At 36.2% G+C, this 72,089-nt stretch overlaps 1 protein-coding gene across 25 annotated transcripts; it reads right to left on the reverse strand.

The window, feature by feature from the left end:
- Window positions 1-31,342: 31,342 nt before the first annotated feature.
- On the reverse strand, window positions 31,343-60,057 carry LOC126703186 (putative disease resistance RPP13-like protein 1). 25 transcript variants are annotated; one of them, XM_050402132.1, is made up of 9 exons: window positions 59,709-60,057; window positions 59,415-59,571; window positions 42,483-43,923; window positions 35,339-36,650; window positions 34,944-35,027; window positions 34,740-34,795; window positions 33,600-33,885; window positions 32,288-32,857; window positions 31,343-32,143 (listed from the first exon to the last, which is right to left on the reverse strand). In XM_050402132.1, the coding sequence occupies exons 3-6, from the start codon at window positions 43,186-43,188 to the stop codon at window positions 34,747-34,749; spliced, it is 2,151 nt and encodes a 716-aa protein (XP_050258089.1). In that variant the 5' UTR covers window positions 43,189-43,923; window positions 59,415-59,571; window positions 59,709-60,057; the 3' UTR covers window positions 31,343-32,143; window positions 32,288-32,857; window positions 33,600-33,885; window positions 34,740-34,746. The 25 variants fall into 25 exon arrangements, 24 of the variants coding, with proteins under 24 accessions (XP_050258089.1, XP_050258085.1, XP_050258081.1 ...); XM_050402128.1 differs by having other exon boundaries at window positions 33,600-34,093; XM_050402124.1 differs by having other exon boundaries at window positions 33,600-34,108.
- Window positions 60,058-72,089: the final 12,032 nt, after the last annotated feature.

Genomic DNA, 72,089 nt, shown 5'->3' on the forward strand with positions numbered 1-72,089 from the left:
ATAGTTTATTGCTTCAAAGGTCTTGTTATAATACGTGAAAAATGTCATAGCTTATTACAAAAAACAATCTTGTTGCAATAGGTTGAGTTTTTTTTTTAAAAAAATTATTATTAATTTGTCTATTACCCTATCTTGCACTATACACATTATAAGACAATATAAACATTATATTGAGAAATTACAATAAGAAATTAAAGATACAAATTAAAAAATGCAAAAGTCAAAGTACTCCATCAATTTAATATGTCCGAAAACACAAATATATACATAACATGTTGAGTTTACGATCAAACACATGTAACAAGTTTTTTTTTTTTTTCAAAATAAAATAAGGTTTAATTATTACAACAACACATTTAGATGTAACAAGGTAATTCTTGCAACAATCTTAATTGATGTAATAAATTTAAGTTATTATTACAACAAAAAAAATCCACAGATGCAATAGTATATATATATTACCCAAATTAGTTTTGTTATTGCAATCTTACTTGTTGTAACAGGTCATTTTTCTTGTAGTGACTTCAGCCAAGTGTGCTTTAATCCTTGTTGCACCTCTAGGGAAAACACGTTCACAAAATTTACATTTGAAATAACTACCTTGTTCCTCAACATAATCCCAAAATTGATCTCTTTTTTTACCTATGTTTCCCTTTTTCCTGACAATATATACATAAAGAATAAAATTTCAAAACCAAATATAAATCTCTCTCTCTCTCTCTCTCTCTCTCTCTCTCTCTCTCTATATATATATATATATAATAGGTGAAACTAAGAGAAACTAAAGTTAAAATTTCAAATTAGAATTTCAATTTTGCGCCATGTGTCCTAAATTATTTATTATTTATGAGTTTTATTTCTTAATTTTAAAATCAAATGTGGGATCACATCATAAACATTCATCCAAGTGAGTTATTAAGTACAAAAACTAAAGAGCCTAGAATAAATGAATCGTAAAAAAAAAAGTGCTTCACAATAATTAAAAAAAAAATGGACAATTTATATTTTATACCTAATAATATCCTTACAAAAATTTTTAAAGAGCAAAATATAAAAATAACTATCAAGAGTATTTAAATTATATATATATATATATATATATGAATTATATTATGCATCTTATTGTATAATTTTAAGTGCATTCATGTACATACATGTGGTTACAAGCTAGTTAAAATATATTCACAAGAGATAAAAGTAAGTCTAATCTATTTCTTTAAAAATATTATAGAGTGAGAGGCTTCACCTAATGATATGATATAGGCATACAGTTTTTAAGTTTGCGTTTTTATTGGCCTTATTTGATAAAAAATTATATGTATTTCTTCTCTGATTTTAATTTGTTTTCTGGACTTAATCAATCTTGGTCAAAGTTAGTTCCTCAGCATAATCCCAAAATCAATCTCTCTCCTCCGACACATTTTTTTTTCCTCCCTGACAATAAATACCTAAAGAATAAAATTTCATAACCAAATTATAAATTAATATAATTAAAATACATTTATAAAATATAAAAATAAGTTTATTTTATATATATAACCCTATTTGCCCACTCGTTGTATCAACATTCATGATATTTATTGTGACTTCGGAGCATGGATAATAAATAATCAAAAGAGTTTGGTCAAAGTTAGTTCCTCAGCCCAAAATCAATCTCTCCTTCGACCCATATTTTTTTTTCCTCCCTGACAATAAATACCTAAAGAATAAAATCTCATAACCAAATTATAAATTAATATTGTAGGGGCAAGGGCCCAAAATCATACATTGGGTCTTGGGCCTTGTTTGAGAACATTGACATGTCTGAGGAGGGGTCAACAATTTAAAGGGATTCCAATTTTTAAGTCTCATGGGTGGGGAACAAATGGAATATGGTCCGAGGAGGAGCTCCTCCCTGGATATGATGAATGCAACTCAAAACTATATTCCAGCTTTCACGATGACCTCCCAGAAAGCGCCGAAGAGAAGGACATGCATCGTACCTGCATAAGGCTGACGGGGACTCGAGGATATCTGAGGAAAAGCTGTAACCACCACATTAAATGTACTGCAGCTATTTTTCTGGCCGCATTTATGTGGAGAAGAGCTCTAAATAGTGTTGTCTTGGCTACCGCAATTCATAGAAAGCTTAAGGTGGTGTAGGATGGGACAAGTACTCAAGTAAGGGCCCAAGTGATCAACAAGTGTAGGATCGATATGGTTCAAAGCGGACTATATAAAAGGAGGAGGAAACACTAGAGAAAAGGGGGAAAAACCTGTAAAAACTTAAGGAGCAATATTTAGGAATTAGCCCCCTTGGACTAATCCGAGGACATTTTTCCTTAATAAAATTCTGTTATCTCTCTTTCTTCATCATCAAAATCTATTGGTCTGTTAATTAGTTCACTAAGGCCCAGTTTTTCCAACCCATTTTCTACAAATTTATTGTTTTCGGCTTTTTGGGCTTAAGTCCATACCTCCTTTGGGCTAAGAGTCCAAACCAGGTCCCTACAAATATAATTAAAATACATTTATAAAATATAAAAATAAGTTTATTTTATATATATAACCCTATTTGCCCACTCGTTGTATCAACATTCACAATATTTATTGTGACTCCGGAGCATGGATAATAAATAATCAAAAGAGTTTGCAAGAGATCCCCTTTGAGTAAAACTAAGGAGCGCGGCTGTTATGGTTATTAGATTAAAGCCTAAACGTGATAGATCCAATACTTTCTGATACACTATTTAGGAAATTAAATAGGCTTTATTATGCTTATAATCGGGGTATTAATAGTATATATCTCCGTGGATCTTAGATTCTCAAGAAACTATTTATTCAAGGGAAAATAAAAGAAAAATAGCGTGAAACACATACTATTAGAGAGCACTTACTATATTATCACACAGAGAGTGATAGAGAGAGAGCAATTACTATCAGTGCAGCCAATGGACATTGGGAATTAGAGTCAGAGAAAAAAGATTGAAGAAGAAACAGGCCACATACGATCGGTGGATTAACAATAACAGCAGAGGATGTCAAAGTTGATCTAAAATATTCTAAACCTAAAAATGATTTTTTTTTTTTTTTTTTTAAACACACATATTCTAAATCGAAATTGAAAAAGAAGTCATCAAAGGAAAAGAACAAGGATGTAATAATCAGTCACGAGATATCAATGAAACTTATCTCTTTCTCTCTCTCAATAATAATAAGGAGACTGTATTTTCTTTTGATCGTGGCAGCCAGAAAACTCTTTCATGGGCCATGATGGAGAAATTCCCAGTTCTTTTATAACAATAATTATAACAATAATTAATGGTGCTACGTGATGACTTGTATAAGAAAAGTTTGATAAATTACCATAAATACCCTTTTTCAATTCATTTTAAGCAGGAGAGGCTATTCAAATTACCATAAATACCTTCTTCCTTTTTTCTTTTTTTTTTTCTATTAATAATATAGGTCCGTTCAATTAACTATAAGTCATGTGCTTTACATATAACGAGATACATGCTTTCTTTTTATTGGTGGTTGGAGTTTAAGGATCCAAACATGTTTAAACCTAACATTTTTCTTGTTCTTTATCATCAAGTTAACACACAAATTGACATTTGGTATTGACATGATTCAAGCTCAAATCTCTTATTTTATGACAAGAGGTTTTACTAGTTTAACTAATTGGAATTTGAAACCACTAATACTTAATATTTTTTTTAGTCAACCTTCCTCTTTTTTTTTTTTTGTTTTGTTTTGGGGTGGGCTAAAAACCTAGTCCTCCCTCTTTAATCTTAATTTATGTCAACTACATATCCATCACAGCAAAAAAAAAATTCATCATCCATTCTTTCACAAGTCGTAATCACAAAAAGAAAAAAGTAAAAGGAAAAACTCTAAAGATAAGCATTTCCTATTTAAAGTAAATTATTTAATTTTTCTGTTAGTATGTACCATCCGATATGATGAAAGTTTGAAGATAAAAATTAGAGTTGCACTCCATTTGATGGCTTAACCAAAAAAAAAAAAAAAATCATCCTTTCTTTGGCTTAGTCTTCTAGGCAACCTAACTTACAATTCCCTAAATAAATATATGTTTTAGTAAAAAAATGTCACGTACTTGATAAAATTTTAATAAGCAGATCCACCTCCCTTAGTCCCTCTTTGTTATGTTTTATTCGTGTTAGCATATTCCATATCAAATTTTTCTTGTAATTATCATTTATTTACTTTGTATTTTGTTTTAGTGGGCTGAATGGCTGGTTTGTATTTGAGCTAGTTCAAGTGCTAAAAATTGGAATTGCTGAAAGAAGAACTTTGGTCGGGTGATTTCCATCTTGGTACACAACTTTAGCATTTGAAATTCAGTTGATGACAATTTCTCCTTATACTTGACCAACCCTTGAATTTTATGGTGTACCTTTGTGTTAAAATTCATTTCTCTCTCCCTTGTGTGTGTATATTTCTCACCCAAAAAAAAAATATTGTATATTGTTTTAGTGCTAAAAATTGAAGTTATTGAAAGAAGAACTTCGGTCGAATGATTTCCATCTTGGTTCCACAAGTTTGACACGTGTTTGGAATTTGAAGTTCAGCTAGCGACAATTTCGCCTAACATTTGCCCAACCCTTGGTTGACCAAAATTACTAGAATAGCAGAGAATTTTATAACGAACTCTCCTACTGTCCTAGCCTTAACCTAGCCTATATAAACCTCATTTGCCACAATTTTAACCCTAATTCCCGACTGAAAGTTGAGAGAAACTCAACATATTGTGAGAGCCAAACACCTTGTCTTTATCTTTACTTTCTCCCTCTCGCCGTAAACAAATTCTAGAGAGGAAATCAATTCCTTCGCACCCATGACCCATCACTACCTTTGTGTTATGAGGGCTGTTTGAAGCTTGGAATCCCGAGAGCCTTCAAACACGCGCCATAGATATTTCTTTAGACACCATGTAGGAAGAGAGAATTTTTACCTAAGGGGCATCATTTTGCTTGCTTAGTTTATTTAAATTCATAATCCAATTCAATGGATTAATGGGCACAATCCAAATCCACAAGTCAAATTTAAACAATTTTTAAGTCTTGTGTTTCTTTGTTTTGTTTTTGTGGTTGCATGTATGGATAAATTAAGGCTGGCGAAGCCAAGATTTCAGGGGAGACAAGATTAAAATAGTATTAAAAGGACAATAAGTATTTTTTTTTTCTAATAATTATGTGTTACTTATGGGGACCACTAATTGAATTGCCATGAAAAAAATTGAGATAAGCAAGAGTTTCATGGTGCTATCACAATAAATCATAAATGATAAGTTATTATTCGTTTAAATTTCAACCAACCACTGAAATTAATTTTTTGCTCACCAATAACAACCCATTACCTAAGATTTGTTGTGAAAATGTTGTGAACATAAAAATCCTCAAAGCTAAAACGACAATAAATTCTATGGTAAAAAAGCTCAAAAACTGATGTGACAAGAATATATGACATTTAAATAATATAATAAACAAATGTTTGAATCAATATTTTTATGATTGATAGTACGTCAATTTGTAAAACTAGTCAACCACTATCTACTCTCTTTTGTTATCTTGGAGATACGTAAAAAAAGAACGAAAAAATAAAAAACCTAAATGTAAAATGAATAGTGTCATTATAAATTTATATAGTTATTTTAGCTAACTTGTAAATTTACACAATTATATATAAATTGATGTAAGTCATTTTTAGGCAAAACAATATAAATTTAATTTATACATTTTTCTATTATATACGAACGGATGTAAATGCTTTTAGTTCTCCTTATAATTGGATTGAATGCTTAGCTCTCCTCATAATTGGAAAGCACGTAATGCCACTACGCCAGTGAGCAACCGGCCTCTTGGGTTGTATAACTTTATCTGAATGAAAAACTAAATTTTCTTTACAGACCTCACCTCATCCTGTCATCCACCTTTTGGCCAAAGTCGATGCATGTCTAAACATAATACTATCTAGCTGACGCATTCGCATATACCGAGCATATATATATATATATATATTTTCCACCACAATAAAATAAACAATCCTGACGCATCGCAACATTCCCTAAACCAATCACAAAGTCTGATTGCACAGTACTCTTGTCTACTTATCTCATCGTTTTTTTTTCTTTTTTTTTTTTAAATAGTCATTGATACTGCTACCAGTACAAGCTTCATTTATTAAAAATTAGTAAGTTGCTTGTGTGATATATGGATAATATTATAATGTTTTATGTAAAAAAAAAAATTTTTTGGAAAATGTTTTACATATATTATGACATATTTATTATAAAACTTTGTTAGTAATGTGTTCATCATAAAAATTATGATAAATTACAAATTACACCCCTAACGTTTGGAGTTTTTTAGATTTTACATCCCAAAGTTTTAGAACTTAGATTTTACACTTTGAAGTTTGGTTCTGTTAAAGATATATTAGTCCATTATAGTATAGGCCCAAGCCTAATTCTACTTTGTGTGCAAGCCAAGTTTCCTACTTGTACTAGAAGTCTATTAGTCTAGGGTTTGGTCTACTATATATACACATGTTATAATTCATTGTAACACAAGATTTGTATTACACTATAATATATTATTGATGTAACCCTTTAGGGTTTCCTCCGTAGATGTAGGCCGTTAAGCTGAACCACGTAATTCTCGTGTGTTATTGTGTTTTATACTTTATGCTTTTACTTCCGTATCTATACTAGCATATTCAATATGGTGTATCAATGCTAATATTTAACATGGTATCAGAGCCACTGCTTTAATTTTCTTGTGTCTTGCAATCTTGTTTTGTCGGTGTTTTCCGCTGCCTCAACTTTTGTGGTCAGTAAACCCTTTCAAGGTTGAATCTTTGCCGCCAGAAGCTCCTCCTTTGCCGCCAAAACCACTGCCATCATTGAATCTATCACTTCTGACCTCCGATTAAGACATAAGACATATCACTGTGTAGCTTTTCAATCCCTCTACACAAAGTTGCCGGAAACATCCTCATCTGACCATACACGCGCTGCCACGCGTCGGTTAAAGTTTCTGCAAAATCATCCATGCGCCTCACTCGCCATCAATATTGCTCCGATCCTATCGCCGCCGCCTCTGTCGGAATCGTCTTTATCCGATCTATATAGTTGGAAAAGAATCGGCTCATCGGAAGTACCACGTGCCCTCATGCACCAACTGAAAGTCATTGCAACGTCAGCTACGCGCCACACGCGTTACACGCGCTACCTGCTGCCCACTAACGTCACTTGTTGATGTCATCTACCATGTCAGCCCTAGTTGCTCTCTTGCTGACGTCATCATCCATTGAGACCCAGTCAGCGCTTATGTCAGCCTTTGTTGACCGTTGACTGTTGACCTGACCGGGCGTTGACCTTTGACTTTGAATCAGAGTTGACTTTTTGCAGTCTAGGTGCTCCTTACCCAGTTTTTTGCTTAGATTTCATTTTTGCAGTCCATTTTTGCATATTTTGCTTCTAAAATAAAAAATAAAGATAGGTCTTCTTCTTGTTGCAATAATCGTAGCAGACAATCCAGCAAATGTTTTTGCAGTTTTTGCAAACGTTTTGGCCACAATATTGAGACTTGCTATCATCGCAACAAATCAGTTGTGTCAATTTCTGCTGTTACTGTTGTTAATACTGAGAGTGTCCAACCAATGGCTCCCGTCTCTACACAGTCTAAGTCTTCAGGTCGCACTTTCACTATGTCCACAGATGACCTTAAAAATATTATCGCCAATGTCATTCGTATGGTTGGTAATGCATCTTATTCCTCTTCTCTCTCAGCTTTATCTAGTATGTCTCCTTCCTCCTGGCTTATGGATTCTGCTTGTTGCAATCACATGACTCCTCACTCGTCCTTATTTTCTAAACTTAAACCTACACCACACCCTCTTAATATTCACACAGCAAATGGTTCCACTATGTCTGGTCATAATATAGGTTCCATTTCGACCTCCAATCTCTCGGTTCCTGGTGTCTTTAATGTTCTTGACCTTTCTTACAATTTATTTTCTATGGGACAATTTGCTGAGTTAGGTTATCGCATTATCTTTGATTATTCTGGGTGTATTGTACAAGATCTAAGGACGGGACAGGAGCTTGGGACTGGTCCCAGAGTTGGGCGTATGTTTCCCGTAGACAACCTTCGTCTTCCACTTGTTGCTCCTGTTTCTGTTGTTGCAGCTACTGCAGTTTCTTCTACTTCTTCCCTTGCACTTTGGCAAGCTCGACTTGGTCACGCATCTTCCTCTCGAGTACAGCAATTAGCTTCTAGAGGTTTGTCAGGTTTAGTGTCTATAGAAAATTTTGATTGTGTTTCATGTCAGTTAGGAAAACAACCAGCTTTGCCTTTCAATACTAGTAAATCAATATCCACTGATATCTTTGACCTTATTCATTCTGATGTTTGGGGGCCTTCCTCTGTCTCTAGTATTGATGAGTCTCGATATTTTGTTGTCTTTGTTGATGATTACTCTCGCTATAGCTGGATTTTTAATATGAAACATCGTTCTGAGTTATTGCAAGTATATTCTAATTTTGCAAAAATGGTTGAAACTCAATTTTCCAAACGTATCAAAATTTTTCGATCTAATAATGCTCTTGAGTACACTCAATATGCTTTCCAAGCTATTTTGCATTCCTATGACACTGTTCATCAACTAACTTGTCCAGGTACCTCTCAGCAAAACGGTAGAGTCGAACGAAAATTTTGTCATATTCTTGACACTGTTCGTGCTCTTCTTCTCTCTGCCAAAGTTCCTGCTCCTTTTTGGGGTGAAGTTGCCCTTCATGCTGTTCATGCTATTAATCGCATTCCAAGTCCTGTTATTCAAAATCAAACTCCATATGAGCACCTTTTTAGGTCACTTTCAGGCTATCACCACCTTCGCTCCTTCGGTTCTACTTGTTTTGTTCTTCTTCAGCCATATGAGCATAACAAACTTGAGCCTCGGTCAAGGCTTTGTTGTTTTCTTGGCTATGGCGAAACTCAAAAGGGGTATCAGTATTATGACCCTGTCTCTCATTGTCTTCGTGTCTCTTGCAATGTTGTCTTTTGGGAACATCGCTCCTTTGTCGAGCTCTCTCACTTCTGTGCCTCCCTATCTTCCTCCTCTATTTTAGATCTTTTTCCAGATGAGGTACATATTCCTTCTGTAACTGCTCCTGATCCTCCTGTAGTTGCTCCTGATCCTCCTATAGACTTCTCTGTCCAACCACCAGATACCTTTGATCCCTTTCCTAGTTCACCCTTTAATGAACAGGTGGAAGATGCATAGGTTGAAGACGAGCTACCCAACCCTAAGCTTAGGTCCCCTGCTCCTACTCTGCCTGAAGATCTTGCACAAGACATTTCATCTCGTCACTCAACTTAGGTAAGATCCATTCCTACACATTTACTTGATTATCATTGTTACACTGTCCTTGCTATACTGCATGAGCCTTACACCTATCGTGAGACTTCCACTGACCCTTTATGGCAGATTGCAATGAAAGAGGAACTTGATGCACTATCTAAAAACCATACTTGGGATTTGGTGACTCTCCCCCTTGGGAAATCTGTGGTTGGTTGTAAGTGGATCTACAAGATTAAGACTCACTCTGATGGGTCCATTGAGTGCTACAAAACTCGTCATGTTGCAAAAGGTTTTACATAGGAGTATGGGATTGATTATGAAGAGACTTTTGCTCCGGTTGCTTGTATCTCATCTGTTCGAGCTCTCTTAGTTGTTGCTGCTGTCAGAAAATGGGACCGTTTTCAGATGGATGTCAAAAATGCATTCTTTAATGGGGAATTAAGTGAAGAAGTTTATATGCAACCTCCTCCTGGTCTCTTTGTTGAATCAAATAAGGTTTGTTACCTTCAGCGTGCTCTTTATGGCCTTAAGCAAGCTCCACGAGCTTGGTTTGCCAAATTCAGCTCTACCATCTCTTGCTTAGGTTACATAGCCAATCGTTATGATTCTACCTTATTTCTTCGTCGCACTAACAAAGGCACTATTTTACTTTTCCTGTATGTGGATGATATGATCATAACTGGTGATGACCTCAGTGACATTCAAAAACTCAAGGATTTTCTCAGTCAGCAGTTTGAGATGAAAGATCTTGGACATTTCAGCTACTTCTTGGGTCTTGAAATCACTCATTCTACAGATGGACTTTATATTACTCAAGCCAAGTATGCCTCTGAACTCTTGTCTCGAGTTGGACTCACTGATAGCAAGACTGTTGACACTCCAGTTGAGCTTAATGCGTATCTGACTCCGTTAGGGGAGAAACTGCTGTCTAATCCCTCTCTTTACAGACGCTTGGTTGGCAGCCTAGTTTATCTCATTGTCACTCATCCAAACATTTCCTATGTTGTTTACCATGTGAGTCAGTATCTGTCTGCTCCACGATCGACTCACTATGCTGCTGTTCTTGCATTCTTTGATACCAAGAGGGCACTCTCTTCCATGGTCTTTTCTACTCTGCTCAGTCTCCTCTTGTCTCCGTCCATTTTCTGATGCTGATTGGGCAAGAGATCCCACTGATCGCAGGTCCACCACTGGTTATTGCTTTCTTCTTAGTTCTTCTCTGCTTTCTTGGCGAAACAAGAAACAAACTCATGTGGCCCACTTCAGTACTGAAGCAGAATATCGTGCCCTTGCTGATACCACATCTGAACTCCTTTAGCTACGGTGGCTTCTCAAAGACTTAGGTGTATCCACATCCTTTGCTACTCCTCTTTATTGTGACAACCAGATTGCCATTCATATTGCTCACAATGATGTCTTCCATGAACGGACTAAACACATCGACATTGATTGTCATTTTATCCGTTATCATCTTGTCCATGGTGCTCTCAAGCTGATCTCAGTTTCTTCTAAAGATCAACTTGCAGATATCTTCACCAAGTCACATCCTAAGGGATGTTTTCGCACTTTGGTTGACAACCTCAAGTTGGTCTCACATCCACCTTGAGTTTGAGGGGGGTTGTTAATGTGTATTAGGCTATGTGAGCTTTAGGCCCACCTTGTTTACTTGTATAGCACACTTACTTGTACTGCACACTCTACCTCCTATATAAAGGCACTTATGTATATTCTATTACTTGAGAAATACAATACAATTCATTCAGTATTTCTAACATGGTATCAAAGCCACCTTCCTATGGCCATTGTTTTCTATCCTTATAGTATATTTAAGAGCAATCTTTGTCTGAACCACGTAACCTTCGCTGCATTCATCTTCTTTGACTTCCTACTACTGCCATCAAAACTCTCCAGTATAGTCAAGCCATTGTTAGAAGTCGCATCAACACTGCAAGACCATTGCCTTTCTCAAACTACCGTCATAGAGCCAAACTTCATTTAAGGGATCTTCTCAACCTTATCAAATCTCAAGATTTCATCAAGTTTCCATCTTGAGTTTGAGAAGGGGTGTTAAAGATATATTAACCCATTATAGCATAGGCCCAAGCCTAATTCTACTTTGTGTGTAAGCCAAGATTCCTACTTGTACTAGAAGTCTATTAGTCTAGAGTTTGGTCTACTATATATACACATGTTATAATTCATTGTAACACAGGATTTGTATTACACTATAATATATTATTGATGTAACCCTTTAGGGTTTCCTCCATGGATGTAGACCGTTAGGCTGAACCACGTAAACTTTGTGTGTTATTGTGTTTTATACTTTATGCTTTCACTTCCGCATCTATACTAGTATATTCAACATGGTGTATCAATGCTAATATTTAACAGGTTCTATTAGCAATTCACCCCTTGCAGTTAATTTCTGCTGTTAATTGACACATCATCATGCTGACATGTTTTATTTTTGCCAAATCAGACTTAAAACTACCTGTTTCAATGAAAAATAAAAGTTGACCTAGCATACATAAAACTAAAAGCCTAAAACTACACCGTTTCAGTCTAATTTCTAAAATCCCAAATCAAAACCCATGAAGGCAACTCCCTCCCACCTGGCAGAGATCCATGCTGAACACATAACAAAACAGCTCCCCATCAGCAGCCACAGCAATAGCCATATTAGCGGTCAAAGTAGCAGCCACAACGGTGGCCTCAATAAGAACTCTTTCTCTTCTCTCATGCTCTATTTCTCTTTCTTTGACAGATTTTTGAACCCTCAACAATTATTTATTGCTTTTAAATGGAAGAATTGTTGTATTAGCTAAGGCTGAATGTCTAAAAAAGGTTGTAAAAGCTGAAAATAGTGGAAACAAATTAAAAAGGGAGAAAGTGATTTACTGATACAGATTCTGCATTTTCAGATTTGTTAGCGTCAAAGCACTAGCCCATTGCTGAAGCGTACTTATTTCTCCTGACTCTTTAGATATGGATTGTTCTGAATATTGCAAATATATATATGACATGTTTAATTAACAATATATATGACAAGCTGTACAAAAGTCTTGCTTCGTTTAGAAGCATGGTAATTTCTGTATTATTATCATCATTCACTTTTCTTTTTATTAGACCTTCATACCCTTTAGTTCACTTGACTTGATTGTTCAAATCTAATGGGTTTCACTGAAGAAGTTTAACTTGAACTGTTTTCGTTGTAGATTTGTTGGAATGATACTCACTGTGGCTACCACTGTGGTTGCTGCTGTGACCACCGCTGTGGCTACTGCACTATTCATGACAGGTCTCTGCTGTGCAAGGTGGGAGGGAGCTTCCTTTGTGAGTTTTCCGTGAGTTTTGGTTTGTGATTTTAGAAGTTATGCCAAATTGGCCATTTCCCACTTTTTGCGGAAATTATTAGCAACATACCACTATTTACAAAATAAGTAGTAATATACCACTTTTTTGAAATTTGAGTACATGAAACTTGAGTTTGCTGTGTAAATCAAGTTTTAAACGCTTGAGTTTCATAAAAAAACTTGGGCTGATGTGGATTTTTTAATTGAAAAAATGCCACATGGAACTTGAGCTTGGTAAACTTGAGTTCCATGCAACACAATACTTGAGCTTACCAAACTTGAGTTCTTTGTAAATACAAAACTTGAGTGTAATGCTCTTTTTTTTTTTTTTTTTTTTTTTTTCTTTTTCTTCTATGGTACTTGAGCTTACCAAGCTCGAGTTCCTTGTAATATGGAACTCGAGGTCGGTAAACTCGAGTTCCTTATATATATATATATTTTGATAATCAACAAATAAACATAAACATAAAAATAAGTAATTTTTTTTTCATTTGAATGCATAAACATATGCTTTTATTTATTTAAATAGAAGTATTGTAAAATATATAAAACTCCATGAAATAAAAATGAATGATTCGAATAAATCACTTAATGGTAAATGCCTTGAATAAATCCAACGAGTAACTAATAATCCTGTTATACAGACAAAAGTAGTTATTATGCCTTTTTTGGATGAATCATATAGTCTTGCAGTTGTATGTAAACATGTAGTGAATAGTGAATAATTTATGCAGAAAAAATAGTGAACAATTTTTTAAATAATGCTAAACAAAAAATAAATTTATGTAGAATGCTGGAAACAGTGTATGCAAAAAACAGTGAACACTTTTTATGAGAAAACAGTGAACATTTTTAATTAATGCAAAAAACAGATTTTATGAATGCAGTATGCAGATTTGAATATATTGTAAACATGATGTGCAGAGTGCAAATTTTATTAATGTAGAAATAGATTTTATCAATGTAGAAAAACATATTCGATTACTGTGAAATGGAAATATGAAAAAGCATTCAGATTTGGCTTTTAAATTTAGAAAACACAATTTCATGAAGTGTTTTATGAGAAAACAGTGAACAATATCTAAACACGGTAAGCTCGAGTACCACAAAAAAAAAAAAAAGAAAAAAAAAGAGCATTACGCTCGAGTTTTGTATTTACAAAGAAATCGAGCTTGGTAAGCTCGAATATTGTGTTGCATGGAACTCAAGTTTGCCAAGCTCGAGTTCCATGTGGCATATTTTCAATAAAAAAATCCATGTCAGCACAAGTTTTTTTATTTATTTTTTTTTTTTTTATGAAACTCGAGTGTTTAAAACTCGATTTACACAGCAAACTCGAGTTTCATGAACTCGAGTTTCAAAAAAGTGGTATATTGCTATTTGTTTTGCAAACATTGGTATGTTGCTAATAATTTCCTCGAAAAGTGGTAAATGGCCGATTTGGCCATAGAAGTTAGGCTAAAACACTAAAGTTTTAGGCTTTTAGTTTTGTGCATGCCAAGTCAACTTTTATTTTTCATTGAAACTGTGTAGTTTTAAGGCTAATTTGGCAAAAATAAAACATGTCAGCATGGTAATGTGTCAGTTAACAGCAGAAACTAAATGTGGCAGGTGAATTGCTAACGGAGCCAAACTTCAGGGTGTAAAATCTAAGTTCTGAAACTTTGGGGTATAAAATCTAAACAGTCCCAAACGTCAGGGTGTAATTTGCAATTTACCCTAAAAATTAAGAATTGCAGACACGTGTCTATTATAATTATTTTGTTCAAGTAATGAGCAATAATTATAACAACTTTGGAATAATATTGTATAGTAAAAATTGATAAAAGCATATTAATTCATTCTATTTTGTTGATTTTTATTATGGGATGTAATAAAAAGCTTCGTTACGAAATCCTTTTTTTTTGTTTCTTCAATACTTTGTTATTGAAGTATGGTGACACTTGTAAAGCTTGCTAATGGTTATGTTATCATCATCTGTTTCTTCATCTTCAACATTTGAAGTTTAGTCCATCCATATTTGTTTAATTTTTGAGCTTTCATCACTTTTTCTTTTTGTTGCATCATTTGTGTTAATCACTAATGAATTGGCACCGGGAGATTCTTGATTGGATCTTACAAAGTTTGGACTTTGTTGCTAAGATTTTTTGTAGGTATTTGCATTCATATTAAATTTCAATGATGTGACAGTTTTTTGTAAATATTTTTATATATTTTTTTGTTAATTTTGGAATAGCGCAGCAAAAAGAATTAATATAGCATATTGGATTGTATTTTTTTTTTCTTCCATACCTTTTTGTCATTTGAAGTTGCATCAAAAATCTTAGCAACTATGTAATTTTCAAAACCATTCTTTAGATTGAATTCATTCAAATGAATTAGGAAAATTCATTTTTTCCGTAATTTTTTATTCAAATCATGTGGGATTCCTTCTCCAATATCAATAGTTTTACAATAATTTAAATAAGTTGTAGCTTAGTTTGTTTTCAATAAGATCCCTTGTAAATTTATTTAAAATTTTCTCAATCAAATATCACAAAAGTTGTTTTGTCAGTTGCGTCAAAAACTTTAATTTGAATCATGTATCTGAAGTAGTTTGCAATTGTGTGTGTATATATATATATATATATATAATAGTTATATATTTGGAGAGTATGTAGTTATTGTGAGTGCCTTTAACCTTGGTATAGAAAAATTTGTTTTCGTTTCACATTTTGGACACCAAAATGATCCTTTCACAAAGCACGCCCGAAATGTAATATCAACCTATTATTGTATCAATGTTCCTTATTGTTGCAATACTCTAGCAGTTCACATCTTGCAATGAACTTTGAAATTAATATGTCTTATTATTATTTTTTTAATGTAAATAATATGATGTATTATTATTTTTTGTGTGTAAATGATGAGTATAATTTTTAAATGATTAATAAACTTGTTTCCTAGGATCTCATTCAATGCATTTTATCTCTACTATTGTCTTCATATTCTTTAAAGATAAACTCTCCTATGAAAATTGTTTTGCATATATTTTGGGTATTTCTTGTATAGGATCATGTTTTTCGCCATTCCTATAATTGAATTTTTTTTTAAAGAAAATACTAAGTAAATGGCATTTTGTGAGATAGTATATGCTATTTGTAGGGTCGGTGTTCGGGGCCCAGGCTCAGCAAGTGAGTGGTTCTGGCCCAAAGGACCCTAGACAATGAATTTAGAGAGAGCGGGTTACAGAACTAGGACTGGACGAAGTGAACGTTAGTTAATTGTATGCCATGCAACAGTCTGAACGTAAGAATATCTTCTTTATGTCTACAGGATACTCGGTCCGAGGAGATGTAAAAGTGCATCTCTTGTTATGATTAAAGACTACAGAATTCTTCTCTCTCTCTCTCTCTCTTTTTCTTCTTCAATTTTCCGATCCTCCCTTCATGGGGATTTTCTTCTCTTATATAGCCTCCTTAAATTGATAAGAACCTTACACTTATTCACCATCGGGACCTTCACTTGAGTGCCTGTCTCATCGGACATCCACCTTATCTTTCTGTGAGTTGCATTAGCCAATGTAACACTGTTCGCCTGTCTTTTCCACATTAATGCGACTGGAAAAGTATCTTCCTTGCATTTAATGCGGCAGTTGTGATTGGCCCCTAGACGTCTAATATTTTCCTCCTTCTTCCTGCTTTGTGAGGCTTATCCTATCACCCACATTTGCTTGGGATGATGCTTCACTATGGATAGGGCGCACATTGGGCCCGTATTTGGTGTGTCCGATGAGACATTCCTCCTGAGACGCCTTTTAAATAAGTTGGGCTCCACGGGGTTAGGCTGGAAGTCTTTTGGTCCTCTTTTTCCTTTTTGTCATGGTTGGACTCCGTGCAGGGCCCAAGGCCCATTCCGCCTGTCCATTACCCTGTGGGTAAGTCGGTGTGGAGTATCGGTTGGTAATTCCCAGCTCATTACAGTATCTTCTGAAGGCTTTGCTGTCAAACTGGAGGCCGTTGTCCGAGATTAGTGTGTGTGGGGTCTCGAACCTAGTGATGATATTTTTCCAAACAAACTTCTTGACATCGACGTCCCTAATGTTTGCTAGTGCCTAAGTTTTAACCCACTTTGTGAAGTAATCGGTGCCGACGAGAAGAAATTTCTTGTTCCCTGCCGCTTTGGGGAATGGTCCTAGTATGTCTAGGCCCCATTGTGCAAATGGCCAAGGGCTGGACAGTGGGTTAAGTTCTTCGCCTGGCTGGTGTATGTTCGTGGCGATCCTTTGGCACTAGTCGCACTTCTTCACATATTCCAGAGCCTCTTTATGCATGCTCGGCCACCAGTAACCCAGCGTTATGGCCCTATGGGACAGGGACCTACCCCCCGTATGACTTCCGCAAATTCCTTCGTGTAACTCCTCCAAGATGAGTTCAGTAGTCTTTGGGTGCACACACAGCAGGTATGGCCCTGAGAATGAGCGTCTGTAAAGTTTGGAGTCCTCGGACAACCAGAATCGAGAAGCTTTCCTCCTGATTTTGTCAGCTTCAACCTTATCGTCTGGTAAGGTGTCGTGCTTTAAGAACAACACCAGAGGATCCATCCAACTAGGTCCTGCCCTGACGTTGTGTACTCGAATTCCGTTGGCCTTCTCCGTTGTTGGGCGGTAGAGATCTTCTACTAAAATAACCCGAGGAAGTGGCTGAGCCGAAGAGGTGGCTAGCGTCGCGAGAGAATCAATATGGGTATTCCCGCTCCTAGGTACATGCGTCAAATGGAAGTGATAGAAATGGGTCTGCAGGTGCTTAACCCGGACCAAATACTCTTGCATTCTTTCATCCTTTGCCTCCAACTCCTCGTTTACTTATCCCACGATGAGTCTCAAATCCGAGAACATGTTCACGAATTTTCCACCCAATTTCCAAATCATTGACATTCCCTCCAATAGTGCCTCATACTCGGCTTCGTTATTCGTGGCTGAGAATCCGAGCCTCAACAACTTTTCTATGGTTATCCCTTCGGGAGAGAGCAGAACGAGTCCCACCCCTAAGCCCCTTTGGTTTGCTGCACCGTCGATGTGCGCTTTCCACCAATTGTGTTCATGCTAAAAGACTGTGCTGCTCAGTTTCTCATCAGCACTTAGTGATCCTGACACTTCCTTTCCTTCTAGTGTGGGCTCCGCAAATTCAGCTACTAGATCGGCAAGGACCTAACCTTTTACAGCGGTGCGAGGCATGTATCTAATGTCGAAGGCGCCCAGAATCATTCCCCATTTTGCAATTCTGCCTGTGTAGTCAGCGCTGCGAAGGATGGACCTCAACGGAAGTTGAGTTAGCACAACTACAGTATGTGCCTGAAAATAGTAGGGGAGCTTTCGCGTGGCTTGTACGATGGCCAAGATAGCTTTTTCGAGGGGGAGATAATGGGTTTCTGCCTCCTGCAGTGATTTGCTCACGTAATAGATGGGTCGCTGCATGTCGTTGTCTTCTTGGATTAACACTAGGCTCACTGCATGAGAGGCTACTACGATGTAGGCGAACAACACCTCGTTGGTATCGAGACTGGACATAATTAGTGGTCGAGCAAGGTATTCCTTGAGCTATTGGAAAGCTAAAGCACACCCCTCAGTCCACTCGAAGCCTTTCCACTTGTGCAATAGGAGGAAGAAAGGCATGCATCTGTCCGCTAAGTGGGAGATGAAACGGTTTAAAGCAGCTATCATGCCGGTGAGCTTCTGGACCTCTTTGGGATTTCGAGGAGATTGCAGGCTATGAATGGCTCTTATTTGGTCAGGGTTAACTTCTATACCTCTGTGGGTCACCATATAACCTAAGAATTTTCCTGATCTCACCCCAAATGAACATTTGGATGTGTTCAGTTGTAGTTTTTACTTTCTCAAAATTTGAAAGACGTTGCCGAGGTCTCTGATGTGGTCGGCCACCAATTTGCTTTTTACCACCATGTCATCTATATACACTTCAACGCTCTTACCCATCTGCTGTTCAAACATCCTGGTCATCATCCTTTGATAGGTCGACCCGGCATTCTTCAAGCTAAAAGGCATCACCTTATAATGATAGTTTTCGACTGGGGTGACAAAAGCTGTTTTTTCTTGGTCCTCGGCAGCCAGGGGTATCTGATGGTAGCCCTGGAAGGCGTCCAAAAAACTCATTCGGGAGTGTCCGATGGTCGAATCTACCAGTCGGTCTATCCATGGCATGGGGAAGGGATCCTTCGGGCAGGCCTTGTTTAGGTCCGTGAAGTCTACGCAGACCCGCCATTTCTCGTTCTTCTTTTTTACCACGACTATGTTGGCTAACCATTCGGGGTAGAATACCTCTTTGATAGCCCCTACTTTCTTCAATTTTGCGACCTCTTCTCTCACAGCGTCTGCATGTTCTTTCGACGGTCGCTTAGGAGGCTGCTTCTTAGGCGTTATAGCCGGGTTAACATTAAGGTGATGTCAAATGAAATCTAAGTCAACCCCGGGGGCCTCGTAGGGATCCCAGGCGAATATGTCCACATTCTGTCGGAGAAAATCAATTAGTGTTGACTTCTCTTGGGGTGGCAATTCTGAGCCGACCTGAAAAAACCTCTCAGGGTCTGTCTACAATGAAGTCTACCTCCACCACGTCTGAATCTGTTTGTACAGGTAGCCTAATCATGCCTTTTGGGGTGACGGTTTTTCCTTCAAAACTGACCAAAGGGGAGTCGTATGCTGACAGGTCCTCTGGCTTCAAGTTCAATCCTTTATACAAGTCAGGATACATTACTTCCATGGCGCTGCCTTGATCAACTAGCACTCTTTTCACGTCATAACCTCCAGCTCTGAGCGTGACGACTAGGGCATCATCGTGGGGTTGGAGGGTTCCCTGTTTGTCCTCATCTGAGAACCCGATTAAGGGCGAGGTAATTACTCTGGCTCTCTTGGATTCCCTATCGTCCGGCTCAGTCGGGAATCTGCCCACTGACATTACTCTGGAGGGGCTAGAACCGGTCCTTCTAGGTGCGGCAGGAATGACATTTATGGTGCCCAGGGGTGGCCTCAATGTACTTTGTCTGGTTTCAATATTTGACTGTTCCTACCATCCTTTAGGGCGATGTAACAGATGCCTCAACTTTCCTTCTCGGACAAGTCGGTCTAAATGGTTTCTTAGATTCTTGCAATCATCGGTGGTGTGACCTGGCTCTTGGTGGTACGCGCAATGCAGATTCTGATTACATTTCGAGGGGTCACTTGCCATCCTGTTCGACCATTGAAAGAACGGTTCACCCTTCACCTTCTCTAGGATCTTGTGTAGTGGCTCTCGGAATACAACATGGACCGCTAGTGCCCCCATGGAACCAGATTGTTCCGAGTAATCTCTTCTCGGCCTGTTACTGTTGATAATGCGGTTCGACCTGAAGTCCCTCCTCTCCTAGGGGACAACCTTAGCTTTGCCCTTCCCCATCTGCTGGTCTTCCTCAACCCTTTTGTACTTATCAATTCTGTCCATAAGTTGGCGCACGCTGGTGACGGGCTTCCCGGTGAGGGACTTTCTTAAGCCATGCTCTGTCGGCAGGCCCCTCTTGAATGTACTAATGGCGACGTCATCGTAATTTCCTTCTATCTCATTATACATTTCCCAGTATTTGTCTGAGTAGGCCTTCAGCGTCTCCCCTTCCCGCATGGACAAGGATAGGAGGGAGTCTAGAGGCCGAGGGACTCTGCTGCTGGTAATGAAATGGGAACCAAAAGCCTGTGTCAGCTGTTTAAAGGAATCTATGGAATTTGGCTTAAGGGCGTCAAACCATCTCATCACCATGGGTCCCAAGCTGGACGGGAACTCCTTACACATTAACGCCTCGTCCCTGGAATGGACGACCATCCTCTGATTAAACTGGCTTACATGCTCTACTGGGTCTATCCAACCATTGTATATAGCAAAGGTTGGTTGATGGAACCGCCGAGGAAGCTCTACCCTTTCTATTCTACGCGTGAAAGGCAACTGGGAGATGCGATCCAGGGCCTTACTCATAACATCGTTGGCCAGGCCTTGATATGATGGGCTTTTGCGACCGCGCTTACGAGGTTGCTCTTCCTCATAGGAAAAAGTCTCGCTGGGAGGGGTTCTTGATCTCCGCCTATATTCATTGTCTTCCTCACTGCTAGTGTCCGAGTCGGGTGAAGGACGTTTTCGCTTTGCTTGGCTCAGCTTTTTCTTTAAGTCATCGATTTCTCGCTGTAAGGCCTTGTAATCGTCTCGCTTACGGGACGCATGATCTTTTCCTTTCGAGCGACTTCTGCTCGTGTGGGAGGTGTTCACATTGCCCTCTCGCTGTATGTCCTGATTTTTCTCCCGTTGGAGATTCAAAAAATTGTCCTTCCGTTGGGAATCTACGTGTCCAGTTTGGCGCGGACCTGATCCTTCCATCACTTAACGATCTCACTTGTCGAGACACAAGTTCTTCCCACAGACGGCGCCAATTGTAGGGTCGGTGTTCGAGGCCCAGGCCCAACAAGTGAGTGGTTCTGGCCCAAAGGATCCTAGACAATGAATTTATAGAGAGCGGGTTACAGAACTAGGACTGGACGAAGTGAACGTTAGTTAATTGTATGCCATGCAATAGTCTAAACGTAAGAATATCTTCTTTATGTCTACAGGATACTCGGTCCGAGGAGATGTAAGAGTGCACCTCTTGTTATGATTAAAGACTACAGAATTCTTCTCTCTCTCTCTCTCTCTTTTTCTTCTTCAATTTTCCGATCCTCCCTTCATGGGGATTTTCTTCTCTTATATAGCCTCCTTAAATTGATAAGAACCTTACACTTGTTCACCATCGGGACCTTCACTTGAGTGCCTGTCCCATCGGACATCCATCTTATCTTTCTATGAGTTGCATTGGCCAATGTAACACTGTTCGCCTGTCTTCTCCACATTAATGCAGTTGGAAAAGTAGCTTCCTTGCATTTAATGCGGCAGTTGTGATTGCCCCCTGGACGTCTAACATTTTCCTCCTTCTTCCTGCTTTGTGAGGCTTATCCTACCACCCACATTTGCTTGGGATGATGCTTCACTATGGATAGGGCGCACATTGGGCCCGTATTTGGTGTGTCTGAGGAGACATTCCTCCTCGGACGACTTTTAAATAAGTTGGGCTCCACGGGGTTGGGCTGGAAGTCTTTTGGTCCCCTTTTCCCTTTTTGTCATGGCTGGACTCCGTGCGGGGCCCAAGGCCCATTGTTGACTTGGGAATTTTACCCCTACACTATTTATTGGACTTTTTTGTTATTATAAATTTTAGAAATATGCACTTGTCAATTATTTGAACAACCTCAGAATTCTCAAGATTTATATATATTTTTGTTGTACTGGTCAATGACAAAGATAATTTGTCTGCATAAATTGCATAGAACATTATTAATAGACAAAAGCGTATTGAATTGAAATTGGGGAAAAATGAAGACTCGATTTCATGATAATAAGATTTTCTAGAAGTATCATCTATACATGGGGGAGGAGGAAGAGAGTTTGTAAGTGGGTAAGAATTTTGGCTTTGATTTACACATGGGAAGGGTTAGACTTGGGTCATAATATGTAAGGTAATAACTGGGTTTGAGTTTTTAATAAGGTTTGGTTTATTTTTAAAAGATAGTCCATTTTGTAGAGAATAACTTTTGGTCTAATTGTCAAAAACCACCTATATTTTATATAATAGTAAAAATAAGTTACTATAATTTATTGGGTAACAGTAAAAAAAACTTAATAAAAATAGGTAAAAAAAGCTACATTTAAGTATGTAACATTTGAGCGCCACATGCCAGGACCTCATGCATTCCCATATGAGGTCTCTACTTTTATAAATACTAGTTGCAGACCCACGCTTTACGCATGATAATTTTTTAGGTAAAATACTATTTAATCCCTAGACTTTATAAAGAGTTTCTTTTTAAAAAAAGTAGTTTTATCATATTTTTCATAATCTTGTCTATACCTTTTTTTACCATTATTATATATTTATTGGTTGATGGTTTGCATAACATAGACATTAAATAAGAGGAAGAACTATTCATTGGATTTTTTTTAAATCATGGTGTATGAAGATTATGATTATATATATATATATATATATATATAAGGTTAAATGAAATGTCAAAAAAATGAGATTATAAAATTTTCCAACTTTATTTCTAATATAATTTCTAAATTACTGAAGAATATCTCATTTTTAATTATGATAGGAAATATAATTTCCCTAGTTAGAGTTTGATTAGTTTTAAGTTTAAATTTTGTATTATTATATTTAATTGTTGATTATTGATTTAATAAAGTGAATGTAATAGTTGATTCTATTGTACTGTAAAGTTTTCAATGTCCACCGTATAGCCATCTCTATTTTATTTCTTACTCCTCTTGACCACCTTTTTTTTTTCTTTTTTTCTTTTTTCAAATAACGGTTATTAATTGGTGTTTGATTTCATTTCTTTTTTTCTTCCTTAATTTATTCGTTATTACTTTGTATGTTTCCTTGCTAGTAGTAAATTTTATGGTTATCAATAAGAAATAGATATCATGGATGGCTTAAATAGGTATAGATGTAGTTACGCTAGTGGTATGTCAAAGGTTTTTTTTTTTTTTAAATTTTTTTTCCTTTTGAATTTTCAAGGAAATATGAAAGACATTTCTCTAGTTTGGTCTAAATCAATTAAGATATCCATAATATATTAATGGAAGTAATAACAAGCCTTAAATTTTCATTTTAATGTATGAAGTGGTTAGGTTAGTGGTATGTCAAATTTTTTATAATAAAAAAAATTAAAAAAATTCAAAGGAAATGTAAAAGGCCTTTTTTTGAAAAATAAATTGTGACTTTTTGAATTGTAGAAATATAATTATTTTAATTACCTTATTTATAGATTTCATTATTAAGTTATAAACATTTAAGTTAAAGTAGATGAATGTATAAATGCAAAATTATATGTAAAGTTACAACCGCACAATATAAATATGTACAGATAATTTTTATTTTTTATTTTTCATGAATCATTATTTCATTTTTTACTTATAAATATCTAAACTAAAGTTTTATTTTCTGAAATAAAATATATAAATTAAAATAGATGAATGGTAAAGGAAGGTAGGTTTGTGTTTAGCAATTTTCTTGATTTGTGCTACATAATTTAATAGTATGGAGGATGTGAATGGATTTAAATGTTGAATAAAATAAGATGGGAAGAAAAAAAAGTAAAAATAAAATATATAACAATAAACATCAAATTATCCAAGTCAATCAATGTAATATAATAACATTATATTATTATATACTATATGTATAATACAATAGTATAATATTTAATCAAAGAGAATATAAAAGATAACAACTAAAAACACAAAACTAAATTGCATCAACCCAAAGTAGAATTTTAATTAATACAAAAATTCATCAACCTAAAGAATTGATGCAATAAAAAAATCAAACAAAAAAAGAAAAACAAATTGAGAGAGAGACAGAGAAGTAACATTTTTTGTGTGAGAAAACTATGCATAGAATGAAAAAGAAAATGTCAAATTTATAGTAAGATGTTGAGAATAAGAAGAGTCAAAATAAAGGAAGATGAAAAGGTAGAGAAATAATGATATTAAGGTAGAAAGTAGTGGGGAGATGAAGAGGTAAAAGAGAGGGAGAGTTTTGGAAAATTAATAATAAAAATAATGGTTGAAAGATATTTTAATTTTTAAATAATGGAGTTTTTAAATCACCTTAAATGATAAAATGTTTTAAAATATATATAAGAAAAATTGGAAACAAAAAATGATGACGTGGCTGCTGATGTGGCTCAATGTGAGCGTAGTAACATTAAATGCTACATTTCAGCTTTTAGTAATATATAGATATATTAATTTGTAATATTCATAACATTGCTCCAAAAGAAAAGTGTTGTGAATAGTAAACTAAAAATAATGATTTAGAAAAAAAAAAAAAAAAAAAAAAAAAGAACAATGAAATGGGTGAAGATGTATGTGTTGAGATAAAACTAATAAGAATACTAAATTTGGTGAAAAAGTGATATAATTTGGTATGTGGGAGAAGACTTTTTTTCCTACTTTCTTGGTGTTAAGGATATGTACATACATTAAAGTGAGTCTTTTTTTTTGTCAGGGTAAAGTACCAAAGAATGGTTCATAGTATACCTACTTCAAGGAATTTTTTCAAGAAGCTGGGGGAACTGCCCCCCTCGACCCCACTGGCTCCGCCCCTAGATGAAGCACTCAGTTGGCTTTCAAGAGGCAAACAAAGGCAACTGTATGATCATGAGTTGTATGAACGTGGATTGTGATAGACTTTTTCCTTTTTTCTTTTTATCCTGAGAGGCAACACTTATTTATTATATTTTCCTATTTCTCAAGTTTAGCCTGTTGACAATCAACATGAAATTTTTTTTTTTTTTTTGGGTTGACAATCAACATGAGTCGTATGAATGTGGATTGTGAATCATAGACTTCGTACTGGGGAGGGTGTTTGATAATATATTTTATAGGCGTTGAATTATTGGTGAAGTTCGTATATGCCAATTGGTATACGTGTTAACAAGTTAGATATTTCACGTTGATACCTATTTCATAATTATCAGCTAAAAATGTGGAATGAACTCAATTGACTTAGTCCACCTTCATTCTCCTCAAAAAATACTTAGTCCACCTTTCTCTCAAAAAGGCTTTTTTGTTTTGTTTTGTCTTTTTTTTTTTTTTTTTTTTTTGAGAAACACTCAAAAAAAAAAAGTCCACCTAAACTAAAATAATAATAAAAAATTAGTATTATATTATTATTATTATTGTTATTATTATTTCTCATGGGCCATGACCAGAAGAAAAAGATGGAATTGGAAATATAAGAATTTCTTATTCAAAATTAATTATTTCATTTTCCCTTTAGCTACCTACTATGAGAAAATATATAATAATAGTAAGGATATAATTTTTTGCACAGTAAATTTACAATTGTTAAAGTAGTTGACTTTGAATGATGGAAAAAAAAAAATGATGAATCCATAAGTGCTAGTCGTATCCACCCCAATCATAGTCAATTCTAAATTTACAATTGTAAAAAACAATTGTGTCCATAGCACTAAGAGAAAATCAAAAGATTTTTTTTCTTAAAATAGAGACAAACACAAACAAGTGAGAAGGAAAACGAAAGGTTGAAATTCAAATATTGGATTGGCAACATGGCACTTTGTTTGAATTTTTTTTAATAAAAAAGAAAACATATAAAATATAATTTTTAACTAATCTACAATTTCATAATACTATGGTTACAATCAGGGCCGGCTCAAGGCCTAGGCAAGTTAGGCCTAGGCCTAAGGCCCCATCAAAAAACAAAAATTTCCTTGGAAAAAAAGGCCCCATTTTTCATAGTTAAAGTTCCAAATTTTTATAAAATTATATATATTTTCTAAAGGTTGTACTTTTTTTTATTAGTGATGTACAAATTTTACTATTGGCTTACAAATTGTCATGTTATTAATCACAAAAAAATGTGATATAAATATTCATTAGTTAAATTGATGAAGTTCACCAATAAGAGACAGTATCACATTATATTTTGAACATTTTATAGTATTTTTAATTAGCACATTTTTCTTTTTCATTTTTATTAAGACTCTCAAAGTACGAGACCAATAGAACCTTAATTCAATTGAAATCCTAAAATATTTCAAAAAGATGTTGCAAATGTGTTAAATCATCAATTATAGATTAATCTCCCCTAATAGTTTAAGACTTTGATTTTTGTAAACTAATATCTTACAAAACTGTACACCAAATAATATCTATATCTCTCTCTCTTAAAATCAAAATATAAAATTAAAAATTAGATTTGAAACTTTATTTAACTAGCATCATCTTATATCCAAAATAAAGTATCTTTTTCAATCGCAATATATTTTTATTTCTTTTTATTAATATTTATAATTCAACTATGATATTCAATTCTCTATATGAAATTAACATTAGTCTAGTTGGTATTATTTATGTATTTAATGTATCAAATTAACCTTAATTTAATTAGTATTAAATAATTTTGTTTAATTAATATTTACATATTAAAGGCCTCGCATAAATTTTTTATCTTAGGCCCCAAATTATGTTGGGCCGCCCCTGGTTACAATAACAAGCCTTAGTCCTTAAATTTGGAGTCAACTATAGATTCTCGACATATAAAATTGGCTCTGCCACAATTTACAATTTGTTAGTACTATATATAATTGTCCTTATAGCATTCATTCCAAGATAATTGTTCTTTAGGACAAAGTTTGTCTTTAAACATATTTGGAGCCTTGGACTCTAAACCTCCAACCATTAATAAAAAGATGACATTAGTCCTTATGATCTGCATTGCACATGACTCACTTAATCCAACCAACTAAATAAGTCATGTGCATTACACATGATAGAACACATTCCTTCTTTCTATTAGGGATTGGAGCCCAAGGCTCTAAATATAAACATTTTCTTTATCTTTTATCATCAGGATAAGACATAAATTAGCTTTTAGTGTAAAGAGGATTCAAACCCCAAATTTTTTATTCGATGATAAGAGACTTTATTAGTTAACTAACTAGAACTCACTAATACTAAATATTTGTTTTAGTCAAATTTGCCGGGTTAAGTGTGAGAAATTTGTAAATTACCAAATCAACCTCCCTATTAATTTTTATTTTTTATTTTTTGGGCTAAAAACCGAGTCCTCCCTCTTAAATCTTAATTTATGTCAACTACGTATCTATCATGGCTAAATAGTTTTTCATTATCCATTCTTTCACAAGCCGTAATCGAAAGAAAAGACAAAACTCTAAAGATAAGCATTTCCTATTTAAAGTAAATTATTTAATTTTTCTGTTAGTATGTACCATCAGATATGATGAAAGTTTGAAGATAAAAATTAGAGTTGCACTCTCTTTGATGGGCCAAAATGGCCAAGTATCACCTTGTTTCAAACTATGTTGCAATTTACCATTGTTTCGAAAATATGTAGTAATCTACCACTTTTTCAATACTCGAGCTTACAGAAATCGAGTTTCTAAAAGTACTCGAGTTCTTAAAACTCAAGTTTCTCTTGAGTTTGCCAACATATATGGCAATGGCTGAGCTGAAATTTTGCAAATTAAAAATGCCACCTTGAACTCGATGTCCCTAACATTGAGTTCTGTGTTAACCCAACTCGCATTTATAAGACTCGGGTATCATGTTACTAACTACACAGTACCCCAGTTCAGTAAATTTGAGTACAGCTCGGGTACCACGTTATTTTACTTCACCGTAGTCAAATTCTGTGAACTAGAGTACAGCTCGGGTACCACGTTATTTTACTTCACCGTACTCAAGTACCACGTTATTTTACTTCACCGTACTCAAATTCTGTGAACTTGAGTATGGCTCGGGTATCATGTTATTTTACTACACCATACTTGAATTCTGTGAACTTGAGTACCTTCTTAATGTAACTCGAATCCTAAAAACTACTGCAGCTCAATCTCTTCCTCAATCTCACTTGAAACACAAATTCCACATCAGTGACTTAGTCTGTCTCCCAGCAACAAATTTAGTTGATGCCAAAATGTAGTTGATGCAAAAATCAATTTTTTGCGATACATGTGGGGATCTATGAAACAATCCATTACGATTTAATAAAAAAAGGTATGATTCTGAAGTGGCGGTTGGGTTTAATTAAAATTTTGTTGCTAATGTTGATGCAAATATTCAGTACTTGTAAAAAACAAATTTTCAGGTTATTTAAGGTATTTGTATTCACTTCAAGTTTGGATGTTTATAGGTGAGAGCTTATCTTTCATATTACTGAAAAAACATCAGCATTGAGAAACAGACCCCAGCTTTGAATACAAAATCAGCATTGAGAAACAACAAAACTACCAAGTCCAGGTGGAGGGCGAGCCTCATGCAAAGAACCTCTCTTTGAAAATCCAATCCAACTGGCTGAACAAAAAAATTGTATTTACAAAATACAGGAATATACAAAGAAAGGAAAGATGATATAAAAAAATAAAAACAAAATAAAAATGTTTGCTTGCAGGATTGCATTCTTCTGCAGACAAACTTAATCGAAGCTTGAAGAGTGGCTCCATCTCCCATGCAGATATTCATCTAATGAGAGACTTTGCTCACTGCCACTGCTAGAAAGTGAATCGTCTTCCAAGTCTAGCAATGCCAGGTTAAGATAGGATTGGAGGTTGGTAGGAAATGCCTCCCCATCCAACGCATAACTTCTTCTGATGTGCAGGAATGCTTTGCCCACCTTGTCACTTCCTCATCACCTTGGAGAAGCCTCAAAACCTTTTGGTGAAGCAAAAAACCTTCATCAGTAAATTAAATAATTACTAGGAGTGGAAAGTTGTAGTATTGAACAAACTTACAATGTTGATTTGAGGCCGTAATCTAGGTGCACGTTTAATGCAAAGGGTAGCAGCCAAAACCATTCTCTCAATCTGAACATGGTCATAGTCACTGCCCAAGCTAAGATCCAACAATTTAGAAACCTCCCCACCCTTCAAAATTGGCTTTGCCTGGATGTCATCATCAACCACATTAATTGAGATGAATCAAGACATATACTGAGTTAAAGGCAATCAATAAATAATTTCGAAGAGCATGCATCTCTAAAGACCACTGTTTGTCAAAAATGAATTCTTTTTATATATCAGCGACTCAACCTATTGTTTTTCAAATACAAAGTTGTTATTTCTTGTCTTAGTGTAAAGTTTAGAAACAGGGTTAGCAGCCAGTACGCCTGCAAACGGGTTAAATCTCAAAAAGATAAGAAAGTTACCCACATTACTGGGCTGTCCTTGCCACATTAGAAGCTGACCAAAGCTTCAAACTTGTTTTCTGCGGTAACAAACGCTAAGTTTGTTTTCTCGGCTACTGCTGCAGCTATCCTGACATCAAACCTAAATTGCAGTCAAAAGACAACAACTGTCAAGCTAAAATCACCAACAATCGCAAGGGCTCATAAAGGCATATATTTTATACAAGTCTAGACTCAAAAAAGATCAAACGGCCTCTTTATCCCTTTATCCTGTAGAGCACCTCCTGAATATTATTAAATCTATTTATTTGTAGCTTGAAAGTCACAGGCTATGTCATAGGATTTTAATAATTGTTAACATACTTACATACACTCCATAGCTGTGATGCATTGCTTAGCTGGGCATGAGACTTAAGTAAGGAAAATACCGGAAGGATATGAGAGTTAAGTTTGAGACTGGGAACTGGTTTGACTGCAACTACCTGCAGTCAACAATGATAAGATGTTCACATAGAGAGTTCAAACCTTAAAACATTAAGAGAAACAAAAAATTCACTTGACAGCAGAACTAATGATGATAGACTTGGATGAAGACAACATAAGGTTCCATTGTCCAACTCTATATATGAGCTCAGAGTTAAGAGTTAACATAATACACTTGAATACAATGGTCAGTGATCAGAAATAACAAGGATTTTAAAGCGAGTGATAAATTCTAAATTTCTGAAGCAATGCTACTACCATCATCACACTCCACCTAACCTATAATTCCCTAAATATCTGTTTTAGTCAGAAATGTCACCTACTTGAGAAAATTTAAATTAGAGTTGCACTTCGTCTTTCTCATCTGCTTCTGCAGATTTTTCCTCTGTTCTTTGTCTTCCTCTTCTGCTTCTTCGGATATACGTTCTCCAGATCTCCATTTTTCTCCTTCGGATCTATGTTTTCCAGATCGTGTTCTCTGTTCTTCTTCTTCCTTCGGATCTGGTTCTTCTTCTTCATCTTCATCTTCATGCTTCAGATACTTCTGAACTCGAGTTCTACATGGATAAATTTTTCCACCTCAGCACTAGAACTCGAGTCTTTGAGGCTCGAGTTTGTCACCAAACTTGAGCTTCACAGACTTGAGATGCTAATTTCCTAAATGGTTTCAAAACCGTGCTTATTAACAAAATAATCTCTAAAAATTATGCTAGATGGCAATTATCCCTGACTCTTTTCCCTCAAACTACATGATTAACCTCAAATTTATCATTACTTGTCTTGCCTCCTAATCCAGTTACCCTGGTAGAACCATCATCATCTTACCACTCTTAGGCCATTGCTCGAGTTACAAGCTAAACCAACAAAGATTGGCTATTATGAGACTGATAACAATAAGACTTACAAAATACTGAAACAAATCCACAATGGCAACTACTGACTTAGTAATTTAGTATTATCAATGAATTAAATCATGTTTTTGACCTATATTATAGAGGGAGAGATTCACATTTGTCGCATCAGTTTGGACATTTTTCAACTTACAGGCTTCAAAACATTTTATTGGGAACCATAAAAAGCTTCTTCAAACAAAGGAAGGAAGTTTTTATATGCATAAATAAACTACTTATCAATACATGGAAGTCAAATACAGCTCATAAATTCATTTCTTTATCAACAGTCAGGTTCCCCTCACGATTAGCTTGGAGGATTATTCCTGAATTTTCTTTCCAACCAACTGCAGAATAGATATATCCATGAGATATGAATTATAATACCAAAAAGAGAAATTACACCACAGCACATGGAATTCCTAACACAGTCAGGAACTTGTTCAAATAACTAAATATCAACATAAATTTGACCAAGTGATTTCTTACCATTTATCAAATGCATCCCATGGTTACCACAGACTGTACAATGGAACTTCAATAGAATAATTAGTACTAGATCATGCATGTCTGATGGTGATGGTTTTTGGTATCAATACATAGAAGTTGAAAACTTATTGAAGCTCATTAACATGTCTCCATATACATTCAGGATCAAAATTGACACCAAAAAAAAAAAAAAATTGAGCATTGGCTGAGATCTGAGTGTGTGATGGCGAGTCTTTAGCTGAATGCACATTGGTGGAAATTGGCATGGGCAATGTTTTGTTTCCAACTGAACTCATAGCTGTATATTTGGACAATTCCTCATGTTGGAGCAAAGTTACAGTGTCCCACATACCACACCCATATCACCAGGAGTTCACTTTGGACTCGTTGCCTTGGATATCACTGGAGAAAGCACATCTTCCCTGGGCTCAAGCTTATGCATTAGATAATCCTTCACTGAAACAACCTTGTCGATATTTGCTCGCCATTATTATCTTGCTTTCCTCTTTCCGTAGCAACAGAGACACAATAACGTTTGTGGAATTGTTGTCATCGAATAAGTTTGTGGAAAGAAATCTAAATTTCTGATACCACAGCAAAAGCTGATGCCAACTTTTCAGTTGCAGTTTCAGTTAATGTCCTTTAGGCTTCTGTTTTTCTTTTTAACTCTAAGAATCATAGTGCTTGACAAAACATGCTTCCTGAAATTCTTATGTATTGCTTCTCGATTATGTCTGGTGGTTTTCTTTGAACCCCTCAGGAGCCAGCTTTGATTCAATGCTGAAAATCAAATGATAGGGGACATTAGGAATTAGGAAACCATGTTGGAGTGTTTGAATTTTACCTCACAAAAGCATAAAGAATAAAGAAAGACAAAACATTGGACCAAATGTGTTAAGAAAAATAAGGTTGTGATGATATTACTTGGGGCTTCAAAGAAATCAACATCTCTTCATCATCATCATCATCCAACCTGACATCCCAAGAAAGTGTGGTGCTAACATCCTGATTATGTTTCTTCATGCTTAGAGTATGTCTCAAATTCTTGACCTTCTCCTTCAATTTTTGTGGGAACTCATTTCTTGTAATGGTGAACATGTTCCTTCTTCTAGGTCGTGATCCTTTCCAAATGAAGGAGATGAGGACGTAGATCACTTTGAACCTTATAAAAAGTGTGTTCAAGTCACGGAATTTTCAATCAAGATTAAATTAAACCTTTAAAAAATTTACAAAGATGAAAATGCTATATATGGTATAAAAGTGATGGTCTGAGTATGTACCAGAAATCTCTCTACCACCAGGACCAAGACACAAGTTTATGTAGGTTGCTTAAACCATGATGGCATGGTTGGAATTACCTTGGAGAGCCTTCAAATTGGGTCTGGAAGGACTTTTAGCATTGTCACCGTATCTTTGCATGCAATCCGGTATAGCCATTGTCATAGAGTATTGACGCCTTCAAATATATGTTGGTTTTGTTGCTCTTTTTATCTCCTATAACAGAGAGAAATTTAAGAGAGATGAATGATGCTCAAGCATTAGCTTATGGGATTCTTGCATGGTTCTGGAATACATGAACTCTACAGTTGTTTCTGGGCCGCAATTAGCAAGCATATTTCGTCCTCAAATAAACATATGCAGCAGATGTGATAGCTAGATGGTGGATATATAGAGAGAGACTGAGAAAGCAAAACATATGGTTCTAACTTTTCATTTTTAAAATGAAATCAGATTATGGCCAAAGCATATACAAAATGTTATTACTTAATATTTGATAAGAGCCATAATTATTAGAAAACTAACAAGTCAAAACATTATAGCAAAGACAATGCAATAGTAACAAGTAGACCAGAGTTTTCTATGAAAAATAAATCCAAAACAATTGAGGGAATTTTTTGAGACAAAAATTTGAAGGTTTACATATGCTATGCAACAGAATAAAGAGCCCATTCTATGCTCAAAATAATCAAAATTGGTATTTGGAACAGGGTTAATCTTGAGCATAGAATAGGAATCAAAAGTTGATCTGGATATTAGGAACAGGGCCAATCTTGGACCATTCTGTGCTGAAGTACATGATCACCGATTGAAGAATAACCCAAAATAGAATATGAATAAAAAATTTAGTAAATAGTATGAGAAATTAAATATTAGAACAAAAAAGAAAGGATTTATAATAGGTTTTCTTGGAAGGGAGAAATTAAAAGAAAAAGTAGACGAGAATGAAAGAACTCACAAATTTCGATGAAACAATTTCATTGGAACCAATTTTAAATTCCCTCCATTGTGATTCTCGGACTATGAACAGTCTTCTACCAGCGGACCACTTTTGCTGATTCCATATCCCTTGCAAAGCGAACAGTAAGAAACAAAACATCCGGCTTTGACAACCATTCCAATTTACTTCCATCCAGCTTTCCATAATCCATAGAAAGGGAGCACCTCCTGCATTGCTGATAGGTAGTAGCAGTTCTTATTCCAGAATTTCAGTTCTTAAGACGAAAAAAATTACCACAGCTCCTCTGCAAAGGCTCCAACATCATCAAAATTTAATGCCTCCAACTAAGGGGAAATAGGCGTCAAAGCTGGCCGAACAGCTTAGGTAAAAAAAAGAATATTAGGCTGCAAAATGGGTGCTACGTGAAGTGTCCTTGACATTGGAAAAAATATCCTCTGATAAATGAGAAATTTTCTGGTGGCTCTAACATTGGAAGAATTGTTAAGTGCTACCTGTGGATTACAACACTGATACAATGACATCAACACATGGAAACTACATATATATCAGAATATCAAGATGAACAGATGCTAAGTAACAAGTTATAAAATGTTGTAGGAAAAGTGAGAGGGGAGGGGGGATAATTAGCATGAATGATATACTTATCAGATTGATTTAGCACTCTATTTATTTGAACATAAGAGATGGCTGAACATAATAGACATGCTGTCCGTAGTGTCCACGTGTTGTTAATTTTGTTAGTTTTTAAACTTCCCATGCTCCAAGCAATTAGTTCAATATATACATGTCAGCAATTAAAAGAGTGAAATCAAAGGACATTTGTTCAGGTTAAGCTATAACAATACCAGACGAACAGAATGACTTTCATGTCAAAGAGTGTCAAACCTTAATTCAGTGATCTGACTACTCAATCTAACTCTATAAAATGTTTTGGTGACATATGAACACATATATGGAGTTGACTTCCACACCTTTACATAGACAAACAACTTTCTTTGTGTAGATATGCACGATTGGTACAGAACCCAGTCACTGTACAAATATATATAAACTGAATTGGATCTCGCTTAGCACCAATTAAGAGGAAAGTTATATACACGCATCTGAAATGGTAAAGATAAAGCAGACCTGAAGTACCTCGGCATCAGTTGTCATCAAGTTGGTTATTTTCCAAGATGGAATCTTCTTGCAAGCTTGATGATTTAACCAAAAAACTTTAAACGTGTTAGAAACCTCCACAAGCTAAAACCGATATATAAATATATTAGAATTATCCACACCTTCAGTGCTGGCTAAAAATTTATGAGAAATTTAATCTTTGCTTCCACTAGTAGAACCGACCTTCCAACCCAAATGTGAAGACAAAAATCCACAAGACCTGCTTCCACCCAATGTCTCATCTCTTTCTTATGCAACCACACTGCACTTTCCCACAATAAATTCACACAAATAAACATAGGAATTATGACCTAGCCCAAATAAACAAAATCTATTTCCAACTTTTACAAAGACCTACAAACAAGAACTGCTCTGAGTATGTTTTCATCAATGGACATAATCAATTTGACAACCATAAGTGAAGGTGACAAGAAACGCTAAGAAAAAGAATGAGTAATCAGATAATTGCTGGAAGTAAAAAAGAGGATATGCATTTTTGAAGTGCAAAGTTTCAGATTTTTTGCAACATTCCAGTAATCTGAGTAGTTGGTGAAATAAATTTCTGTAAGTACACTTACTAATAAACTGTATCATCACTGTCTTCAGAGTCGCCAGAATCCTCTCCCCCTTTGATGTATTTTCCATTGATTTTGATGTTTGGAATTTGGGAAATCTGGAACCACTCTGCGTATCTTTCCTCTAAATTGGGGCAATCAGTAATGTGCAGATGATTTAAATTGATGAGGTGAAGCAGTGAATCTAGAATTGATTCCAGATTCGGACAGTCCTCAATCTTCAAATACTGAAGAGATGTACAGAATTGTAGCCCACCGGTTAGTTCTTCAATACTACAGCTTCTTATCTCCAAGTGTCCAATAAGTGATCGAACACCTGGAAAATAACTCAGGTCTTCAAAGCCCTCTAATACCAACTTATGAAGGGAATCGCAGGTGTTCAGTGAGTCTGGAAAATATCTTAGTTTATCACATGAATCTATTGTCAACTCCTCAAGGCAAGGAAATACCAACACCTGACATGCGGTTATCAACTCCTTTGCATCCTTCCACTCTTCTAGCTCATACATGTTCTGCAATTTGAGTATTCTCAATGCCGGGAATAATGTAGTAGTTTTTCTGTGACTCCCTTCACTGTAACTGTAAAACTCACTTCCTATACTTCTTACCTTCTTCATTCCATTTATTTGAAGAACCCTAAGACAGGGTAAATGCCCCAGAGTGGGAACTTCCTCACATTCCGTACAATTTATCAAATAGATCTGAATCAAATTGTGATATATTGACAAACCATTAACCCATGATGGGAATTTCTTTCCTTTGTAGAATCCGATTGTTAAGCTTTTCAAATTTGGGTGTGGCTGGAGGCCTTCCAACACCCTTTCATCTTTATCATTGTTGTCCACTGATCTTGTTCGATATGACCAAAATAATTCCAACTTGAATATTTCCTTATCTTTTAATTTTGCACTTTTGGCTTCTTCCTCATCTTCCACATTCTCTAGATCCCTTATTTCTATTTCTCCTCTGAGATTCTTTAAAGCTCCCAATTCTCTAATCCGATAACCTTCATCTGGACCAACACGAAAAATTGGCAACGTTTGAAGGCAAGTCAACCGCCCCACATTTTTAGGTGCTATCCTATTTATACAAATATGTCTCAAGTTAATCAAATTGCTTAGGTCTTCTGGAAGCTCTTCGAGATTAAAACAAAGTTCGATTCTTAATGTTTGCAAATTGTAAAGCTCAGTGACTGATTTTGGTAATTTCTTAATTTCAGTTTCACAGATGTGAAGAAGCCTCAAATGTATTAACACACCAATTGATTCTGGCAGCTCTCTTACGTTACATCCATAAAACATTAAAACACGTAAGCCTCTAAATTTTTTTTTTTTTTTTGAAGAGAAAATGAATATCATTAACACAGGGGAAAAGGATTACAACAGGGGCCTAGGCATACAACATTCAGCCAAGGCCTGCTTGAATCAGGTTCTTTAAGAACAGAGGAAAATCATCTTTCCATACATAATTTGCATTATTACATTTGGCAAAATGGGCAAGCTCATGAGCAGCCCTGTTGAAGTCCCTTTTCACGTGTTGGAAGGAGCAGCTTGAGAAGGAAGATTTTGCCATCTGAATTTCTTGGATCAAATGGCCTGTTTCACCTCCACCAGGATCATGCATGACCGCCTGGACAACTGAGGCAGCATCCGATTCAAAGATAACGTTGGGAATTCCCAACTCCAGAGCCAGTAGCACTCCCTGTTCCATAGCTAGGAGCTCAGTCCATTCAGCAGGATAGTGAGAAGGCAGAGTTTTACTCAGGGCAGCAACAATGTTGCCACTGTCATCACGGACAACCGCGCCAACTCCGGAGACACTGTGGTCATCCAAAGGCAATGCACCATCCACATTGACCTTGAAAAAGCCAGCTGGAGGGGCCACCCAGCCACCATTCGGAGCATGCTCCATAGGCCAGAGCACGGTGTTTGCTTCATGGAAGTCATTCACGACATTTCGTGCCAAGTCCCAAACTTGCAGTGGAGAGAGGCTTTTTTCATTATGAACTAATAGGTTCCGATTATGCCAAATTGCCCAAGAGATAGCAAAAAAATACTCCAAGTGCTCAGCAAAAGAACTTGAGCAGAAACTGTGTATAACATCAATGAGGTTCGTGGCTTTCAACAGCAGATGCAAGGGACAATCCTGCCAAAGCGACCAAACGGAGAGAGCAAAATCACATGAAATTAATGCATGAAGGAGACTTTCAGGTTCATCACCACAAACTGGACAGTCCCAACCCAGCTGGATACCTCTTTCTAACATTTTCATGTATACCGGGAGGCCATTCACGCAAACTCTCCATGAAAAAATTTTAATCTTTGCAGGGAGTTTCAGCTTCCATAATTTTCCCCAAATGAGGCCATTTGAGTCTCCAGTGGAGCTTTCCCCTGCATCATTATCAACCTGAAGCTTGGCAGCGATGAAATAGGCACTTTTGACAGTAAAAACACTTTTTTTGTTCCCAATCCAGATAAGAGCATCAACCGGCAAATTCTGACTTAGAGGGATTTTTAGGATAGTATCCGCTTCAAATGGCAAGAAAAGGGCCTTTACCACATTTGGTTTCCACCGCTTTGTGTCATGGTCGATGAGTGAGGAGACCATGGGGAAGTCTTCAAAGTCTTTAGGAGGGGTGATAACTTTGTATGTGGAAGGAGTAGGGAGCCATTTGTCCTCCCAAATGTGGATTAGACGCCCGTTTCCAACTCTCCAACGGGTTCCACTCCTAATGACTTCAAGGCTTTGGTAGATACTCCGCCAGGTGTAGGAGGGGCTGCTGCCAAGGTTTGCATTTAGGATATCCCCAAAAGGAAAATATTTCGCCTTCAGAAGACGGGCTGCTAAAGAGCCTGGGTTTGTGATAATCCGCCAAGCCTGTTTTGCTAGCAAGGCAAGATTGAAAGCTTGCAAGTTCCGGAAACCCATTCCACCAAGTGATTTAGGCTTGCACATTTTCTTCCATCCTACCCAAGCAATCTTTGTCTCTTGCTGTTTCTGCCCCCACCAAAAGCTCCTCATTTCTCTTTCAAGGTCTTCACATAGGCTCTTTGGGAGAAGGAAACAACTCATTGTGTAGGAAGGGATGGCTTGAGCCACCGCTTTAATGAGGATTTCCTTACCTCCCATCGAGAGTAGCTTACTTTTCCAACCAGCCAACTTTTGACAGACCTTTTCTTTTATCTCCGCAAAGATTAGCTTTTTTGACCGTCCAATGATGGAGGGGAGTCCAAGATACTTTGAATGGCTAGTGTCATGCATAGGCCCAAGAATACCAAGAATTTCCTCTTTACACTCTTGAGAAGCATTAGGGCTGAAGAAAATGGATGATTTATCTGTGTTGATCTTTTGTCCTGAGGCTAATTCATAGGTTCTGAGAATTTCCTTCATCTTATTACATTCAGCACCATTAGCTCTACAGAAGAGTAGGCTGTCATCGGCAAAGAAAAGATGGCTGATTTTTGGAGACCCCCTACAGATCGATATACCAGTAAGTTGCTGGCATCTTGTTGCTTCATTAATGAGAGCCGAGAAGCCTTCAGCACAAAGCAGAAACAAAAAGGGAGACAGAGGGTCCCCTTGCCTGAGTCCCCTAGTAGGCACAATGCATCCATGGGCCGAGCCATTAATGATGACTGAATAGGTGACTGAGGTTATACATTTCATTACCAAACCTATCCAAGACTCATTAAAGCCCAGCTTCCTCATGATCATTTCTATAAAGGACCACTCAACCCTATCAAATGCTTTGCTCATGTCCAACTTGGCTGCCATAAAGCTATCATTCCCACCTCTTTTGTGTTTTATATAGTGCATCATCTCATAAGCTACCAAGACATTATCAGTGATGAGTCTATTAGCTACAAAAGCGCTTTGATTTTCTGAGATAATGTATGGAAGAAAAGCTTTAAGACGATTAGCCAAAGTTTTGGAAATAAGCTTATATACTACATTACATAGGCTAATTGGTCTAAAATCAGTCATTCTTTGAGGATTTTTGATTTTTGGCACAAGGGCTATATTAGTTCTATTAATTTCAGAGATAGACATGCCAGAATTTAGGACATTCAAAACTAAGTTAGATACATCATTGCCTACAATGCTCCAATATTTTTGGAAGAAAAGAGCAGACATACCATCGGGGCCGGGAGATTTGGTAGGGTGAATCTGCTTAAGTGCTGTCAATACTTCTTCTTTGGTGAAGTCTCTGGTCAGCTCCATGTTCATTTCTTCCGTCACCTTGGCTGGGATGAGGTCTGTTACTGCCTCAATTTGATTCGGCAAAGAGGAAGAATAAATTTCCTCAAAATAGGATAAAGCAGCGTTGGCGATACTATTCTGGTCATCACACCAATTATCAAATTTATCCCATAAGCCAAAGATGGTATTTTGTTTCTTCCTTTCCGAAGCTCGGGCATGGAAGAACTTCGTATTCCTATCTCCCTCCCGGAGCCAGTGAGCTTTCGACCGTTGACACCAGTAAATTTCTTCGCTATCGATCAGGTCATTTATTTCTTTTCTCACCTGATTTATCTCATCACCTAGCAGACCATCCGTATCTGATTGAACCAGATTGCTAAGCCGTTTTCTTTTCTCTTGAATTTCCTTTGGAATTTGGCCGAAAGAAGTAGAGCTCCAAGCCTTAAGATCCATGGCGCAGTCATTCAAGGTCGCAGCCATACCTTCAGCCGTATTCACATTGCTAGCACAACTCCAAGCAGCCTTGATGATGTCTTTGCATTCTTCCTTTTTAGTCCACATAGCCTCAAAATGGAAACGACGAGTACGGGACCGTTTGGGAGCTTTAGGGTCTGCAACATATAAAGCACAGTGATCTGAAGTTGAGTCCACCAGGTGATTAACTCTTACTTCACCAAACTTGTTAATCCAATCACTTGTTGCAAAAGCTCTGTCCAACCTCAGATAAACCCTGCTGTCACCTGATTGCATGTTACACCATGTGTAGTTTGGTCCCATATAGCCCAAATCTTTGAAGCCACAAACATTAACCACCTCACGGAATTTATCCATCTGACTCTGTGATCTTGTAGCCCCACCTGCCTTTTCTTCCATTGATAGGATTTCATTGAAGTCTCCAAAACAAAACCATGGGAGCTGAGATTGACCCGCCAAGTATTCAAGCAAATCCCAAGATTTCTGCCTCAAGTGAGTTTGGGGGTGGCCATAGAAGCCAGTAAGTCTCCATTTAAAATTTGAATTCTCTTCTGTAATGACAGCATCAATGTGGTGGCTGCTAAAGCTCTTAATCTCCAAGTCAGTTTCTCTTGTCCACAGGAGAGCCAGACCCCCACTACGACCATGACAGGGAACAAAAAGCCCATTTGCAAACCCAACTCTTTCCTTAATTCTTTCCATACGTTTTTTCCTTACCTTAGTCTCTGAGAGGAAGACTAATTTGGGAGCCCAATACTGCACCAGATTGTGCAGTGCTCGAACTGACCGGGGGTTCCCAAGCCCCCAGCAGTTCCAACCGAGGGAATTCATGGCTCCCGGCGGCGCTGCAATGCAGCCACCGCCGATAATTCAGAATCTGCAAGGACGCCATGAGCATCACCTTTAAACCCCTCACACTTTTTTTTCCTGGGAAAATTTTCTTCTTCTCCTTCTGAAAGGAGCTGAGCAAGTAGACGTTTTGAGCCTAACCTTGGGCTGTAAACTTGTTTCTCTTTATTTTTCTCCTGCCCTTTTTCCCTTGCAAGCTTCTTAATCCGGCCCTTCCCTTTTTGGCCTTTAATGACATCTTGGGCTGCCTCTGTGTTAGTGGTTGTTTCTTGCGTTTGGGCCCAAATCATTGGCTTATATGGGCTGGTGGCTTTATTCAAACTTTCAACTTTTGAAGTGGGCTGACTCTTGCTTAATAGAATACTACTTTCTCCTGACCGTGTAACTATATCAGGTGCATCTGGTTGAGTTGGAATGGGATTCTCATCACGTGACCCGTCGTTTTGTCCCAAATCCTTCATATCCGCTTCCTTTATGTCTCTTCCATACCTGACTTCTGCTGACTGCCAAGCCTGAGTGTTTGACACGCCACAGCCCTGACCATGAGATGACAGGTTTGCTGTTTTTGAATTTTGAAAGCAACCGCCATTGGAGCTGCTTCCTCTTTGGTTCGTCGGCGAAAATCGCAGCAGGTTCTCAGCTGCATTGTTCTCTCTATCAACATTTCCTCCGTTCCCTGAGTTGATATTGTTGCTAGAGAAATTCTTTGACTTCACATTTCCGCCCTTAAAAGCTCCATTCGCTTTTAACCACTCACCGTATTGCCTTGGGTTGTTTTGCTGACCTGCACATACTTGGCAATGCTTTTCATCATGGCCTAACTTTCCACACAGGTAGCAGAACGTGGGTAGTCTTTCATATCTAAAGTGAACCCAAAACTTTCCACCATCCTTGCTTACTACATGCCTTCCTCTTCGAAGTGGCTTTTCGATTGGAAGATCCACCCTAACCCGCATAAACTTGGCTTGTTCTGATTGGCATGCTCTTCTATCTACTTCAATCAAGCGCCCCAAACTCCTTCCAATATCCTGACCCACTTCCTCTGACATGAGCTCAAATGGCAAGCCCCACAACTGAACCCAGAAGGGAGAATGGGTAAAAGTCATGTTTGCAACGGTGAGGCCTTTCTTCCATCTACAAAGAAGCAGCAAATTGTTCTCAAAGTTCCATGGCCCACTGTTTTCAACCCAATCTCTCTGATAGCTGGAACCAAACTTAAATTGTAAAATGTTACTTCCTACTTCCACTATTCTTAGCTCCGAACCCATCTTCCAAGCTGCTTTTAAAGTGCTTTTCAGAGCTCTTATGTTTTGCTGCCTTTCTGATAGTAGTTTTCCAAACAAGCTTAATGAGCATTCTTCTAAGAGGTCCTCCCGGATTTGTGTGGAAACTGGGATTTCCTCTTCTTCCTCCCTGGTGAGGCAAAGGTGCTGTAACTCATTAATAACTTCTTGCTCCATTGAGAAAACGAGTGTTTTGAGAGTATTTTTGAGAAGGTGAGGAACCCCAAGAAGGGGAGCTGAGGTCTCTTCCAGAAGGGAGAGGAGAAAGTGCTCTTACAGATGAGAGAGAGAGTCTCCTACAGGGGAGAGCTATATACTGGTTCAGATTTTGGTCCTTAAGCCTCTAAATTTTGATAATATGTTACCAAAGTCAGCATTCTTTAAAATTAACATGCACCGTTTTGTGAAACCATCACCTTCAAATGAAATTTGTGCTGTTGTTTGGCCATCAAATCCAACAAATAAACTTCGTACATGGCTGAAATTATCTGAAACTGAAGATTTTGAATTTGAAATTGAGCGCACAAAATCATGTACTAATTCATGCATTCTGTAGTTGATAATATTACCGTACTCATCCTTTTTACCATTTTGTAAAAGGGATTTGTCTAATAAAATTTTAAAATACTTGTTACCAATATCCTCCATCACCATACTTTCTTTAGACAGTTCAAGAAACCCTTGAGCCATCCAATGTAGAATTAGTACATCCTTTTTAATCTTATAATCTTTAGGGAAGATTGCACAATATGCAAAACATCGTTTTAGAGATGGTATTGTAAGACTATCAAATCTTGACTTAAATTCCAGAAAGACATCATTATCATCATTGAACAAATCCCAAATTGTTAGGACACTGTATTCTCTTCCTATCACTTCTGAATCGTCAAGGGGGGAGTCTATATTATCTAGGCTAATCTTGGGGTTTGAATTCACAATTTTAAGACCCAAGCCATCTATTTCATTCACAAATTTATCCAATGTATGTTTTATGGTCTTAACTTTATCAAATTTGCAGAATGAATAGCTAGGTACCTGGTTCATCATTTGGTTTTGAATCTATACCTTTTGCCCCAAAATCTCATAGCTAAACTTATCTAGCACATTATCAACATCATAAACTACATCTGTAAGCTTTGTTAACCAGATCCTCATAGATTTATCACTTACTTGCCTTTTCTGAGCATCATATAACACGACATGAATCTTGCATAAGGTGTAAAGAAGATTTTTCAACTCTTCCTTGCCGTTGAAACCCCACTCAAAATTGGTATGCTCAGTGACAAGTGAAATTACATTGGTGATTAGTCTATCCACAACATCATCAAGGATAATTTCAACCATATATTTTTCCTCGCTTTGCAAAAGAGAAATTAGTATGAAAGGTTTGCAAAGTGTTAAATGGTATGGTTTTGTTACTTATTAGAAATAAACAACTATGTATAGAGTTGGGACTAAATAAATACCTGTGTGACAATTCTATCCTCAATTTTTGATGCTGAAGCTAAGTTGATTTTTCTCTCCTTAGCACTGCTTGAGGTTGATGCACTTTTAAGCTTTTTGTTAGCCTTTTGAGTTGCCTGAGCTTCTTTTTGAAGCTCTTGAGGCACATTCGCCTCACATGCCGCAATGTCATGGCCCGGTACTCTAGCCAAGTGTGCTTTAATTCTTGTTGCACCTCCAGGAAAAACTTGCCCACAAAATTTACATTTGAAATTACCACCTAGTTTCTCAGCATAATCCCAAAATCCATCTCTTTTTCGACCCATATTTCTTCTTTTCCTAAAAATAAATACATAAAGAAAAAAATTTCAAAACCAAATATAAATTAATATAATTTAAATATATTTATAAAAGATAAAAATAAGTTTATTCTATTTGTTTAAAAATATTAGAGAGAGAGAGAGAGAGAGGCTTCACTTAATTGTTGGGTGCACTGCACCATGGTCTAGCCCACTTGTAATAGACATGCTCATTTAATGAGCTTGTCTTTCTTGTCTTTCAATAGTGTTAGTTTTTCTTCATCATGTACAAAAGTCAGAAAGTTTAAGTGAACTTGCTGGAGAAGCTTACCAAAAAGATGAGTTTTTATTTTTTTTTTATACAAGATAAAAATTTTACTCTAGCCTAATCTAAGTGTATATGTGTATGAAACTCTCTTCTAGAGACTTGAACCTCGATCCTTTCACCCCACACCCTACAAGCACTTATACTTATGGAGTGACCATCGCACCCAGGGTACACGGTGGTGCCAAAAAGAGGAGTTGAAGTCATCTTTGTTATGTACAAATGTCAAGGTAAGTGGATTGCATTTATTGTGAATTGACGTCAAGAGTTTGAAAGGAAGAAAAGATGAAGAAATAAATGGATGGCCATTCGGCCATTTGGTGTAGAAGAGTGAAGAGTGAAGTCCCAGAGAAAGTGAGGACTAAGTGCAATCTTGAAGAACTGTGTGAGTGAGAGCAAGCAAAAAAGAAGAGAAAAACATAGACAGTAAGAGAAAATTGTGAGAGATAAACAGTAAGAAAGAGAGCGATGAGTAAAAAGAAAAAAAGTAAGTTTTGCTTTGCTCAAGTTGTATCTCTAAGTGTTGTAATCTCTATTTAACATAGTGAAATTATTTGAAGTTTGTCCCATGATTTTTCCTTCAAGAAGAAAGGGTTTTCCAGTTAAATCTTTATGTTCTTATGCTTCTGCTATGCATGCTAAAATTTATTCATAGTCTTATAGAATTTTTCCCAACAAGTGGTATCAGAGCATAGGTTCGGTTGGGAGCAATGGTCGGAGAAGAAGGAAAGACGTCAAGAATTGAGAAGTTTAATGACACAGACTTTAGCTATAGGAAGATGCAGATCGAAGTTTATCTGTATGGGAAGAAATTACATCTTCCTCTTTTGGGGAAGAAACCAGATAGTATGGAAGAAGAAGAAGAATGAAGTTTTTTTGATAAACAGGTGCTAGGAGTTATACGATTAACTTTGACAAGATTAGTTGCACACAACGTTGTGAAGGAGAACACCACGATAGATCTGATGAAGGCTTTGTCTAGCATGTATGAAAAGCCTTGGGCTAACAATAAGGTGCATCTAATGAAGAAGTTGTTTAATTTAAAGATGGTGGAAGGTACTCCTGTGGCGTAGCATCTAAATGAGTTTAATACCATCATAAATCAATTTTCCTCTGTGAAAATTGATTTTGATTATGAGATCCGTGCATTGATTTTTTTGGCTTCTTTGCCAAACAGTTGGGAGGCCATGTAAATGGCAGTGAGCAATCCTACAGGAAAAAGCAAACTTAAACACGATGATATTCGAGATTTGATTCTGAGTAAGGAGGTTCGCAAAAGAGATGCAGGTATAAACAATGCACAAGATCAAACTCTTGTCATGGAAAACAAGGGTAGAAAAGAAGCAGAGGGCTTGATGATTGGGCCAAATCCAATGATAGGTCACAATCGAAAGGTAGATCTCAATTCAAAGAGATGAGAGAATGCTTCCATTGTGGGAAAAAGGGTCACATAAAAAGAAATTGTTGGCATTGGAATAAAGAACAAACTGAAGACAAAGATGAAACGAATGATAATGAGAAGAATACTGTAGTAGTTGTGTTTGATGAGGATGTTTTGATGTTCTCCCTTGAAAAGTAAAAGTGTGAGCATGTTGCTAAGAATGATGTTGAGTGGGTTGTTGATTCAGCAACCTCCTACCACATTATCCCCACAAAAGGGTTGTTCACCACATACAAAGCAGGTGACTTTGGTGTTGTGAAGATGGGTAACTTCAGTTATTCAAAAATTATGGAAATTGGTGATGTGTGCATCAAAACCAATGTTGGTTGCACAATGATATTGAAGGATGTACGTCATGTTCCAGATTTAAGGATGAACTAGTCGTAGACTTGCGCATTGCGCGTGATAATTTTTTTAGAGTTATCTCATTAATATATATATATATATATATATAAATATATATATATATATATATATTATATTTATTATTGTTTTACTATTGTCTATGTAACTTATGTAAAATTCTTATATGATAAAATTATCCAAATCATGTTATGTAATAAAATAATATTATATTCTTTATAATGCAATAGGATAACATTTAACAATTAGAGAGAACAAAAAAGAAAAAAGAAAAAAACTTAAAACACAAAACTCAATTGCATCAACTCAAAGTAGAGTTATTAAAAATACAAAAAAATTAATAACCTAAAGCAAAGATACAAGAAAAAAAAAAACATCCACCAAAAAATTGAGAGAGAGAAATAACCTTTTTTGTGAGGAAAAATTATGCATAGAAATATAGAATGGAAAAGATAATGAAAATTTTATAATAAGAGGATAAGAATAAGAAGAAACAAAATAAATGAAGATAAAGGGAAAGATGAAGAGTGATATTAAGGTAGATGGTAGTGAGGAGATGAAAATGTGAAAGGAATGAAAAATGTAGGAGAAAGTGTAAATATTAAAAAAAATGAGTACGTTTTTATAAGAAATTTTTTATTTATGTGTATTTAATTAAAACATTTTATGTTTGATTTTTAAAAATTAAAAAAAAAAGAGAAAATCATATATTATATAATAAAAGTTGGACTTAAAAGCCGTTATTGCGCCAAGTGGCTTCATCAAAATGTAGAAATTTTTATAGATTTTTAAAAAAATAGATATAATTTTTTTTTTATCTTCTTATCCTATAATAGATAAAAAATTTAATTTGATTAGAATCCAAATTCATCATCTAATTCTTTTCTTATTATAATTATATCTTATTGTTTTGAATCATGCCAACAATTACAATTAAGGGCAAAAATGTGCAAACTATTGGACTATTATACTGGTGAGATCTCTTTTTTTTTTTTTTTAATTTTAATTTTAATTTTTTTTTTATTATGAGAATGCCGGTGAGATCTTAATCATTGAGTACTGCACACACAAAAACAAGAACAAAAACAAAAAACAAAAAACAATAAAAAAAACCCCCAAAAAAAAAAAAAAAAACAAAAGGAAAAACATTTTAACATGGATCAAACCACTACGGAACAAGTTTAAATATACAACACATGCCCAGCTAAAGCGACAAAGCCTCTTTATTTATTTTTAAAAAATTATATTACTACACTTTAAAAAGAACATCAACGATGTTAAAAAAAAAAAATGCAACTACTTTAAAAATAAATAAAACACTAAATAAAAACAGCAACTACTTTTAGTGTTTAAATTAAACACTGAATTCTTTTAATTTTCTCTTCACACACTATGACTTTTTTTTTCCTCGAATATCATGTTCACACTCTACTTCTTTAAAAATTAGATTTCAGCTTCACACTTCCACAAATCAGACTAACTTTAGACTTTTTGTTCATGTCAACTTCTTCAATGTGAGATGTGTGTGTGTGTATATATATATATATATATATCGAATAATTCATAATAAAAACCCTTTTCTCTATTCCTCTTCTTCTACTTACAATCTTGTGGATATCTATTTATTTACTCTAATTTTTTTCTCATTAAATTGAATAGGTTTCGTGTATTTTTTTTCTTTTTTTTCAAAACCTAATTTCCTTAAATTTTATCCAATTTATATGTTTATGGTTTGAGAATAAATCATTAAATATGCTTAGACATGAATTTTTTTTTTTTTTTTTTTTTTGGTGTTTTATGACATGGGTTCCAATGGTGATATATTTTTTTCATCCTCTCAATTTTGATTTAAATAACAATCTTCTTTTTAACTTATTAATAAGAATGTCTTGATATAAATTTGATGATAAATTGTTTATAACAATTTGATTTTTTTTTTTTTTCCGGATTGAAATAGCTTTGGCTAACTGACTTTTAATTAGAGTTGTACACTTTAACCTATAAAAGAAGGCAATCGATCCATTTAGTCTTTTTTGTACGTTGTTTTGTCTCGAGTAACAAGCCCCAAAGGACTAAAGAGTTCAATAAAGAGCAATGTCAAACAAAAACAATGATACACTAAAAATATAGTATACAAAAAGGTATTCAACAATCTCCCAAAGATACTAAATTCTCATTAAATCACAATGGGTATGTTATAAAATAATATTTTTTTTATCTAGATGTTATCATTTTATATTTGATAGTTATTATATCGAGACAATTTGTTCAGTTTGTCATTATTATAATTATTTATTTCGTTATTGTTTATAAGATAAAATATACTATATTCTCTAAGTTTATGATAGAACCGTGCAATGCATAAGCTTTTAACTAGTATTAATAATTTAATGATATGGAGGATATGGCTGAATTTAAATAGTCAATTGTTGTAGTGCTAAAAATGATAAACCCTATCCATATAACTAAATTAAAGTTTATTAACTCCCTTGAGCCAAAGGAGTTTCTCTGACCTAGGGTAACCCTAGCCGTCAGGAGAATAATCTAGTACCTACGTCAAAGTGGGGTTTCTACAGTTTTCTACAGTCTTCTACAGTTCTACAGTCCTCTTCCCACGTTTTTTGACCTGAGGGAGAGAGCGAGTAGTTTTTTTTCGTTGAGATGGAGAAGTTGATGGGTTCGTGGAAGAGATTTTCTCTCTCAGAGTGCGAAGGCGATAAGTTTGCTGTCCAAGAGGAGAATACGGTGGAGGAGCATATATTGGCAGCGAAGTTTTTGACTCATCGAGTGCTGAATATGGAGGCCATAGCCAGGACCTTCACACTCTTGTGGAAGACCAGGAAAGGGTTCGAGATTAGAGACATGGGGGACCATAAGATTCTCTTCGTGTTCCCTGAGAAGGCAGATATTGATAGGGTTATGGAAGGGGAGCCCTGGTCTTTTGATCGGCATCTCGTGGTGCTGCAAAGAGTTGATAGAGATGCGGCAATCTGATCCCTGGATTTTAGTGTGACCCGCTTTTGGATCCAGGTCCACGACTTGCCGGTTGGAAGCTTCTCTTTGGAATTGGCTAAGAAGATTGGGTCGGTAGCTGGCAAGGTGGAGAACCAAATGACAGATGAGGGAGAACAGTATAGAGTTAATTTCATTCGGTTAAGGGTAGCGGTCGATATCCAAAAACCGTTATGCCGTGGACGTACTATTATTACGGCTAGAGGAAAGGAGGGTTGGGTAAACTTTCGATACGAACGACTGCCCAATATCTGTTATTGGTGCGGAAAGCTGACCCATGGAGATAGAGAATGCCCACTATGGATTAGAAGTAGAGGCACCCTCAAGGTTGGTGATCAGCAGTTCGGTGCATGGCTCCGTGCAGCCTCGCCAAACCCTTCAAAAAAAACAGTGATCCGTGTGCCGGGTTTGGACGAGGAAGATGGTTGGACTAGTTCTGAGTTGCATGGAGAGAATGATACGGTAGGAAGCAGTTCAAAGGAAGTCGACGGAAATGGTTCTAGTCAAGAGGCAGAACAGAGTATGGAGGAGACCGGTGATCAAGTTGGTCAGGTGGCCGACCGGGAAGCAGATTTGGACAGCTCAGATCCACGGGAGACCTTTTTGGAAAGTCCAAATATTGCGGAGCCGGCGCCGCTTCGTAGTAAAGAAGTAACGGTGCAGAAATCTTTATTTCAGGAGCAATTGGAGGAGATTGATTATGAAATTTCCAAATTTGATAACGTAAAAGTCAACGAAGGCAATGATGAACATAATGAGGTCACGCTCCACCAACAGGACGTTGAGAAAAAGTTAAGTAATGGGCCTGGGTTGTTGGGCCGCTCCTCTAGTCCGGGTGCAGTGCAAGATAAAGGGAAAAATAAGGAGAAGGGCTGGGTACGTAGAGAAAGAAGCCAAGTTCGGCCCACTGAACATCATTCTTCCATTTTAGCCAAAAGAACATTCAGCGACGTGAATGCAGAAACAGAGGAAACAGAGGGGCACAAGAAGAAGGCAGCAAAGTCTGACTTAACATTATCGGTGGAGGCTGGTTCCCAGCCCCGCCGGAACCAATGAATCTTTTAGCATGGAACTGCCGGGGGCTTGGGAACCGCCGTGCAGTTCGAGAGCTTGTAGACATTGTACAAGCGCAAGGTCCCGCGATCGTGTTTTTGTCGGAAACATGGTCGGATAAGGATTGGATGGAATGGGTTCGATGTCAGTTGAAGTTTGCTGGGTGTTTTACTGTCCCAAGTGAAGGGAGGGGCGGTGGGTTGGCACTCTTGTGGAAAGAGGATGATATGGTTTGGGTTGATAGTTTCTCACAGTATCATATTGACGGGATAGTGCATGGTGGTTTGGATAACAGATGGCGCTTGACTGGTTTCTATGGTGAACCGGAAACGAGCAGAAGAGCTGAGGGATGGAATATGCTTCGTATGTTGAATTCTAAACCAAAGCTCCCATGGTGCTGCCTAGGTGATTTCAATGAGCTGTTGGAGGTTACGGAAAAAAGAGGTGGTGCACAACGGTCCCATAATCTCATGCAGTCTTTCCGAGACGTTCTTGATGATTACGGGTTTGTAGATTTAGGATATTCTGGACCTGAGTTTACTTGGCATGGACGTCGGCATGGTGAATGGATTTGGGAACGTCTAGACCGAGGGGTGGCAAACTATGATTGGTTAGCTCGCTTTCCGACGGGTAGAATCACTCATTTGAACTGCTACACATCAGATCATAGACCAATATTCTTAGCTCTTGATCCAAACGGGGAAGCACAGATGTGGAAGCGAAAACCATTCCGGTTTGAAGCTATGTGGGTTACGGACCCGGATTGTGGGAATACTGTTTCTAGAGCTTGGTCACACCAGTGTCCAAATGGTACTCCTATGTTTACAGTGGCCAGTAAGTTGAAGAGATGCAAGAAACATTTAAAGAAGTGGAGCAAGGCACATTTCGGTAATGTTAAACAACAAATCCAACAGAAAAAGGATTTGTTATGGAAAGCTGAGGAAAGAATGGTCAAGGAGAATAATTATGACGAGGTGTTGAGGTTGAAGTCAGAATTGAATGTCTTGATTGATAGGGAAGAACAAATGTGGCATCAAAGATCTCGGGTTCAATGGATTAAAAGTGGTGATAAGAACACTAGTTTCTTTCATGGGACAGCCACCAATAGGAAGAGAAGGAATTTTATCAAAGGGCTACGGGATGCAGAGGGTGTTTGGTTATCTGAGGAAGCTGCCTTTACAAAAGTTTTGGTTGATTTCTATGCTGATCTTTTCACAACATCTAACCCGCAAAATTTGGAGGTTGTTTTGGAGGGGGTCCAAGAAGTTGTTTCCAGGGATATGAACTTAAAACTTACAGCTCCCTACAAGGCTGAGGAGGTTGAGTTAGCAATAAAAGAAATGGCCCCTTTGAAAGCTCCTGGCCCGGATGGCATGCCCCCTTTATTTTATCAGACTTACTGGACGGAAGTTGGTATGGATATTACTCAAGCTGTTTTATCTTGTCTTAATTCTGGCTCTATCTTAAAATCCATAAATCATACGTTTATTACTTTAATTCCAAAAGTAAAAAACCCAGAGAGAGTTTCTGAATTTAGACCAATTAGCTTGTGTAATGTGATTTATAAAATTGTCAGTAAAGTCATTACAAATAGGCTCAAACCAATTCTCAAAAGTATCATATCTGAAACCCAAAGTGCTTTTATTGCTGACAGATTGATTACTGATAATGTATTGATTGCCTTTGAATCTCTCCATCACATGAAAACTTGCTGCTCAGGGAAGACAGGTTTTATGGCTCTGAAGTTAGATATGAGCAAAGCCTATGATCGGGTGGAGTGGGCCTTCCTAGAGAAAATTTTACTGAGGATGGGTTTTTAGAATTCCTGGGTATCTCTGATCATGGAATGCATCACCACAGTGTCATATTCTATTTTGATAAATGGTGAGCCACAAGGAATGATTGTCCCAACAAGAGGGCTAAGACAAGGGGATCCTCTATCCCCCTACCTCTTTCTTTTTTGTGCTAAAGGTCTAAATGCGCTTCTAAGGGGGGCAGCTGATGATGGACAAATTCATGGTTTCTCTATTAGTAGGCGTGGCCCAAAGCTTACTCACCTATTTTTTGCAGATGACTGTTTACTTTTCTGCAGGTCTACACTAGCAGAATGTGATAAAATAAAGGAGTTATTGGCATTGTATGAAGCAGCTTCAGGCCAGATGGTGAATCAGGATAAAACCACTCTCTTCTTCAGTAGAAACACTAATGAAGCAACTCAGGAAGCAATAAAGGGGTCACTTGGTCTTCCGGCAATTCAACATTATGAGAAATACCTGGGTCTACCTTCCTTTATAGGGAGGGGGAAGAAAGCAAGTTTTACTAAAATCAAAGAACGAGTGTGGTCAAAAATGCAAGGGTGGAAGGAAAAGTTACTCTCTCAAGCTGGGAAAGAGGTAATGATCAAGGCAGTAATTCAATCAATTCCGGCATATTCTATGAGTGCCTTCAAATTGCCGGTTAGCTTATGTAAAGATATTGAAATGATGATTCGCAAGTTCTGGTGGGGGAATGGTGAGACAAAAAAGGTGCATTGGGTGAAGTGGAGTACATTGTGTTCCTCCAAATCCATTGGGGGTATGGGTTTTAGAGATATCCATAATTTTAACAAGGCAATGCTTGCTAAGTAGGTATGGAGATTTTTGAATAATAAGGACTCACTTCTTTTTAAAGTGTTTAGCTCTAAATATTTCCCAAATGGAAACATTTTGGAAGTTCCAATACCTTCAAAATGCTCCTATGCATGGAGAAGTATCTTACAATCCAGGGATGTTATTCATAAGGGGGCTGTGTGGAGGGTCGGTGATGGGCGGAAGATAGATATTTGGAGTCATAGTTGGTTGCCGGATGTGGGACAGAGCAGAGTGATCTCGCCTAGGAATGATGCAAGGGTTGAGAAGGTGTGTGATTTATTTTATCCTAATTCCAAAACATGGGACCCTGGTTTGATTCAGCACATATTTTACCCTTGGGAAGCAGAGAAGATCATGAGGATACATGTCAGTACTGTGAATACAGAGGACTCGCTGGTTTGGCCTCTAACCCCGAATGGCGAATATTCGGTAAAGTCCGCATACAGAGTTCTTGATGCAGAAGTGAGCAATGGACTTCCTTCTTCGTCAGGTGGGGAGTGTTCCTTACTGTGGAAGCGCATTTGGAAAATTCATGCGCCACAAAGGATCAAACACTTTATCTGGCGTGCGGCAACGGACTCCCTTCCCACAAAACAAAACCTCGTACGACGGAAGATACCGGTGGACGTGACTTGCTCCCTATGCGAGGATTATCCGGAAACACTCTTGCATGTATTATGGCTGTGTGATCAAGCCAAGTCAGTCTGGAAATCAGATTCTAGATTTTCTGGGTTGTATCGGAAAGCCCACAGGAGCTTCGTGGACTTGCTAGACTCTGTTTTTCAGCAAGGCTCTGCTTTCTTTGTTGCTCTCTTCTCAACAATTACCTGGAGTCTTTGGCAGCGTAGAAACAAGCTGCGTGAACGCCAACCCACGTGGCCCATCCAGGAGATATGTCGAAGAGCAAATGAGCTGGTTATGGAGTTCTGCGAGATTCACCAGCGACCCATGAATGCAGTGCACCATGCTCCCCGTGTTAAGTGGTCACCGCCAGCAGAGGGTGGGTACAAAGCTAATTTTGATGCAGCTTTTTTTGAAAGTAGTGAGCTTGCTGGAATTGGGGTGGTGGTTCGGGACAGTTCTGGTAATGTCATGGGAGCGTTGAGCCAAAAAATTTCTCGACCCCAGTCCGTGGAGCATGCTGAAGCACTTGCGGCCTGTAGAGCTGTGATCTTGGTGAAGGAATTACTGCTACCCCAAGCGTGTTTTGAGGGTGATTGCCAACGGGTCATTCAAGCCATCAATGCAGGAGGTCCCAACCGTACTCTGTTTGGTCATATTATTGATGAGATTTGCTATTTCAGTTCATCGTTAGCAAGTTGTTCCTTTGTTCATGTACGTAGAGAGGGTAATAAATTGGCACATGCCCTAGCTAGAAGAGCAGTTTTAACTGCAGACACTGATGTATGGGTAGAAGAGTTACCCAATGACTTGGATGATGTATTCCGCTTTGATTTAGTTCAATAAACTTACTTACCTCTTTCTCAAAAAAAAAATTAAAGTTTCTTTATGATGTTGAGTTAACAACACGAATTGGTGGTTACTAGAAAGCAAAGCCTTTTTTTTTTTTTTTTTTTTTTCGGAAAGAATAAACCTAAAAGCTAAACATGAATTGTCTTATTTTATTGCTTGTCATTTGGGTGAGATTGAAGCCTTGCATAAATTAATGGAGCCTCATTAGACTTATCAACCATTATAGCTCTAAAGAATACCAAAAACAAAAATTTAGTATAAATCAGTACTTACCATTTGCAAGTCAAGAGGCCACACATACAATCTAACATACATCATTACCCAACAATGTTTCAACTCACCACACAGCAAAGTAATCATGCAAATGAACTTTGAAATATCCGTTTGGGGTTATGATCGATGGTATGTAGCTTTTAGGGAAAAATATGTACTAGTGGTAAATTAAACAACATTATTCAACTACTCAGATTTATCACGATATGAGGAGAATATGAATGCATTATGGACCCCTTTGTTCCTTTATGGCCCATACAAAATTTAAACAATTGGAATTAAGAAGAAATATATTTCTAAATATATAAATAGAATAATTTTTGTTAGAAATCAATTACTACACATGAGGAGAGAAAAAAAATCAAATGAAAAGATAAAGTATCAAGTCTAAAAGGAATTTTATAGAACAAATGTCATGTTGTACAAAAATAACATATATAGAACTACTAAATAGGTGAATTAAAGCAACCCAAACTAAGAAGTTAAAGAAAAACACATGTAATAAAATTAACAATTAAAGAGAGAAATCAAACTTAAATCACAAAACTAAATCGCATCAGCTCAATAATGTAAAGTTCTAAAGAACACAACAATTTATCAACCTAAAGCAAAGATGAAAGAAAAATTAAAAAAATCCACCACAAAATTGAGAGAGAGAGAGATAGAGAACCTTTTTCATGAGGGAAATTATGTAAAGAATGAATAAGAGAATAATAAATTTGTAGTAAGAGGTTGTGAATAAGAAAGGACAAAAAAAAAAGGAAGATGAAAGGAAAGATGAAGAGTGATATTAAGGTAAAGTGTAGTGGGGAGATGAAAAAGTAAGGTAAAGGGTAGTGAGGAGATGAAAAGTGATATTAAGATAGAGAGTAGTGGGTGGTAGGGAGATGAAAACGTAAGGGATAGAGAAAGGTTGGAGAAAGTATAAATATTAATAAAAAAAAGAGTAAATGTTAAAAAAATTATAGGAAAATTGGAAAGAAAAATGATAATGACGTGGATGTTGATGTAGCTCAACTGGAACGTAGCAACAATAAATGCTATGCTTCAGCTTTTAGATATATATAGATGTGTTGTCTACATTAGCTATAGATCGAGCTCATTATTGTAACCATCTTGGCAATGGAAGATTGAAACTTTCTAAGTTGCAAGAGGACGTGCTTGTTGTGGTATATACAAGACTCATGTGAGGGCTTGTAAGAAAAAGTCCAATGCGGTCAAAATTTTTGAGAAAATTCCACAGTTGAGAGTTGAAATTAATGGTGTTGCAACCAAGAGAGTAAAATTCTCTCTACCTGACACTAGTTTAAATGAGGAAGTGATATTTGATGAAAAATATCATGATGCTAGGAAGAATGATGAAGTGAAAGATCGTGAAGGTCTTGAGCAGGGGGAGCAATATCCTCCACTAGAGATTGTTGAACCTCTTGAAAGAAGGTGTATTGAAGAATATTGTGAAGTTAGCTTCAAGAATATTTGGGCTTCTAATGAGGGGGAGCCAAGATATTGGATTAAGGATCTCCATGGTGAAATAAATTCTTTGAGAATAAAAGGTATTGACTTTGATAAAAAAAAAAAAATTTAGTGTTAGTGAAGATAATGAAGAAGGTTGAGCCTAGTATTGGCTTGACTGGCATAAATTCTAACTGAAGAGTTGAGCTGAAAATCTCCTCCCTAAGTGGGCTGGAGGGGGAGATTGTTGGGTGCATTGCACCATGGGTCCAGCCCACTTGTAATAGACATGCTCATTTAATGAGCTTGTCTTTCTTGTCTTTCAACAATCTTAGTTTTTTCTTCATCATGTACAAAAGTTAGAAAGTTTATGTGAACTTGCTGGAGAAGCTTGCCAAAAAAAGGAGTTTTTATTTTATATTTTTTAATCTTTTTTTTTTTTTTTTTATACATATACAAGATAAAAATTCTACTCTAACCTAATCTAAGTGTATATGTGTGTGAAGCTCCTTCTTGGAGACTTAAACCCCGGCCCTTGTCCCTACACCCCACAAACACTTATATTTGTGGAATGACAATCGCGCCAAGGGTGCGCGATAATGCCAAAAGGAGTTGAAGTCATCTTTGTTATGTACAAAAGTCAAGGTAAGTGGGTTTAATTTATTGTGAATTGATGTTAAGAGTGTGAAAGGAAGAAAAGAAGAAAAAGATGAAGAAATAGAAGGAAGGTCATTCAGCCATTTGGTGCAAAAGAGTGAGGAGTGAAGTCCCAGAGAAAGTGAGGACTAAGTGTAGTCTTGAAGAACTGCATGAGTGAGAGCAAGCAAAAGAGAAGAGAAAAACACAGAGAGCAAGAGAAAATTGTGAGAGATAAACAACGAGAAAGATAGTAGTGAGTGTAAAGAAAAAAAAAATGTTTTTCTTTGCTCAAGTTGTATCTTTAAGTTTTGTAATCTCTATTTAATATAATGAAATTATTCGAAGTTTGTTCAGTGGTTTTTCCTTTCAAGAAGAAAAGGTTTTTTCACTTAGGCTGTGTTTGTTTTGGCTTCAAACTGATTCTGGAAATGATTTCTGGAAAAGTGGGTGTTCGGTTGTTACTTCAAATTGGGTCAAACTGAAAAGCATTTCCAGGTTGACCGTAAAATATAGCCAAAATGGTGGAAAATGATTTTTGTTTTCATTTTCACTTCAAATGATTTCTAGCCTTGGAAAATAGAAGAGAGAGAGAGAGAAAGAGTAAGAAGATCGCCTTGTCGGAGCAAGAATAAAACCAGATCGCATCAGAGCAAGATGATCGCACCACTCTGATCGTTCAAACCCACCCTCGTCGAACCCAGTCACCGATCATCGAGATCGTCTCGCCATTTCCGGACCACGTGCAAAGAGAGAGACAGAGAGAGAAAGAAGAGAGAGTAGAGAGATCATCGCACCACCGGCAAGATGGTCTCGCCATCGTTCTCAAACCCACTCACACCAAATCGTCGACGAACCCACTCGCACCACGCTGATCACACTAGATCGCACCGCGCCGACGAACCCACCACTTTGACGAACCCATTCGTCAAACCCACCACTCCGACGAATGGGTTTTCTTTCACTAAGATCGTGCCATTGATGAATTTTTTTTGGTTGGGTTTTGTTTGGAAGCTGAAAAAATGTGAGCATCAAGTAGAAAATGTGTTTTCTCTATTATTTTCAAGAATACAACCAAACACCAAAAAATATTTTCCAGAGCAATTTTTATAATGCAACCAAACACTTGAAAATATTTTTCTTTCCCGGAAAATATTTTACGGGAACCAAACACAGTCTTAAATCTTTATGTTCCTGTGTAATTGTGCTTCTATTGTGCTTGTTGAAATTTATTTATAGTTATATAGAATTTTTCCTAACATTAATCATCTGATATAGACATACAATTGTTAAGTCCATGTTTTTATGTTTTTATTGGCCTTAATTGATGACAAAATTTTACTTATTTCTTCTCTTATTTTAATTTGTCTTCTGAACTTAATCAATCATGGTCAAAGCTAAGTTTCTCAGCATAATCTCAAAATCGATCTCTCCTTTGACTCATCTCCTTCGACAAATAAATACATAAATAATAAAGTTTCATAACCAAATTATAAATTAATATAATTAAAATACATATTAGCTTCTTCTTTTTTTCTTTTTTTTTTCTTTTTTATATATACATATAACCCTATTTGCACTCGTTGTATCAATATTCACGATATTTATTGTGACTTCGGAGCATGGATAATAAATAATCAAAAGAGCTTGGAAGAAATCCCCTGAGTAAAAAGTAAAACTAAGGCTGTGTTTGTTTTGACTTCAAATCATTTTTAGAAATGCTTTTCCGTAAATGCGGGTGTTTGGTTGTGCATGGAAAATAAATTTTCCGGAAAATATTTTCAGTTGACCGTGTGTTTTAATGGCTTTGACTCGGAAATTGGTTTCAGTCAAAATTTTTACTTCAAACCATTTCCGAACTCACGCGCAAAGAGAGAGAGAGAGAGAGAGAGAGAGAGAGCGCTCGAGCACGAGCACACCCACAAAACCCAGATCACGCCTCACCTCAGCCAAGCTCCGGCTAGCCCAGCCAAGCTCAGATCACGCCGACCCACTGCCCAGATAAGGGGCCGGCCAAACACGCAAGACCGACAAACACCGGTCCACCCAGATCTCAGCCCAACCCTCCCTCATCACCGATCCACCTCTCCGATCACCAGCCATGCACCGATGAGCTTCAATCTTGACAACCGACTGGAGGCCGTGCTCCACCAGGCTTTCCAACGCACTGGCCGCCACCATCGATCGTCAATCTGACCGCCACCGACCACCAGCCCACTCCACTCCACCCCCAAGCCCACCCGATTTGACCGCCGCCGCCTCCATCCACTCCGATTCTCTCTTTCCCGATCTCTCTTTCCCTCAATCTCTCGCTCTTTCTTCCCCCTCTCACCGAATTTGTGAATAAATGATGTTTTTGTTTTGATTTTTTTTTTCTTGTGTTGTTTATATATTTTGATTTTATGTAATAATATTTGTTTGGATCTTAAGAAAATGTGAAAAACATGATAAAAATGGGTTTTCTAGAGCATTTTCAACAAAACAACCAAACACTAGAAAATATTTTCCAAAGCATTTTTTGGAATGCAACCAAACACTTGAAAATATTTTCCTTTTCCGAAAATAGCATTTTCGGAAAATATTTATTTCCCAAAAAATATTTTACATGAACCAAACACAGCCTAAGGCACGTGGCTCTTATGGCTATTAGATTAAAGCCTAAACGTGATAGATCCAATACTTTTTTATACACTCTTTAGGAGAATAAATGGGCTTTATTATGCTTATAATCGGGTATTAATAGTATATATCTCCATCGATCTCAGATTCTCAAGAAACTATTTTTTCAAGGGAAAACAAAAGAAAAATAGCGTGAAACACATAGAGAGCACTTACTATATTATCACAGAGAGAGTGAGAGAAAGAGCACTTACTATAATATATAGCTCGCAAAAAGGAACGTAGATGCAGCCAATGGACGTTGGGAATTAGAGTCAGAGAAAAAAGATTGAAGAAGAAATAGGCCACTTACGATCGGTGGATTAACAACAACAGCAGTGGATGTCAGAGTTGATCTAAAAAGTTCTAAACCTAAAAATGATTTAAAAATAATAAATAATTAAAAAAAACAATCACGAGCTCATTATCTAAATCGAAATGAAAAAGAAGTCATCAAAGGAAAAGAACAAGGATGTAATAATCAGTCACAAGATATCACTGAAACTTACCGGTGCTGACGAGAATGTAAGCGGCACGGTATCTCTCTCATGACAATCGAAATGGAAAAAGAAGTCATCAAAGGAAAAGAACAAGGATGTAATAATCAGTCACACAAGATATCACTGAAACTAACCGGTGCTGACGAGAATGTAAGCGGGGCGGTATCTCTCTCTTTCTTGATGGCAATTAGTAGACTGTATTTTCTTTTTGTTCGTGGCAGCCAGAAAACTTTGTTCGTGGCAGCCAGAAAACTCTTTCATGGGCCATGATGGAGAAATTCCCAGTTGTTTTATAACAATAATTATTGGTGCTACGTGACTTCTGTAATAAAAGTTTGATAAATTACCATAAATACCCTTTTTCAATTCATTTTAAGGGGAGAGGGTACTCAAATTAACATAAATACCTTTTTGTTTCTATTCATTTTAAGTTGGGATAAACCTTGGATTCAGCCCCCTCTAAAAAAATTAACATAACTATATATTCTGACAATATAACTGTTAGATTACTTAGTTTTTTTATATTCTTGATATGGATATTAAATTTTGTGTCAATCAAATATTATTCACTATTCGTTACATAAACTTATTTTTTATGCATAATTTTATATTACAAAAACTTGAAATTTAAATATTTGATTGATGACATAATTATTGATTTATTATCTTTTGAAAATTTTGCAAGTATTAGAATATAAGAAGAAAATGTAATCTAATAGTGAGTTTATCAAAATTTTCATCAAATAAAAAGATATTAAATAGAGTTATAATCATTGACTACAACCAAATTTGTAGTTAAACTTTATCATATCTATTGCACACAAATTGATTCACGGAATTTTACATTTACATGCAGCCCAAAAAACAATTAAAATGATGACTTGAAATTGAAGAGGAATCAATTTTGAAGCTTACTCATAAAAGAAGACAAAGTGGTTTCTACTTGTAGCGAGAGAACTAAGATTATTATATGGTTTCTTTGGGTCATAAAAAATGTCAGCAAAAGAGAGTGTAAAAATTATTAGTCGTGGATCTATTGGAACTGTACTATGTGTGTTTACTACCTATTTTTGGGGGCCAAAATGGTAAAATACCCATTTCGCCGAAACTTTTAGCAAAATGTCCCATGTCAATTATTTAGAAATATGTCTCTGTTTTGAAACTCGATTTTTAGAAAATTGAGTTTCAATGAAAAATTCGACTTGGCAAAAATCAAGTTTCTTGAAAAAACCAACATGGAACTCGAGTTCCATGTTGGTTTTTTTTTTTTTTTTTTTTTTTTTTTTTTTTTTTTTTTTTTAAGTTTTAGTTTGATTGCTTATAACTTGATTTTTACCAAATCGAGTTTTTCATTGAAACTAAATTTTTAGAAAATCGAGTTTAAAACAGGGGTATATCCTTAAATAGTTTCAAACAGGGACATTTTGTTGGAAAGTTTCGGCGAAAGGGGTATATCCCCATTTTGGCCTAGTTTTGGGTGATGATTACACTTATTCATTATATTTTCCTATTTCTCAAGTTTAGCCTGCTCTTGACAGTTGACAATCAACATGATTTTTTTAAAAAAAAATTTAGGGTTGACAATATAATCAACATGAGTTGTATGAACGTGGATTGTGATAGACTTGTTCTGGGGAGGGTGTTTAATAAAATATTATATATTTATAGGCGTTGAATTTGGTGAAGTTTGTATATGCCAATTGATATACGTGCTAACACGTTAGATATTTCATATTTTATACCTATTTCATAATTATCAGCAAAAAATGTGGAAAGAGTTCAATTAACTTAGTCCACCTTTCTCCCAAAAAAGCTTTTTTCTTTATATATATATATATATATAAACTTTTTTTTTGTTTGAGAAGATATATAAAAAATAAAATTTAGAGTCCGTTTCAAAATAGCTTATTTAGTTGAAATTGAAATTTTTTTATTGAAAATATAAATAGAGCTAAAAGCTAGCTAAATAGTATAGTGGGACTTATGAATAATACCAAAAAGTACAATAGAACTCATGAAAAATAGCAAAAACAAGCTAAAAACTCAAATAAACTTCAATTTTCATCACTTCCCAAACAGACTAGTCAACTTGAACTATAATAGTGATAATATTAATAATATAGGTCCGTTCATTTAACCATAAGTTAGGTGCATTGCATACGATGGGACACATGCTTTCTTTCTATTGATGGTTGAAGTCTAAGGTTCCAAACATGTTTAAAACCAACATTTTCCTTGTTCTTTATCAAGAATTTAACAAACAAATTGGCTTTTGGTATTGACATAATTCAAACCCCAAATCTTTTATTTTATGACAAGAGGTTTTACTGGTTTAACTGATTGGAATTTGGAACTACTAATACTAAATATTTTTTTTAGTCAAATTCGCCAGCTTGAGTGTGAGAAATTTATAAATTTCCAAATCAACCTCCCTCTTAATTTTTTTTTTTTTTTTTTGGGGGGGCCTAAAAACCTAGTCCTCCCTCTTCAATCTTAATTTATGTCAACTACGTATCCATCACGATAAAATAATTTTTTATCATCCACTCCTTCAGAAGCCGTAATCAAACGAAAAGACAAAACTCTAAAGATAAGCATTTAATATTTAAAGTAAATTATTTAATTTTTCTGTTAGTATGTACCATCCGATATGATGAAAGTTTGAAGATAAAAATTAGAGTTGCACTCTATTTGATGACTTAACAAACAAACAAACAAACCAAAAAAAACAAAAAAAAAAAAAAATCTTCCTTTCCTTGGCTAAGTCTTCTTGTCTATCTAAACTACAATTCCCTAAATAAATATATGTTTTAGTCAGAAATGTCACCTACTTGATAAAATTTTAATAAGCAGATCCACCTCCCTCAGTCCCCCTTTGTTATGTTTTATTTCGTGTTAGCATATTCCATATCAAAATTTTCTTGTAATTATCATTTAATTACTTTGTATTTTGTTTTAGAGGGTTGATTTGTATTTGAGCTAGTTCAAGTGCTAAAAATTGGAATTGCTAGCTGAATGAAGAACTTTGGTCGAGTGATTTCCATCTTGGTACACGACTTTAGCATTTGAAATTCAGTTGGTGACAATTTCTCCGGATACTTGAACAACTCTTGGAACTTGTGGTGTGTCTTTGTATTATAACTTATTTTCCTCTCCCTTGTGTTTGTGTGTATACTTCTCAAAAAAAAAAAAAAATTATATTGTTTTAGTGGGTTGATTTGTATTTGAGCTAGTTCAAGTGCTAAAAATTGTTTTAGTGGTTATGTAATATATCATAAGTCTGTTTAAAAAACTTTAAATACTACTTTTGTGAAAAAAATTGCCAAATGCCCTTTTCAGGCAAAAATAGCAGCTTTTTGCCCCCTTTCCCAAACTAATTAGGAAAATACTCTTTTTTTGAAACTCGATTTGTGATAAATCGAGTTAGGCCCTATAGCGGCGTTTTTTAGGAGCCTATAGTGATGTTTTCAGGACTTATAATGGCGTTTTGTAACTCGACCTCTATGAAATCAAGTTATAGGTAAAAAAAAAATTGCCTATAACTCGATTTCATGGAGATCGAGTTACAAAATGCCACTATAGGTCCTTAAAACATCATTATAGGCCCTTAAAAACGCCACTATAAGGCTCCAAAATTTTTTTTTTTTTTTAAACTCAATTTATCTCAAATCGAGTTACAAAAGAGGGGTATTTCCCTAATTAGTTTGAAAAATGGGACAAAACGCTGCTTAGTTTGGGAGAAATGGGCATTTGCCCATTTTCTCCCTACTTTCGTTGGAATTTGGAATTTGGAATTTATAGTGGATCCCATGAGTTTGACACATGTTTGGAATTTGGAATTCAGTTGGCAACAATTTCGCCTAACATTCGCCCAACCCTTGATCGGCCAAAATTACTAGAATAGCAGAGAAATTTATTACAAACTCTCCTACTGTACTAGCCTTAACCTAGACTATACAAACCTCATTTGCCACAATTTTAACCCTAATTCCCAACTGAAAGTTGAGAGAAACTCAACATATTGTGAGAGCCAAACACCTTGTCTTTCTCTTTACTTTCTCCCTCTCACCGTAGCCAAATTCTAGAGAGGAAATCAATTCCTTCACACCCATGACCCATCACTACCTTTGTGTTATGAGGGCTATTTGAAGCTTGGAATCCCAATAGCCTTCAAACACGTGCCATAGATGTTTCTTTAGACACCATGTAGGAAGAGAGAATTTTTACCTAAAGGGCATCATTTGCTTGCTTAATTTATTTAAATTCATAATCCAATTCAATGGATTAATGAGCACAATCCAAATCCACAAGTCAAATTTAACCAATTTAAGTCTTGTGTTTCTTTGTTTTGTTTTTGTGGTTGCATGTATGGATGAAGCACTCAATTTGCTTTCAAGAGGCAAACAAAGGCAACTGTATGATCATGAGTTGTATGAACGTGGATTGTGATAGACTTGTTCCATTTTTTTTTTCTTTTTCTTTTTTGAGAGGCAACACTTATTTATTATATTTTCCTATTTCTCAAGTTTAGCCTGTACTTGACAATCAGCATGATTTTTTTTTTTTTTTAAGGGTTGACAATCAACATGAGTTGTATGAATGTGGATTGTGATGGGCTTGTACTGGGGAGGGTGTTTGATAAAATATTTTATAGGCGTTGAATTATTGGTGTAGTTTTTATATGCCTATCGGTATACGTGTTAAGAAGTTAGATGTTTCGTATTGACACCTATTTCATAATTATGAACTAAAAATGTGGAAATGAACTCAATTGACTTTTTTTTTTTTTTTTGAGGAACAACTCAATTGACTTAGTCCACCTTTTTTCTTCTTAAAAAATACTTAGTCCACCTTTCTCTCGAAAAGGCTTTTTTGTTTTTTGTTTTTTGTTTTTTTGGTTGAGAAACACTCTCAAAAAAACTTAGTCCACCTAAACTAAAATAATAAAAAAAAAAAAAAAAAAAAAGACGAAACTAGAAATATAAGAATTTCTTCTTCAAAATTTATTTCATTTTCCCTACTATTAGAAAATATATAATAATAGTACGGATATAATTTTTTGCACAGCAAATTTACAATTGTTAACCAGATCCCAGCTCTGAACTTTAAGAAAGAAAGTGGGCCCCTACCTAAACCCGTGAACTAGTTGAATTTTAATTAAAAAAAAAAAAAAAAAAAAAAGTAATAAATCCATGAGTGTTAATTATAAGAATCATATCCACCCCAATCATAGTCAATTATAAATTTATAATGGTAAAAAAAGTTGTGTCCATAGCACTATGAGAAAATCAAAAGATTTTTTTCTCTTAAAATAGAGACAAACACAAACAAGTGAGAGAGAAAATAAAAAGTTGAAACTAAAAATTGGATTGGCAAGATGGCACATTGTTTGAATTTTTTTTTTTTTTTTTTTATAAAAAAGAAAACATAAAATATAATTTTAAACTAATCTAGAATTTCTTAATACTATAGTAGCATTAACAAGCTTTAATTCTTAAATTTGGAGTCAACTACATATTCTTGACATATTAATTGGCTCTGCTACAATCTACAATTTGTTAGTACTATATATAATTGTCCTTATAGCATTTGTTCCAAGATAACTGTTCTTTAAGACAAAGTTTGTCTTCAAACATATTTGAAGCCTTGGGCTACAAATCTCCAACCATCACTAAGAAGATGACAGGACACATTCTATTGGTGATTGGAACCCAAGACTCCAAATATATTTGAAACCAAACAATTTCCTTATTCTTTACCCTCAGGCTAAAACACAAATTAGCTTTTAGTATAGAGAGGATTCAAACTCCAAATTTTTTATTTGATGACAAGGAACTTTACTAGTTAACTAACTGAAGTCTAGAACTCACTAATACTAAATATTTGTTTTAGTTAAATTTGCCAAGTTGAGTGTGAGAAATTTGTAAATTACCCAATCAACTTATGTAAAAACCGAGTCCTCCCTCTTAAATTTCAATTTATGTCAACTACATATCTATCATGGGTAAATAGTTTTTCATTATCCATTCTTTCACAAGCCGTAATCAAAAGAAAAGACAAAACTATAAAGATAAGCATTTCCTATTTAAAGTAAATTATTTAATTTTTCTGTTAGTATGTACCATCAGATATGATGAAAGTTTGAAGATAAAAATTAGAGTTGCTCTCTATTTGATGGCTTAACAAACATTCTTTTTTCTTTGGCTTAGTCTTATAATCCACCTAACCTACAATTCCCTTAGTATTTGTTTTAGTCAGAAATGTCACCTACTTGAGAAAATTTAAATTAGCAGGTCCACCTCCCTCAGTCCCTCTTTGTAAATTTTTATTTCGTGTTAGCATATTCGATGGTGAAATTTTCTTGTAATTATTATTTAAATATTTTGTATTTTGTTTTAATGGGCTGAGTTAGTTCAAGTGCTGAAAATTGGAGTTGCTGAACAACTTTGCTCTAGTGATTTCCATCTTGGTCCCGCGAGTTGACATATTTTTGGCTTTTGAAATCCAATGGGGGACAGTTTCAGCTGACACTCGCCTAACCCTTGGTTGACCAAAATTTCCAGAATAGCAGAGAAAACTATTACGAACTCTTCTGCTGTTGTAGCCTTTACTCAGACTATATTAGCCTCATTTCCCACAATTTTGACCCTAATTCCCAACTGAAAGTCGAGAGAAACTCAAAATATTGTGAGAGCCAAACACCTTGTCTTTCTCTCCACATTCTTCCTCTCACGAAAACCAAATTGTTGAGAGGAAATCAATTCCTTCACACCCATGACCCATCACTACCATTGTGTTCTACCATCTAAGGGCTATTTGAAGCTTGGAATCCCTAGAGCCTTCACATCACAGATGGTGCGTACACATGCGCCATAGATGTTCCTTTTTGACTCCAAGTAGAGAGAGAATTTTTACCCAAGGGTCATCATTTGCTTGTTTAGTTGATATAAATTCATAATTCAATTCAATGGATTAACGAGCCTAATCCAAACCCACATGTCAAATTTAACCAATTTTCAAGCCTGGTGTTTCTTTGCTTTCTTTTGTTTTTTGTGGTTGCATGTATTGATGGAGCACTCAATAGGCTTTCAAGAGGCAAACAAAGGCAAATGTATGAACCTAGCCAAGGGTTTCGGTTGTGGATGGAGCACTCAATAGGTGCGAGTGCGAAGGTTAGAAGTTAGAACATGCGATCCCCCACCTTTTAACATGGTATCCTGACACACTAAGTCCTATCTACTAAATAAGGGTCAATCTGAGAAAGCCCAGCCCATAATAAATAAATAAAACCTTCACTTAAACTCAACCAAACCGAACCCCAACCCTTTGGTCCAAATCCGAAAACCCATACAATAAACCCAACACTTTAGAAAGATCTAAACCCAACAACAAGCACTCCATCAAAAGCAAAGCTTTGCTTCAGCCTTCAGCTCGAAAAAATTATATTATTTCATATAATGCAGCAAGTGTGTGATTCTTCTGTTTCTGCTCCATCTTATTTAAGATGATGTTTTTGCAATCACTCTTCACTTCTTCTTTTTTCCTTTATTTAGCTAACAAATATTGCAATTTTGCACTTGTTGCACTGTTGAATTTCAACCTTAATTGGAATCTTCTCTAATATATATGGAAATGAAAAAAAAAGTACTAGCCATGCCTTGTTCTGTCAGGTGCTACCAACAATGTTTTTATTCAAATTCTCCTTGTCCTCACCCCTGTTGTATGATTTTAATTACTGAACTCACGTTTTTAGCTGGTAAGAATGCTTGAATCTCTGTTTTAAAGCAGGGGACATGGAAACAAGCTTGTTTATATATATATGGAAACAAGCTTGAATCTCCATGTATGTCCCGCTTTTACCTGAACAAGGTTGATATGCTGAAGAGCAAGTTTGGATTCAATCACGCTTTCAGTTATAAAGGAAAAGCATGACTTGCAACTCTAAAAAGGCCTGTGGACAATGTGCAATTAAATAATCTAAAAGAATATAATTAAGGAGGGGCTAAACTTGTTTCCATTGGTAATTGCACTGCTTTCCCTAATATAATGAAGGTGACTGCGAATTGCATAACACTAAACAATAAAAATGAGTAAAACTACTGTTTGATAAATATCACAATAACAATATCAAGGACTAATTGTTATTTGCCAGAGCAAGTTTTATCAAAAACTGAGAGGCATTAGTTTTTTTTTTTTTTTTTTTGGTCATGCTGTTAGGTGTTTTCCTGAAGACGTTGACATATAATTTGAAAATGTCGGGAGGCAAAATGCAAGATGCAGTGCTCCTTAACATGAGAATCCACGGTCGCATTGCAGTAGCTGGAATTATCTCACAATACAATCTTGATCAACCTGAAGGCATAAGAAATTTATTGTCTGGGGTGTATAAAAGGATTCGTAAAGAAGGATTACTATCACCTCTTTCCCAGCTTCTCAGACCTTGTGCTGCCTTACATTAGAGAAGGAAAGATAGCATATGTGGAAGACATTGCTGAAGGCCTCGAAAATGGCCCTGCAGCTCTTGTAGGAATTTTTAGTGGCCACAATGTCGGAAAGCAAGTAGTTGTAGTTGCTCGGGAGTGATCATTTTACCTCCTTTTGCATATGTATTGAACCCTGAGAATTTACTTATACACCACCATATATAGTGTCTCTCCCCATTACCATGGTGAAAGTCATTGCTGCTTGACAGCCATAGTAAATAAATTCTCAGGGTTGAATATACTATGGGCTGTTTTAATAAGGTATGGTTTTTCATACATGTAAACATTAAGAGGGTAGTAGTCTAATTGGTAAAAAAAATAAAATTTTCGTGACTGCTAAAACAATTTCCGGTGTGTTTTGGCAAGGAATTGGGTCTTGATTTGAGCCCAATGCTTATACTATGAATGTTTCTATGCATAGTGTTTCCACATCTTTACGTTCGCAATGTATACCATGGATAAGTCGTATCCGCTTTCATGTGCCATGACCAAATTCAGAAGCTAGCATTTATTATTCAAAAGTAATTATAAAATTAACCGTTTTTCATTTTACATCTCATTCAAATGCTTTTTATGCCATGTTGACGCATGTTGGGGAGCAATTAAAAAACAAAAAAAAATCTAAAGACAAAATATGCTTGCCTCATTCTATGGGATTCCTAATGGTTTCTCTTTTCTCTCAAATACCATTTCTTTCAAATCTTTTCCATCCTCTTTCTTATGTTGAGATTTGATCATGACTTTCCCTTTGCCCAAAGCTTTACTTGTAAAATTTTTGCGATAAGAGCTGTAATTGTAAAGAGTAATGTTTAGGACATTTGGTAAACCATACAAGTATTGTAGAGTGGTTTCAGCCCAAAATGGAAGAAGAAATTTAAAAAAAAAAAAAATGGTGTACTCAGGACATTAAGTTCCCACTTTTGTGTGGTTTGGGCTGTTGAGAATTTGCCTCAAATTTCCTATTGTGACTAAGAAAGCTAATTGAGTTTCCTTGTTGAAGAAGAAAAAAATTAATTTAATTAATTATTGTTTTTTTGGTGTGGAAGAAAATGTTATTTTTTTGAGTGGAAAGAAAGTCTATTCTTTATTAAAGAAGTAATGTATTCATTATCCACAAAGAAATAGGAAATTGAGTACTAAAGATGGTGTTGCAAAAACTTTGATGGCTATGGCCCAAGGGTCCTCTATAGGGAGAGGAAAAAAATCATACTGTTGTGCAGATAGCACTCCAAGGCTCAAATCAATAATAGTACATAAGCGGAAATTAAATAACAAACACACACAAAGAACACAAGAATTTACGTGGTTCGACAAACTGCCTACCTCCACGACGACGACGGAGAAATTTCACCATAAAAAATAGGGAAGTACAATAGTGCACAAGAACACTCTCAAGAAACCCAAATACCAATTACACCTTAACTCTCTCTCTCACACCCACAAGACAAGAAAACTCTATTCTTCTTCTTATGCGGTTGCTGCTCACTAGGTTAATTGGAATAATCTCTATGGCTGTACAACACACACCTAATATATGTATTTATATATTTGTCATAGGTCGGCAGTACTAGGAGATACATTCCTAGTTGAACTTGGTCATCCTTAACTGACTTACAAGAATGGGCTTGGGCTTCAGTGGCAATTCAAGCCACCCACATCAACAAATCTCCACCTTGGCATGAATTGATCAAGCTACACGAGCAAACTCCTTCATTGCCTCCACCTTACCCTTTAAGGGCTCACAAGCTTCAAACACCAATCAAGTCCAAGCAATGCTTGAACTTGTCTGTTAGAACTGGCTTTGTTAATATATCAGAGTGAGAATCTTCGACAAAGAAATATCACCAGACGAAACCCATTCTCTGATCTTGTGATTTCGCACAGCAATATGCTTTGTTCTTACACGATATACTTGATTCTTCGCCAAATGAATTGCACTCTGATTATCACAATATAACACCATGTTATCCTGCTTGAAACCAAGCTCATTAACCAATCCACTAAGCCAAACGGCTTCTTTTCCTGCCTCTGTCATCGCCATATATTATGCTTCTGTAGTGGATAAAGCAACTACATCTTATAGTGTAGACTTCCAACAAATTGGGCCACCAGCAAACCTAAACACATAGCCTGTCGTGGACTTTCTAGAATCAAGGTCCCCTGCATAGTTGGAATCCACATAACCCACAGCTTCTATACTAGCTTTCTTATCAAATAGGATACCGAAATCACGAGTGCCTATAAGATATCTAAAGATCCACTTTACTGCATTCCAATGCTCTTTGCCTGGATCTACCATATACCTACTAACCACACTGACTGCATGAGAAATATCAGGCCTAGTGCGCACCAACAAATACATGAGACACCCAATTGCATTTGCATATGGCACTTTAGACATATACTCTAACTTCTTATCTAAACTTGGACACAACTGTGAGGACAATATAAAATGGGCAAAAAAGTGGTGTACTAACAGGTTTTGCATCAAGCATACTAAACCTCTCTAACACCTTCTTAAGATATCCCTTTTGAGATAACCATAATTTACCAGCCCCTCTATCTCGATGAATTTATATCCCAAGAATCTTCTTGGCAGCTCCAAGATCCATCATGTCAAATTCACTACTCAACAAAGACTTCAACTTCACAATTTCTTGCTTACTCTTTGCAGCTGCTAACATGTCATCAACATATAGAGCAAGAAATATATAAGAGCCATTAGCAAGTACTCTAAAATAAACACAACAATCATACTCACAACACATGTACCCATGTGTGACCATGAATGAATCAAACCGTTTATACCATTGCTTGGGAGACTGCTTCAAGCCATATAATGATCTCTTCAACAGACAAACATAATCTTCCTTGCCAGGTTCTTTGAAGCCTTCAGGATGTTGCATGTAAATCTCTTCTTCTAAATCTCCATGGAGGAATGCGGTCTTCATATCTAGCTGCTCTAACTCTATGTCATGCATTGTCACAAATCCTAGGATTACTCGAATTGAGGTGTGCTTCACAACTGGTGAAAAAATCTCATTATAATCAATTCCTTCTCTCTATGAGTAACCCTTTGCCACTAACCATGCTTTGAATTTTTCACCTTCCTTTTCTAACAATGCTTCTTTCTTGCGGAATATCCACTTGCAACTAATAGCCTTCTTTCCCTTGGGCAATTTCACTAATTCCCAAGTCTTATTCTTCTGTAGTGACTCCATCTCTTCTGACATTGCTACAAGCCATTTATCATTGTCTTTCCTATTTGTAGCCTCCTTGAAAGTGAATGGATCTCCACCGCTAGTTACGAGAGCAAAGCTAACCATGTCTTCAAAGCCATATCTTTGTGGTGCTTTGTGAACCCGCTTCTCTCTACCTTTAGCAATTGAATAAGACTCTTCTTGTTGCTGCTGTGGAGCAATCTCAACATCACTCTTATCACTAGGTGAACTATTCTCATCAAGCTCCACCTCAACAGTTAATTTCTACTGTGAACCATCATCACATGTCTCTGCTTCATTCTCTTTCAACATAAAGGCTTCATCAAATATGACATCTTTGCTAGTCACCGTTTTCTTTGAGATTGGATCCCAAAGCCTGTAGCCTTTAACACCTTTTTCAAAACCAAGAAATACGCATTTTCTTGACTTCGAATCCAATTTAGAATCATATGCACATAAGCTGGACAACCAAAGATTTTTAGACTTGAATAATCAACTAGTCTACCTTACCAAACCTCTTCTGGAATCTTGAAATCTATAGCTGATGATGGACATCTATTAATAATGAAGCTTGTTGTGTTAACTGTCTCTGCCCAGAACACCTTAGGCAACCCTGCATTCAATCTCATGTATCTGGCTTTTTCTGCTAAGATTCTGTTCATTCTCTCTGCAACCCCATTTTTGCT

Source organism: Quercus robur, chromosome 10, assembly GCF_932294415.1.
Source record: "Quercus robur chromosome 10, dhQueRobu3.1, whole genome shotgun sequence".
NCBI classification, from domain to species: Eukaryota; Viridiplantae; Streptophyta; class Magnoliopsida; order Fagales; family Fagaceae; genus Quercus; species Quercus robur.

Coding starts and splice junctions, on each gene's coding strand:
- LOC126703186 (XM_050402114.1), bottom strand. CDS start 43,188: ATGATGAACCAGGTACCTAGCTATTCATTCTGCAAATTTGATAAAGTT. Junction 36,651..42,482: donor CATATTATCAAAATTTAGAG/GCTTAAGGACCA, acceptor AAAAATTTAGAG/GCTTACGTGTTTTAATGTTT. Junction 35,028..35,338: donor AGTGATGATACAGTTTATTA/GTAAGTGTACTT, acceptor ATTGTGGGAAAG/TGCAGTGTGGTTGCATAAGA.